The following is a 61,586-nucleotide window of genomic DNA, read 5'->3' on the forward strand; positions in this document are numbered from 1 at the left end:
ATGGTAAGGGGGTAAAAAAACTATTATTACAGCTATATTCATCGGGCAAAAGTTAATAGAAAATGTTAAGGTAATAATAATCATAACTGTTAAATGATGATACATTAGATGATAAGGTTCTCTAAAGCAAGAGGGATGTAAATTGTATGATGTACGTGATATCTATAGATAACTTGATGCATAATTCATTGTAGTTGGTTAGTTGTTAAGCAAGTTGTAATTGTCATAACAGAATCAAAAATATTTTGTTAGGAACAATACTCTAATTGCATGAACATGTTAGTAATGGTGTGGCACCATACATACTATATATTGGATTGCACTCTCATTGTAATAATCAACTGATTCTATATAGTTTACTTCTTCTTCTTCATTTATTTTCAAGCTTTAACCAAAGTGCTTCCATGAAGTTTTCATCTTGTGATCATGGTATCATGAGCCTCTCGATTCTGAGAGTGCATTGTTTCCGCATTTCATGGTTCCTCCTCGCAATCAACCTACAGATCCCCAACTAAATCAATCTAGTCCTTTATTTGTTGCATATGATTTACATCCCTAACATTTGGTTCTTTCATATTGAACTATTATGGTTGGAAACACTAATTTGAAGATGGTTCAAGCAATCTTGACATGTTTTAGATATGATGGATTGTCGAGATACTGACTAGTGACTACGTCTAAAATAAAGCTATTATTCTTGAATGTCTAGCTCGCTTGAAATCAGTTTCACCACCTTACAGTCGTCGTCGAGACTGTCCTCCGGAACCCAGCTTCACACTTCACCTCCACCTCATCCGCCATTTCAAGTAAGGAATGTTAAACTCGGTTTTCCTTGTTTCAATGGTATTGATATCTTACAATGGATCTTTAAGGCTATGTTTGGGAGTTTGGAGGGGAGGGGAAGGCTTCCAAAAACGAATATTTAAAAAAAATATAGGAAAATATTTGACATTTTTTGAAAAAATGATTTTGTTTAGAGTGATAAAAGAGTCATTATCATTACTAAATTTTTAATTTTCAGAATACTATAACAACCTAAAAGATATTTGGAAAATTTATGTAAACCCTTTAAAACCCTCCAAAACCCTCGTTCAATACAATTTTTGAGTTCCCCCATTTTATGGGGTTTTTGGTGTTATGAATAAACTCAAACCCTCCAAAACCCTCCAACCCAAAATCCTTTTATCATTTTCACCCAATTCTTCCTATTTTCCAAAGTCATCCCCTCCCTTCCTCTGCAAACTCCCAAAAATAGCCTAAGGATGAAAAAAATTCAACAATTATGCCGCACAAAATGATCAGCGCTTGACCATCGCCTTCATTCACCTTGATAAAGGCGTTATTCCTTGGTACCAGATGTTGGTCTGTAACGCTCTATTTTAGTCATAGGTAGCCTATACGCTTGCTTGCGTTAGAACTGGAATTTGGGGTTTCATCATATGAGTGCCCAAAATGCTAGCTCAAGGGATTATACAACATAACACAACCCCCTTTTGTCTCTGGTGAGGGTGTGATCATTTGGCAACCCCTTTGATCCTAAAATGAACATTTTTGTTCTTTCAACATTACAACCCTTGGCCAATTATAAAAAGAAAAACAATGTTCTCCACCTTGTCTTAAGGATACAAGAGCGTTTAAAAATGAAAGGGTATTTCAAAGATAAAGTTGGGGAGAAAAGGAAATGTGTGAAAAAGGAAATGTGTGAAAAAGAAAATCAAGTAGTAATAAATTTTTATCCTAACGTTTTTTTAATTTTTTGATTTTATCATAACATTTTTTTATTTCTATTGATATTAATGAAAAAAATCGAACCTTCCAAAATTTAGAGTTATGTGCTGAAGAGTTGTTGCTCTTGCAGAGCTAGTCTTATTTATCTAACATATATGATCCATTTAAAATACTCTCTTCTTGTGTTCAACTAGGTGGTTGAAAAGTTGTATGATATATTTTCTAAGTGATAGTTCACATGGTTGTGTTGGAGAATTCTCTTTGGGTCGTAGTTCACATTATTGTGTTCTTGTGAAAATCACTATTTAGTTAGATTTCTTTTTCAAAACCAAACTAAATGCAAGGGTCATAGTTCAAATTGTCGCATTCTTATGGAAATCACTCTATTTCGTTAGATTTCTTTTTCAAAATCAAATTAAACGCAAGGGTCGTAGTTCAAACTGTTGCGTTCTTTGGAAATCACTCTATTTCGTTAGATTTCTTTTTCAAAACCGAACTAAACCCATACATGAATTTTATTACTTATTTATATTTTTTTAATCAAAATGATATATTATTTTAATCTATTATTTATTGATTTTAATTTTTTAATATTATTTATAGAATTAAAAGGTAGTGCATAAATAATATAAACCAATATTACACGTATAATCAATCAAAATCCTCTTATTTACTATGTCATATTGTATTTTAAAATTAAAGTATGTTATAGTTGAATATTTGTCGCTATAGTGCTTTTTTTTTCTCTTATTTACAAATTAAATAATTAATTTACTAAATAATTAATCTAAATAAACGGTAATTAGGTAGATCATATTGATTTTTTCTAATAAATCATCAAACAAAATTGAACTATACCTATTGTTTTATTTTCTTATTCAAAACAAATCAAAACCCAACAGCAAACAACCTTCCAAAACTACCCCTAAGACTAATATATTTAACCCCTTTCTCAAAATATATTTAGTCTAACAATTTCCACTTCTAATCTCATTTAACAATCAACCACCTATTTGAGTATTCTTAATTGAAGCTATGGAAAGAACATCTCTGATTGTACCCTCTGTCCAAGAAATAGTAAAACAACCATTAACAACAGTTCCAGATCGTTATGTTCGTCCACATCACGACCGTCCAATAATATCCACAATTACTCCTTTACCCCAACTTCCTGTTATTGACCTTAGTAAATTATTGTCCCAAGATCTCAATCTAAAGCAACATGAACTTCATAATCTACACTCAGCATGCAAAGAATGGGGTTTCTTTCAGGTTTGTTATTTATATTCAGCTTAGAAATAAGTTGTTTAGTGGTCGAATTTGCGCCTATGTATCTGATGTATCTGCAGAACTATTAACTGAGCTGACTTACCGAAATTTATATTTAATTATTACTGATAGTTATGGTTTTGATTTGTAGCTGATTAATCATGGAGTGAGTAGTTCTTTGATGGAAAATGTGAAGATGGGTGCTAAGGAATTCTACAATCTTCCATTTGAAGAGAAAAGGAAATTTGGTCAAAGAGAAGGAGAAGTGGAGGGATATGGTCAAGCTTTTGTTATGTCTGAGGAACAGAAGTTGGATTGGGCTGACATGTTTTTTATGGTTACTTTGCCACCACATTTGAGGAAGCCTCATTTATTTCCCAAACTACCCTTACCATTCAGGTTCTTTTTCTCTTTTTTTACTGCTTTTTCTTTTAATTATTTTATTTTGCATTTTATTGTCCATTACAATTTTGATTCATCTGCAATCAAAGATGGAAGGAATGTTTCAATTTGAAATATAAAATTTTGTTCTCTCCATGCAAGAGGTCGTAGGGTGAGAAAACAAGATTAAAGAGTTGATTGAGAACATATTCCTTAGAGTTTCCATAAGAGTTGTCTCTATTTTAAAAAACTAAGTATAAATTTCTTGTTTAGAGTGAATTGACAACTTGTTAATTATTTTTAATTAGATGTAATAATTTGCGAATTATATCATTATACCAAAATTTTGTATTAGATTGCCGGCATACTGTCGATGACTTTTATATATATTCACCATAAAAAACGGACATGGACAAAATGACAATAAAGAACAAACAACAAACGAAAATGACATCAAAACAACGTTTTTTTTTTATACCCACCTGGCCACCTTATATGAAGTAACGTTTTTTTGACACCTGATAATTAAGTGTCAGCATTATAAGAATCACAACTTTAGGGATTGTTTAAAAATAATATATAATTGGATGAGATGGAACTCTTTCAACTTAATTAAAAGTTTGAATTCACCTCTAGGGATAAATAAGTATTAGACTATTGGTTTATTGGTTGAATCATAGAATTATTGGTCGAGCTGAATAAGTATTAGACTAAATCGGATTAAAACGGATTACTCAATTGAATAAGTCAGTTTATATGACAAAACTATATGGTTATTAAACTGGTCGAATCGAATGACTCAGTTTATAAAAAAATCACGATACAAAATTTTATTATTTAATTCAAATTTTAACCATAACTATATGAAACACAACAAAATAACTTTGAATAAAGTATAATCGAAAAAACATATTTGTGAAAAACAAACTACTTATTCACTCAAAACCTTAAGGTGATAGGTAATTGAATTCTCTCACTTATAAATATTCATTTACTCACACTTTCATTATTATTCTACATGTTAATTCAAATACTACAATTGTATTTTATGATGAAACAAACCATAATATTTTTTTAATTAAAAAAATCAAATTAGTTTTTCTTGTGGATGAATAATACAGAGATCATTTAGAGACCTATTCAACAGTGCTGAAAAACCTTGCAATCCAAATCATTGACTTTATGGCAAATGCCCTAAAAGTTGACACAAAGGAAATCAGAGAATTATTTGGTGCAGCAGGTCAATCAACAAGAATCAATTACTATCCACCATGTCCCCAACCAGAGCTTGTTACAGGACTCAACTCTCATTCTGATGGTGGTGGCCTCACAATCCTTCTCCAAGGCAATGATGTGGAAGGTCTTCAAATTAAAAAAGATGGATTTTGGATTCCTGTTAAACCTCTCCCTAATGCTTTCATCATCAACCTTGGAGACATGTTGGAGGTAATTCAAATTCAATTATTAATTATTGCTTTTGTACTTATTATATTTTTTTGGTGATGGCATTTCTCCGGCCAATATCAGTTTCTGCCAGTTGAATTAGGATTTGTGTGCGTCATTATTATTACATTGTCGACTTAATTATTTCTTTTTTTTATGGTGGTTATTATTTGGTAGATGATAACAAATGGAATTTATAGAAGCATTGACCATCGAGCAACGGTGAACTTGAAAATGGAAAGATTTTCTATAGCTACATTTTACAGCCCTGGTATGGAAGGGATGGTATGTCCAGCACCAACTCTTGTAACTCCAAACACACCAGCAGTATTCAAAAGGATTAGCGTAAAAGATTTCTATATGGGATACCTTGGAAGAGAGCTACGTGGAAAATCATTCCTTGATAGTTTGAGGATCAAAAATGAAGATGAGAAAAGCACTTAGGTGTTAAATGATGTATATCAACGATGAAAGAATTATATATATATATATATATATATATATATATATATATGGGAATGTATCAAGTAGGAGGAATTTTTAAATAAGAGATAAGAGAATTCAATCTTAACCATTGAATTAATCAAGAGAGATAAATTAAATTATTTATTAAAATATTAATATAATTATTATTTCTCTCTCTTGATTAATCAAATGGTTAGCATTGAATGCTCTTATCTCTTATTTAAAAACCATCCTACTTGATACATTCCCATATATATATATATATATATATATATATATATATATATATATATATATATATATATATATATATATATATATATATATATATAAAGTTTGAAATCATAAATATAAGCATATGTGTACAAAAACTTAAGTGTCTGCTTGTTAGAAAATAAATATATATTTTCTTCCATAACTTGTTCATTGGTGCAATAAGTCTTTGCATCATATACAAGCATGTTTCAACTTATGGATCAATTAATAAGTGATTTTATGATGGTTTCGGAATCTTATCATACGCCATTATCAAAAGTTGAGAGAGTTTTGACTTAATTCTATAATTGTTTATAGTTTTGGTGTTTTATTTGGAAGTCTTTTTTAATCGTGGTAGTTCTGATGATTTGAGAACTACTATATTTCTTTTAAGAGATGCGATTTTTTAGTTGTTTTGGATTTATCTTTAGTGTTTTTTTGTGCCGGTTTTTCAATTTTTTGTTGTTGTATGTAGTGTCTCTTATTCAATCGTTTTTTTTTCCGTTCAATTTGACACATCTTATATTATTTGAATATTTTTCTTTTATACTTTGTGAGGTTATTTATCCCTTTTATAATTAATATATTATTTTGCTAATAAAAATAATAATAATGATTATTATTATTATTTTGTTGCGGAATTAAAAATGGTGATGGTTGTGAAAACTACGGTGAAGCGAAGCTTCCGACGTACTACGACGTGGCAACTATAGGGATGTCAACTTGCCTCCATTAGTGGGGGTCCCCGTGGGGATTCCCCGTTTGGGGCCCCAAAGACGGGGAATTTTCTCCCCACGGGGATGGGGAACAAAGTCTCCTCGAAGGCACTTCGGGGACGGGGGTGGCTTAAATATCCCCCGTCCCGTGGAGTCCCCGCCCCACCTAAAATAGCATAATGTCCTTAATTTATGTATAATTTTAAATTATCATGTAAGTTTATTTTTCATTTCATATAATTAATCTTATACACAAATTTAAAATATATATGTATTGTTAGTAAAAGAGTGGGATCTAAATTATTATTTCAATATTTTTTTAGTTTGAAATTTTTGGGGTCATGACATTCAATATTATAGATTAAATATTGTTAAAGCAATATATTTATCATAAAGGAATAATTTTTAAATTTTTTGTGGTTAGTTTTTAAAGCTTTTACTATTAATTTGATTTAAAATAATAAATAAAAAATCATGTTTATGGATCTCCCCATGAACCTTGGGGACCCGTGGGGATCCGCGGGGACGGGGATGGGGGAGAAAATTCCCCCGTAGCGGGGACCCGAAGCGGGGATGGGGAATAAATTCGAGGGTAGGGATTGTGATGGGAATGTATCCCCCGTCCCCGCCCCATTGACATCCCTAGACAACACTGTAGATCGAAGGTTGTGATCACGATACTTCTTGAACCAGAGATATCAACCTTGATGCAATGCCTTTAATCAGAGTTTGTTATCTTCGATACAGAGGACTTAGGGTTACCTGCATGGTTAATACTCCAACGTCCAAGTTAGTATAGGGTTTAAGATATTGGTGGTGAAAGTAGAGATGTGAGACCGTGTACTAGAAAACCCTTTACGAATGTATTTATAACTTGGACCTAATGGGACAGGTTGGATAATGGGTCTTGTGTTATTGGGCATTTGATTGACATGGAGCAGTGAGTCTTGTAAAATCCTTATTTTAGTTATCAAATTTTAATTGAATTAATATTTGTTAATTTAATTTAATATTAGAAATATTAAGAAAATTAGAGATAATTTATAATTGAAATAAAATAGAATTTTATTTAAAATTAGAGAGAAAGAGGTGTTTTGAGTAGGGATGTCAACGGGGTAGGGAATGTTCGGAGGATGCTTTCCCGCTCTCCGTCCCACCCCCAAATTTATTTCTCATCCTCATCCCTAATCTCTGCCACGGGGGATATTTTCCTCTGTCCACATCCCCACAGATTCCCACAGAGATCCAAAGAGATCGAATCTTAAGAAAAAGTTTATACTTTCTGATTTAAACTATGAATATTTCATTTTTTTCTTTTTTAAAAAAATCACATATATTTTGCACTTTTCTTTTTTTAAAAATAAAAATACATATATGAAAAACACATTTATTTTGTGTGTGTGGCAAATCCATAACTACTCATTTATTAATTGAATTATAAACATGTTACTGATGGAAGTAAAGTGAATTTGAAGAGTAATTACCATAAGCACAATGATAAAGGAGAGTGATTGTTGTGATGATGAGAATAGAGGAGATGATGAATGGAGGAGACAAAGATAATTGAGAAAAGAAAAAGAGAAGACATTGTGTACAATCTATGTATTGACTGCACTTTTCTAATATATTAATATTTTTTATGTAAAATTATATAATTATATATTGTATAATATATAAAATATATAATTTAAATAATATGGTCGGAGTCGGAGAATTTACGGGGAGGGGGTGTTTTTCAATCCCCGCTCCAAAGTGTCGTCGGAGGAATTTTTCCCTCCATCCCCACGGGGGAAAATCTCCAACATCGGTGCTTCAAACAGATAACCCCCACAGAGATCTCCATTAACAGATCAAATTGACATCCCTAGTTTTGAGTACAGAGCTAATGGTGTGGTGAGATTTAATGAGAATAATAGCATTATTATTTTAATTGAGATAATTGAGTTATTAGGATAATTAGATAATTATTATTTTAATTAATTTAGAGTATTATTTGAATTAAAATAAAATAATAAAAATAAAAGTTTAGTGAGCGTGTGAGAGAAGTTAAGGGGTGAGAGGAGTAATGATGATATTAAGTTAGAATAAATAGATAAAGTGAGATGACTTTTGTCTATGCGTGCAGAAGTTGGAAAAGAGGCAGAGTGAGGCAGATCTAGGAGGAACTTGGAGAGCGAGAAAAAATACCAAAAGGCTAAAGGATTTCATCGATCGACAATTTTGAGGTAAGTGGGAAACTCCTTACATTGGGTGTTTATGCAGTTGACATGCTGCAAGTGTACGGCTAATGTGAAGTAGTAAAAAGTTATTGAACCTCAAGGACCAATGGTTGAGTAACGAGTAATATTTTGTCGGTGTAAATTTAGAGTGGCCGAGTAATTGAATATTAGCAACTTAAGTGAAAAAACACTTAAGTGAAAACAAATTAAATAGAAAGCATTTTTCAGAAAAATAGCTTAAATAATAATTACTTAAAATTAATGAAACAAACAGGATATGGAAGTTGTGAAAAATAATATGGAGTTTCCCCTTGAAGGTAGGGACATATTTAGAGTTTGGAAGAAGTTGCAAAGGCTCCAACCTATTGTGAAAGCTATGAGTTCTCCTTTCAAATGCATTAAAGAGCAAATTGAAAAGGCCAGAGATAATCTCTTTCAGACCCAAAATGACTTGCTTAATGATAGAATGAATACATAGTTGATTGAAAAGGTGAAAATATATACTGAGGAAGTCATGAATCTGAACAACATGGAGTTGCAATTATTACTTCAGAGAACCAAGCTGGATTGGATAAGGATAGGAGATGGAAACAATGCCTTCTTTCATGCTACCCTCAAGGCCGGGGCTAAATAAAATCAAATGCAATCCTTGATGAGAGAGGATGGCATAATCACCCACTTTCAGCAGGAAATTAAAGATTAGGTTCTAAAGTTTTATGAGAAGTTTGTAGGTTCTTCTACTTGTAATCTTAAAGGGGTAGATTTGGAAGCCATGGGAAAGGGTGCACAGGAGGAGTTTTCTAATCACTCATATTACAGAGGATGAAGTCTACAAAATTCTTAAGAGTGTGTTTGGATGAAGCATTTTAATGAGGGAAAGTAATGTTTTGAGGGAATTTAAAATGATTTGACCAAAATCCATTGTTTGGATACAAAAATGAAGAATTGTTAAAATGATGGAAATTTATGAAGTATTTCATCTAAGTTAAATTTAATCATTTTGAAATGACACCAAAAAGCAAAGAATTTGAAATTCCTCTCATGTTTCCATAGAATGTATTTATTATTATTATTTCTTCAAAATTTACAAATTGGTCCTCATATTTTTCAAAATTATAAAATTGACCCCAAAAATTTTTAAAAAATTGCAAATTGGTCCTTAATAATTTTTAAATTTTACAATTTGGTCCTTCAAATTTTTAAAAATTACAAATTAGTCCCTACTTTTTATTTTTTAATTTGGTCCAAAAAATTTAAATTTTATACAAAATGACACCAAAATCTAACATTGAATTATCTTAATACTCCATCCAAACAAAACAATTTAAAAATGAATGGATTTGAATTGAATCATTTGAATTGCTTTGAATTTTAAATTACTTTAAAATTTCTAATTACCTCATCCAAACACACTCTAAGAGTATCAAGGATACTACAGCCCCAGGTTGTGATGGCTACAGTGCCAAGTTCTATAAATCCACATGGGAGGTTATTAAACATGATGTGATAAAAGGTGTTAGAGAATTTTTTTGATAATGAAAGAATATACAAGGCTATGAATAAATCTATTCTCACCCTCATCGCCAAGAGTTCTAATGCTAGTATGGTGAAGAACTATAGACCCATCTCCTGTAGCACTATCATCTACAAAATTATTTCCAAAATCATGTCAAATAGGCTTGGCAAAATTATTGGTCATGTGGTACATAAAAGTCAAATTGCTTTCATCCCAAGGAATCATATGCAAGATCACATATTCCTAGCTTATGAATTAATCAAAGATTATAGCAGAAAAAATGGGCCTCCTAGATCTAAGATTCAAATAGACCAAAACTATTTAAATCTAAAATAGGGAGACTAGAACTGTTTAAATATAAAATAGAGAGACCAATTTCGTGAATCAGAAAAAATAGAAGACCAAAAATTATAATTAAGCCAATAATTTATTAAGTTGTCCTTGAGATGAGAAAAATGTTATCAAACATTAATATAGAGCGGCAACCTAACAACATTGAAATCGACATGTAATGATAATGAAAAAAGGTGAAGTGGAAACAATATAAAGTAAAAGATTTTTAAAAAATTAAAAAAAAAAACATTTATAAAAAAATGGGTAATGCTTAAAAAACTCGTTAATAAAAAATTTGTATTAAAAAAAACAATAAAACTATTGGTTATAATCTAGTTTAAATTCAACAAATAATTTCTAAAAATTTGTACTATATTTATCTCTTAACTTGTGTCTTTGGAGCATAAGTTTGCACTATCCTAAAAAATATGCAAAATTTAATTCTTTTTATTCATGATTTAAAACATATTTTATTTTATTTTAAATTATAAAAAATAAAATGAATTTTTCTTAAGTTAAAAACTATAAGTTAAAAAGCAATTTAGTTTTAGAAGGTGTTGCATCATTTGTTTTGGAGCAATTTTGTTCAATTTTTATCTTTAACTTTAAAGTAATTATTTAAACTCATATAGATAAATGACACCACTACTCGCAAAATATAGATAAACAAAGCCATAAGAAATTGAAAAAAGATGGCAAAACATAAATCTGATTCATTCATAACTCAGTCAGTCAAAACTAAGAAACGCAGATCTGCAAGATACAGATTTAAGTTTAACAGAACAATCTGAAGTTTTTTTTTTTTTTTTGAACAAAGAACAATCTGAAGTTTTATTTCCATAAAACTTCAGCTAAATTGATCATGCAACAATAGGAATAGTCTAGTCATCATCTTCTTCAAAATCTGATAATTCAGCATCCTCATCAGAATCATCTTCATTCTCAGAGTCACTCACTACATATACCTTTTGAGCACGGTTGGCCCTCTGAGGTCTTGCCCTTGCTGGCTGTGGTGCAATCTCAACCACTTCATCCTCTACACTATTAGGAGAAGAGTTTGAAGCAGAACCTGCCGACAAATCTGCAATTGGACTTATGTCCTTGCCAGCTGCCCTACCCAGTATAGAGCCACTCTTCTTGTTAAATGGTGACTCTCTCATCTTCCTCACCTTCTTCTCTGGTGATGTAGCTGTACTTTCAACTGGCTGCAACATATCAGTTAATAATTTTTGACCCGACGATTGTTTGGTGCCTACATTTCTTTTCTTGGGAGCTGCCGGTGCCTTTGCAGGTGCCTTCTTGGCATTTGGAGCAGCAGGCTTTCTTCCTCCCTTCTTAACTGGGGCAGCCTTTGGCTGAACTTCAAAATCGCCATCATCATCAACATCATGAACTTCATTATCACTATCTGAATCCAACACTATGGTACTTGACTTCTTTTTAGCACCACCCCTTTTGTTAACCTGTTTCTTCCCAGCAGGGACAGGTTCTTCACTTTCCATGGCATTGGCTGTAGACCATACCAAAAAAAAAACAACTTCAGCACTAGCATGTGTAACTGACCCATATATTCTAGCGTACTAGCATGGCTAATTAATTGAAGATTCAGAACATTTAACTTATTCAGCCATAAAAATATTTACCTCCTGACTTTTCACCAGATGACTCAAGGTTATATGCAGCTAGACGTTCTTGAAGAGATAGAATGTCTTCATCAGCTTCCTGGTATAGTTACAAATGAAACTGTAAGCACTAAACAACATGGTTGAGGGGAAAATATGCAATACAGGAACTAGACAATTGGCATACCTTCTGAATATTCTTAGAACCTGCCCGTCCTTTAGGTTTTGCATCTTCAACTGGTTTTGCAACTTCAACATCATTCTCTAAAGAAAATTTATATCCAGATGGATATCAAAACTCAAAAGATAACACATAATATAATAAATTATGAAAACAACTAAGGCTTACCAATTTCCATTGAAGAATTATCATTCTCTTGCTCAACATTTTTGGCTTTCTTAGTATTCTTTCGTGGTTGTGGCGGCTTCTTTGCGGGTTTTGTAGCAAAACCGTTGGCCTTTTTACTTGCTTGGCTTGATCTCTTTCGATCCTCTTCTGCCTCTTTGCTATCTAGCTCCTGAAACAGGTGTGAAAGATAATAATATGTAAGAGATAACAATACAGACCTTAATCATTACGAATACAACTAAACAAATTCAGTAACTGCCTCTTACATCAAGTTTCTTTTCCAACTCATCTAGATCTTTCAACCACAGTGATGTTGTTGGTGTTCCCGTTAAAATCTCAAATTCTTTTTCCTTGTCAGTCTTTTCATCTAGCAGCTTCTGCACACTTTCAAGGGTCAAAGTACCAATAGGTAAGGATAAAAGATACTCATAGTCACCCCATGTTGCTCCTTCAACACTGACAGACCGAGACACAGTTTCTTGCTCAGCATCTTCATTCTCTTCTGAATTGTCATCATTTGCCCCAGCAACTTGTGGTTCTGCAGATTTACCTTTCTTAGGCATGGGAGTAAAACCTTTTTGCTTCAGCTCAATCAACAAATCAGCTTTCTTCCTGTTGCTCACAATAATTTCTCCATTCACAACCCCTAATATAAACCTGACTTTGTTGTCCAAAATCAACAAGAGTCGTTGAAGGTTGGCCAGTATATATTTCTGCATGCATGCACAGCTTGCATTTCAGTTTATACTAATAATAAATAGGTACAAATTATATGTCTGGCTCATTGCCACAGAAACTCACCTTTCTCTTCTCATAATACTCTAGCCGAAGTGGATAGAACTCTTCAAGAACTGCATAAGGAATGGCACAAAAAAGTTAGTACAAAAAACATTGTAAGATATGGTGATTGAAAATGATTATTCATTGCAAAGGTTATACTTTGTTCTGGAGTATCAAATTTCTTAATTTTCCCCTCTGCATCAAAAAGGTGCATGTTGCTTGTGCTAATAGTGCTGGTCAGTTTGAATTTCTTGAATAATCCTTCTTGCATGATTGTAGCTATTTTTTCTGCCTTCATCTTGATTTCAATGTCTATTATTGCATCGTCTCCATTTTGCCTGAAATCCTGCAACCAGAAAATTTTCAAATTAAAAATGAGAAAAATTAAGCTTGTGTATATGGTGAGTAATGTTTAAGTCAGGTTACCTCAATGAGTGGATCCTTGACATTAGGTGTTCCATCAGTTATGGATTCAAGGAACTGCTTATAATCTTGAGTCCACTTCCGTATAGGAAGCTCTGTGATTTTGAAAGTCTGTTCATCTATTTCAACAACTTCACCATTGACTATATAGCCTCCTTCCTTGGCACTTTTCTCAATGGTCCCTCTGAATCCTTTGTACCATGGATCCATTGGCACCATTTCTTCACCATTCAACAAATGTCTAACATTGGAAATAATCTCCCGTGGATTATAGTTGGGAATATAAGAACTCCAACCTGTCCCAATTCCCTCACTACCATTGACAAGAACCAAAGGTATAATTGGTATGTACCTGTGATGTCAAGCAGGATTTGAATCAGTTCTGCATATCGTGTTCCTTAGTTGTTATTAATTAATAATTTCAAACAAACTAGCCTTTAGAAAGAAAGGAGAAAACAAAATACCAGTTTGGTTCAATGGACCTCCCATCCTCATTCAAGTACTCAAGAAGTTTATCATCATTCTCATGGAAAAGGCAACGAGTAACAGTATTTAGCTCAGTGTAAATATATCTGGAACTTGCATGGTCTTTACCACCCTAGAAAAAGCAAATTATTGAATAAGTACAAATGTAAAAAAGAAATGTGGTGAATGTTGCAACAAAGGCTTGTCCGTGTTTATCTCACCAAGTTTCGAGTACCAAATTGACCATTTGGTTTGAGAAGATTGAGGTTGTTGCTACCCACAAAATCCTGTGCCATTCCAATAATTGTGCTTGCAAGACTTTGTTCACCATGGTGGTAAGCAGAGTGCTCAGACACATAACCAATAAATTGACCAACTTTTATTTCTTTGAACAATTTTTTCTTAAATGAGCAGAAAAGAATTTTCCTTTGGCCAGGTTTAAGACCATCAACCATTGAGGGAATGGACCTTTGGAGATCTGCCCTTGAGAACAATATAAGCTCTTTGTTAACGAAGTCCTTGTAGTTTATAAGTTTCTCTTTATGATCGCGACAGGTGCCAGGCTGCAACAACGAAGATTGTAAAATATACGATAATTATACATCCTAGAAGAGTAAGCTTTTGTAAGCAAATTATTTGGCAATCACACCTCAAAATTACGCATCCAGATCTTCCTATCTTCAGCTTTTTTCTTACTGAACGCCATCTCAATCGCATTTCCATCAAAATCATCTTCCCAAACGAAGTCTTTTTTGTGCTTATCAAGATCTCGAAAGTACTCTCTCCCTTCCTTGGGAGTACTTGTACCCAACCCCTGCATAAATACCAAAAACAGAATAAGAAAACAGTGAAAAAAAGAATTATAAACGAAATGTGGAGTTTCCTGTGCTTACAAGTTAAAACAACAAACCTTATAGTACTTTATCTTCCAACTAGCTGCACTATTCCCCAACCTTTCTCTCCATGCTTCATATTCCGGTATAGAATAAAATGATAATATTGTACCATTTGAATGAGAAGCCTGCAGTGAAAGATAAATGTGGATATAATACCCAAAAGAGATTTTTACTTAAAATATCTACAACTCAAAGGATTTCAGGACCAAATAAAATAGACAACATGGAACATAAATCTACTAACCCTTATAACAGGAGTAGTGAACTCAACCATGAAAGATGGAACCTTAAGCAGTGATGGCCAAAAGGAATGAATGAAGTTAATCAGAAGCCCTTTGATGTGGGAGCCATCATGATCCTGGATCACACATAAACATGAGATTCTATAGCTCCAGTGATTAAGAAAACCATTTATAATATGTCGTGTCTCATCCTATTCTATTGAAACTGAGCATAGAACCAAGCTATTATTAAACTATGATCTTTAATCAAGTAACCGCACCTGATCAGCCATAATCATCAAATGACCATATCTCAAAGACTTCACATTTGTGTACTCCTTGTTTTGCTGCAGCCCAAGTATCTTCTTTATATTTTGAATTTCTTCATTATCCATTATCTGTTTGCTACTAGCTTCCCGCACATTGAGCAATTTTCCTCTCAATGGAAACACGCCATAGTGGTCTCGGCCCACTACAGAAAGCCCGGCCATCTTCATACAACAAAAGAAGAAAAAACCAAAGTAAGTTAAACATTCTTCGTTCTTTGTATATATTGGGGAGTTGTGATGACATATTCTAAATTAAATGAATTTTATGGTTCAACCTTTTCTTTTAAACCCTCAAAATTGAAATGCATTTCTTTCTATTGGTATATACAATAAACAATAGACAACAACTAACCGCAAGAGCCTTGGCGGAATCTCCCTCCGTCAATATCAAGGTGCATTTCTCAGAGTTCCTTCCACCAGCATCATTGGCATCCTCAAGCTTTACAATCCCACGAATCCTCTGGGTCTTAGTTCCATCAGTTTTTTTCAGATCTTTACTTTGTTTAAAATCTGCCCATGATAGGAGGGTGTCTACTATTCCAGATTTTTCAACTGCATAGATTTAAAACATGTGGGTAAAAAAAACATTTCCTCTAATTGATCCAATTACAAACAACAAATGATGCATTACTAACCATCCTTAAGCATTGATTCTGGGACATCACATTTAGAACCGAAACTAGCTTGTCTAGTTGTTAGTGTCTCCTTAGTTTGAGAATCAAAAGCAGGGTTGTCAATCAGAGCATTGACAAAAACCCACAAATGATTCTTTACAGTGTGAGCTTTCACATTGGCATCCTTCTTTTTCTTATTTACTTTATTCATTACATAGGTAGTAATCTGATTTGTAATGTAATCAACATGAGTCCCACCCTTGATTGTAGCAATGGAATTAACAAAACTGACCTGGAAAACAACAAATTAGGGTGTGTAAGAAAAAAAATTAACATGAATAAACCTCCAAATTACTATACTTGAGAATTTTGCTAGTTACCTGTTGAAACTGTCCATCACTTAGACTCACACAAATCTCCCACCTATCACCTACTTTGGCATGAATCCTAATAAGAACAACCAAATCAAGTTATATAACAACGACAAAAATAAACAGGCACGCGCACAGATTGAGTTCTTAAACTATGTGTCTAGACAATGGAAAACAAACCGACAATCACACAGATTGAGTTCTGAAACTAAGTGTCTAATAATCAACAGAAAACAAACCAAAACGCACACAGATTAAGTTCTCAAACCATGTGACTAAAGAAACAAACCTTGGCAGGGGTGTGGGTTTAGACTTCTCAGCACATTTCAGGAAAAGATCAGCGTAATCACGGAACGACTTAAAACGAATCAAGTTTCCATTAAGTTCAACCTTAACAGTCTTTCCAAGGCACCCTGCCATGTCCAACACACGCTTCTTCATCAAAGCAACAACATCCTCTTCAAGATAAGTCATTTTGAACTTCTCCAAGTCAGGCTTAAAGGTCACCTTGGTCCAGTTCTCACTAGCTTTGCATTTGGTTATCACTGGCTCAGACTTCGTCCCCATATTGTTTGAGAAAACCTTCATAACAAAACCAATCAACTCAAAAATCATAAGGAAGATGATATTCAATATTCAAGTAACAGAAAATCAGGCTTCATTATAATTTTCAAACAAACAAATATTCCAACAAATTCAACTTCAATTCATAAAATCAAACATCAAAAACCCTAGCAGAACCCTAAAATTGAACATCAAATCCAACCCTAAAATCAAGAAACAAATCACTACCTGCTTATACTTCTTCAAACGACGTCCATCAGCAGTCTCAATGATAAACTCAGTTGAAAAAATGTTGGTGAGCTTAGCACCATAGCCATTCCGACCACCGGTAGTTTTCTTCACATTATCATCATAGTTACTGCTAGTAAGAAGATGACCAAAAATCAACTCCGGAACATAAACCTTCTCTTCCTGATGAATCTCAACCGGAACACCGTCTCCGTTATTGTAAACCGAAACCGTATTCCCTTCAGGATCGATGATAACTTTGAGAGAATCCATAGACGGATCTCTCTGTTTGTTATCCGCGGCATTAACGAGAATCTCGTCAAAGATTTTGTAGAGACCTGGTACGTAGGAAATGGAACGGTGAACCATTTCGTCGTTTTCGTAAACCCAGAGATTTTGAGTGTGTTTTTCGATTGAACCGACGTAGGTATCGGGACGGAGGAGAATGTGTTCGAGCTGTGATTTCTTTTGGTACATTTCTTCGATGGTTTTGGAAGGCATGTTTGCGGCGTTGCTGGTTTGGAGAGGTCGCTTTTCCATGGTGGATAGTGCGGTGGTTGACACGGAGGTGGTGTCGTCGGGGGTTTGAGAGAAGTGAGAGAAATGTGAATCAGTGTGAGAGGTGAAGGGAATGTAATGGAAAAGTTTGATTTAAGAATTTGAAAAAAGGATGGAAATGGAAGAATCTAACGGTTGTTTTTGTGTTTGGAGCGGGAGTTTGAATTTGAATGAGGGTTATTTGGGGTTTTGTTTGAATTTGGGTTTGGGCTTCTAGCAAGTTCGGAGCTTTCATACTCTCTATTTGTACCTATATACCCCCAAATCATATGAACTTATTAAAATACTTCTGAATTTTAAAAACTAAATCATAATATATTTTCTCAAATAACACTACTCTAGAAATAACAAAGGTTTTTGAAAAATTCAAATAATTTTTCTATTTTTAAATAAAGTTTATTATACAATACTTTCATTTTGTATATGCATGCGGGAAACTTTGATGTTCAATATTGTTTCTAAATTTCAAGAATACGTCTCTAGGATTTTACTCTTGCCTATTTAAGATTATCACTAAGATTTACAGACTTTTCTCTTTGTCTTCACCTGTAAAATTCAAAAGGTTGTGATAATAAGAATGCATGAGATACATATTTATAAATGTTGAAACTAATGAATTCATAACAAGTCAAAAATTCAAACTACTTTAATAAGACCACTAGTATGATTTTCCATCTGCTTTCACATTCTTTCAACCAACTTTTTCTACCTTAGTAGTCTAATAAGACCACGAGTATGGTTTTCCAACCATCTTTGACTCAACCAACTTTCAAATGCCTCCATGAAGATCCTTGTTTTAAAGTTTTGCAACCCTTCAACCACCTTTAAAGCATAACACCAAAGGCTAGCATAACCATCATGTTGAGTGGTACGATCTCATTCCTTACCTTATCATGAGTCAAATGATAATCAAAGGTTTGTGTAATTGTTTTCTCATTACTACTAGCATCCATATTAGGAACATCCACCTCAACCTAAGTCTTCTTCGCCATAGTTTCTAAAATTTTAATGCTCGTGCCTTTACTTTTGTTCCCTTGATGTGTGATTGATGAACTTCGATCCTATTGGTTCCATTCCCAACAACTCATAACCCTTTCTTCCTTACGGTTAGCCATTGAAAACTTAATACATGGCTTACTTTATCATCAAGTTAAATTAGCTTAATTTGTACAAAAGTCAAAGCTTTGACGAATTTCAAAACATAGTAGGTTACATCTTCCCACTCCAAACCTCCACAAGAGTTTGGAAGTTTGTTTCCTTATAATCTTCATCAAATGATTTCTTATAGACTCAAATCATAGTGGGACAACACTCATACTTCCTCTAGCAGCTAGATCATGCTTCAGTACACTAATTTCAGCTTCACCAGACAACCTATTATGTTTTTGGTTAATCATGCCTTCAGAATTACAACCATCATTCTTCTTCAGATTCTACTTCCGAACCAGAGTAGGTTATTCAAAGTTGGGAGGACCTCCAGTCTGACCATCAGCCTTCCCTTCAATGACATGTTATTTTTTACGTCTAAAACCAATCTCAAGAGATGATTCATACCCCTGAGGAAGATGTTGAACCATTTGTTCTGACATCTTGTTTGGCCTTTCCTCTTCATACATATTATCTTTATCAATCTTGAGATATTGCAAACCCCAAATGTCTTCCTTAGATATGAGAAGTTCCTTACCCTTGTTGGTGTCACCGCCTTTGATTTTGTAGAAGTTCATCCTTAACTCCTTCCTTAGTATAACTTCCTCTTGACCAGGATTAGTCAAATTCCTTAAGCCCTTGATTCTTCCCTTTCCTCTATTTCCATCGGTTGTCTTATCTCTAGCCATTTGTCTGGTGCCTCCAATGTTACAATACCAACATTTACTTGAAGAGCATCCATGTTATGTATTAGCTAAGGAGCTAGTTAATGCAACATTGGGCTTCCACTTATCCTTAGCATGGACTTCCTTGCGTCTTCTGATCATCAGCTTTAGTAGTTCGTAACAATTAGGGCTTGTATGTCCATATTTACCATAATGGTAGCATATCAACAATCGTTTCTTGTTACAATTGTGATGAGTAGACACATGTTGAGCATGATGATGTGACATATGTCCTGACATCATAACCTTAGTCTTCTTTCCAAGTATACCAACTTTCTCTAAGGGAATCTTCATCTCTTTCATACCTGTCCCAATATTTATTCTCTTCATATCATTGGACATCTCTCCAAACTCCATTGTTACATCAAGAGAATTTGAGCTAGTTTTTAAATTACTTTCTAACCGAGTCAAATTATCAATTTTGGAGTACACGTAGATCAATCTCAAGCATCCCCCCAGTTTTACTCACAGATCTGATCCAAGTCAACGGAGTATCTCATGTAAATAACATCCACATAAGTGGTACTCTTGTCCAATAAAACGAGTGTGCCGACCAAATATGATAGGTATGCTTTCATCGCATATGATCTATGAGGTATGACCTGCTCATCATCACTAGTGGCCTGCTCTTCCGCATGAAGCTAATATGCATACAACCTCTTTAGGAATCAAAATCTAGCATTACACCCTCTAGTGACTTCTAACTTCTGAATGGCATCCTCTGGGTCAACTCCTAGATAGATCTCCATCATCACAACTAAGGTTATCTCTAACGCAAAGTCACGAGAACATCCGTGTTCTCGCGTCGGCGATCTCTCGCGCGCCGCTCAAACACGAAAGCATTACGTACAGATACCCACAGTGAATGCTAGCTCTAAATCTATCTCTAGAGTTCAGTACCAACAGATTATCATCCTAGATAAGGATTCAAGAAGCTTATCTCTAAAGCACCCCAAATCCCCAGCATAGAGCAAAAATCCAGGATAATATCAACACAGATTTGTAAAGCAAGTTAAACATAACATTATAATCGGTAAATATACATAAGTTTCAAGTAAATATACAAACAAAACCCAACCAAATAGAAATACACAAAGAAGAAGAGAAATGGACCGAAAATCTCCCGGTTTGTCAGCTCCGTTCGACGCTCAATCCACCCCCGATCATCCGTATGCAACCTCCGAAGTTGTTTTCTAAGCTAATTTTGATCTAAGAATGAAAATGATGGAGTTGGGACTAAAACTTTCCCAAAACCATAACCCTAAAATGTCTCAAATGAAGAAATATAAAGAAAATTCTGCGCAGGTCCGCTCAACGGACCCCCTCCGCTCAGCGGACTCAAAATTGCATCCAGCCTCTGATTTGCTCCGCTGGAGCTCCGCTCAGCGGACCCCCTCCGCTTAGCGGATGACAGCAAAACTGAAATCTTGTTTTCGCCATAAGTTGAGAACCGTAACTCCGAATTGCGCCCGGTTCGAAGCGTTGGAAAGCTTATTCAATGCTCTATCCAATAATGAATGAATGGAAACCAAAATGATAATTTTTATCATCCTTATTTTGAGCATTATTCTTTGATGAATTGGTAGAATTTGCATTCTTGAAGCTTAGCCTTTGGTCTTTATTACTCAATGCTCCAAAGATGCATGAATACCTATAAAATGAATGGAAAACTATTAATTGGTATAAAAATGAATAAAAAAACACAAGTATGCACATATGTACACAAAAGTTAGGATTTTATTACAAAAATCATAAGAATAGAATCGATAAGTGCCACAAATATATACTCAAAATATCGATATTTTGACACTTATCACCAACCTGAAAATTAGAGGGTTAGCCCAAACCAGCCCATTGATGTAATAGGTGGTTAATTTACGTCACCCAAACCGAATTGTCCAATATGGGTTAGTATTGGATTTGCCAAACCCAATCTAAATCGGCCCATGTACACCCCTATCCATAATTTTCCGCCTATGGTTGATGCATTTAAAAACATCACGGTCTTGCAAAAAAAACATCGTCAAAAACTTTGAATATTATATCAAATGTGTTTCAAAGAATGAACACAATTGAATTTTACCTCGACGTCCCACACATGTCTGACAGCATGATCCGGATATAAAGGCATTAGCAATAATTTGGTCTAGCCTCCTCCAAACCCCTATGGTGTCGCCTCGGGTGCCCAAACATGTATCGACGGGGATTCCGAGGCATTATGAGGTAACACCTACCTCCTACAAGAAAACGAATGAGGAGATGCATGAGCCCTCAGAAGTTGACGCCTCTACATCAACCAAACTAGAATTAACTTGTGCCTGCGATGATCGAGCTTTTTTTCTCTAAATCGATACATGTTTTGCAACTTTGTCATGCCTTAATCTATCTTAGTTATCAGCCATAATGCCAACAATTAAACCACACAAGCATTATACAGATGAAACATAATGAAATGAAGCCAAACAACGCAGATAGAAATAATTTGAAAATGCATCTATGGTTTCTGGGAAAACGTTGAAAAAATCCAGAGATGCATCTCCGTGAAATATTCTGCAACTCGGAGATGACAAAAATGGCAGCAATTATGTCCAATCCAACATTAAAAAATGTATTGATCATTTAAACTACCTATCAAACACATTACTTATTTAAATAGCATTACCAACCACATCATAACCTAATGCTAAATTTATACAAATGTATATTGATATAAAAAGTATAGAGAAATACAAAATTGTGACAACTACTAAAGAGACTGAGGGATCTCCGAAAAAAATGAAATACCACTACAATGTATGTTTGAAGGAGAAGTTTTTATTGTTAGGGAATTTACTCCGTCGGACCATTTCCACCCTGATACACCAACAATTACATTTTGGTTGCAATAGACTACATATCAAAATGGGATGAAGCAATTGTGTCACCCGAAGTTGATGGCGAAACAATGATGAAATTTTTTCAAAAGGAAGATTTTTGCCCGTTTTGAAACACCTATAGTGCTCATAAGTGATTGGGGATCTCATTTCTGTAATAGCTAGTTGGTCAGGGCTCTCGAGCATTATGGGGTAAGACATAAAGTAGCATCACCATATCACACTTAAACCAATGGTAAAGCGGAGGTATCAAATAGAGTGTTTGAATGGATTTTAGAGAAAACATCATCTTCGTTATGACGAGAATTGATCATCAAGATTGGAAGAAACTCTGTGGGTCTATTGAACAACATTTAAATCACTTATAGGCTTCACACTGTTTCAGATGGTAAATGGAAAATAATGTCATCTCCTAGTCGAGTTGGAACATAAAGTTTATTGGACGATCAAATTTCTAAATTTTGACCTATCTCAACAAGACAAAAAAGGAAATTGCAGTTGTCTAAGTTGGACGAAATGAGAAACCATGCATATGAATCAACCAAACTATACAAAGAAAATATTAAAAAATATCATGATCAACGCGTAAAATGAAAAGAATTTAAACCATGAAAATTGGTCATAATGTTTAATTCCAGGCTTAAATTATTTCTAGAAAAATAAGGTTAAAATGGCCTGGACCATTTAAGATTAAAGAAGTTAAACCTTATGGTGTTTGGACGTGGAAGACCCAATGACCGAAGAAAAGTGGGTTGTTAACGGTCAATGATTAAAAACGTACCTCAGTGATAATGTTTTATAACGTCACTGTTATTCCCTAGATGATCCATAGAAAAGAAAACACGAGTCGAGCTAATGACGTCATGCACATGCTTATTAGGATGGAACTTAATGTTTCGACATTAGTTTACTCTTTTTTAGGGTAATCCTTAAGAGCTAAATGTGGAAATTTTTTATAGAAATTATGCATCGTTTTCATTAAAAGTTGATAATAATGTGTTTATTACGTTTTCCAATACAAATTTTCAATATTTAGGTTTCTTAACATGTGTCCTTCGGGTTATTTGTGTATTGAACAATTGTTGTTTGTTATTGTGTTTTTATGTATTATGTTACTAACAATTGCCATGCACAATGTACTTGAGTGTCTTGAGCATTTTGTACCAAGTACATGAGCACACCCAAATTTACATTTGAGCATTCTAATGTTAAACACTTTTCCCCCCTTAAATTATGATATGTTTAGGATGAGAAAACTAAAAAAGCAAAACAAATACATGAGTTATAATAGAATGGTTGTTGAGCGAGTTCCTGAGTGTGTCTAATGCACTTTGCTGCAAATTTGGGCTATGGCTTGGCGAGAAATTTCTACAAAAATCACCCCTTGCGTGCAGTGTTTTAAAAACCGGAGCGGACCAGTCTAGTTCAATAGCTGGATCAGGAATGACATTGAACCGGTGTGAACCGGTCAAAACCGGTGTAAACTGCTAAAATCGGGGGGTTTTGTGAACTAGTGGTTTAAATGCATTTTAATTTTTTTAATTTAAAAAATTAAAACAACGTTGTTTTGACTATTTTAATAAAAAATTAAATAAAAAATTGTTGTAGATGCGGTTGATTTTGTTATCGATGATTTTGATATTGAAGAAGGAGATCCCAACATTGAAACAATTTTTCTTTTTTTGAAATTAAATTTAGTAACAATTAAATTATTTTGTTATAAATTATTTAATTAGTGATCTGACCTGATCAGAGTGGATCGTCACGGCAATTGGATCTGGCTTGATGAACAAGGTGGGGGGGGTACCTGCAAGGTTCTCCGATGCTAAAGTCAGCAGCTATCAGAGAGAATGCGAGTTTAAGAAGTGAAGAATAGATACCTGACCCTCTAGTGAAAGAGGGTATTTATAGCCCCAAACGTTGAGCCAAGGTTTCCTAATTGGGGCAAATCCAGTTGGAGGCCCACGTGCTAGGAAACTGCCAGAACACCCTCTTCTAGGGCTGAGTCAGCAGGTGACTCACGTTCTGGGAAGAGCGTGGCGTAAGATTCGGAGGAGGTTGACCGAATCTTTCGCAGATGCGTTACGTGGTCTTCTTGACAAGTCCGTAACGATCACTAAGGAAATGGGCCCAGACGTGTTGGGCCTGCTCGGCTGGGTAGAAGAGCTGGGCCTGCTCGGCCCAGTCCAGAACAATTAGATTATGTTTCGATTAAATTTTTGTTTGCAATTATATTTTATAATTATGTACTATTTTATTGTGTGTGATATCTATGTGTAAAATTTGAATTTAAATTATGAACTTGTGAATTTATTTTATTTATAATATGATATTTACAAAAAATTTAAGTGCTAGTTATATTTTGAATAAACTGAATCATCTGATTCGACAGATTTTATACCTATATAATTTTGTTATAAGGACCGATCTATTCAACCGAGTTATCCTGTTTAATCCTGCGATAAAAACCAATTTTTGACTTATATATTTTTCTTTCTAAAAATACGATGGTGATGTTGGAAATAGTGATTACGGGTGAATCTCAAGCATCCAATTTAACTACACAATTCCGATTTAAATCAAAGGGTTCAAAATGCCTTGATTGCGACTGCACCATATCCCGAATCCTCGATGTTGTGTAGTGCAGCTATATCCTAGCAGAGTACTGGAAATCTCAATAAAATAAAATAAATCAAAAGAAGCAAGAAAAGTAGATTTAATTTAATTCTGTAATAAAATGTAACACTAATTAAAAATGGATGTAATACTCTTCGGAATTATAATCGCCGTTATCATATTGTTCTTAATAATCGTCTGCTACATCACAATTGAAGGCACTTGCCATTCACGCTCTTGATTTAATCTTCTTTTTTCACCCTTTCAATTTCGATTTTCAATTTCAGTTCCATGGCAATGGCACTGAGTAGTAGCAGTAGAAGAAGAAAGAGAGTTGAATCGGCGTTACTCCTTTTCTTCTGTCTGTTTCTCTGCTCCTTTTTGGATCTGGTAACTGCACATCAAGGCCACTCCCATTCTGAATCGAATAGTGATATCCATCATCATCACTGTGATGGTGGTCATGACCATCACCATGGTCATCACCATGATCATGATCATCATGGTCATGGCGATGTTCATCAGTCGAAGCTTCCGGAGGAGTTAGCGGAAGAGGAGGATATGAAACTCTACGGGTTTGGTTTACCACATCACAACCTTCACTTTGCTGCCTCCGCTGATCTATCGGGTTTAGGTATTTTTCTCTTTCTTCACCATTGCAAAATTAGATTTTTTATGTTTATTTTAAGGAATTGGCTGTTGAAATGCAACTACTCTGAAATGGGTCAAAGTAATGACTTTTGATTAGCATGTTTTGAGTTTATTAAACCTAGGAATGGATTATTGACCGAAGCAGTATGCTTTCCCAATTGATTAAGTAAGCAAGCTTTCCCATGCTTATTTGCTTGCTCAGCTGGTAATCATTGTGGAGTTGAAATTATCAAGTCGTGAGTATGTTTGGATTGGTGGAATGTCATGGAATAGAATGAAATGGAGTGGTATATAATCAAATTCCATTGTTTGAATTTCCAAATAATAGACGGAGCTGAATGGAACATGATGGAGTCCATTCCGTCCTATTCCATTCATTTCTTCAATTTTTATTCCCCCAATTTGAGGTGTATTCAATGAAATGAACTAATTTGTTTTGTTCCGTACCCTCAAATTATAAAAAAATACACAAATAATGGAATGCAATCTCCGTTCCATTCCGCTCTGTTCCGCTTCATTTCATCATGTCCCATTCCGCCCGCTCTGTTCTAGTCCATCAGTCAAAGAACATGCATTTTTTAGTGTAATTTCCACTTAAGTGGATAGTTGGGTTTTCACAAATGTACTGGCTAAAAAGATGCGTAAAAGTCACAGTTAACTTCTTTTAGCTTAGCTATGTCTCTATTAACCTTTGGATGTTTCTATTAATTTATGTTTCATATAGCCGACACCACTTAGTGAGATAAGGCTTGGTTGTTGTATAGTGAGTTGAGTTATTAATCAAATGGAAAATTAAGGGGTCAATTATTGTGCTAACTCTGCTGAGGATTAAAGGACAGGGAATATTTACTGGGTGTAGAAGTTTCTGCTTTGTGCTTTGTGTAACTGAGTCTTGAATTTGTGACATATACCACTTCAAGTCCTTGCTAAGCTAGTGCAGATATCTGCCTATTAAAATCAGCTGTTTTTAAGTAGACCTATCAGGAACACAACTTTAGTATCTGAAAGTTCCGTTTTGGGCTACACCAGAGGATCTAAAGAACGTTTCATATGCAAGTTAAGATCTGGTTCCAAATGTTGTTTCTAAGAGGAATCTCTAATAGAATGCTATACATTTTTGCATGAATAATAGAAGTATCATAAGATGTGTGCTGATAAATGCTATTCTTGCTTGCTGGAAGGTTGAGACCAAGGTTTGATTGTTTCGTATTTGATATTTTAGGCCTTTGGTTGAATGCATTGGGCTGTTCATTTCTGGTGAGCATGGCTTCCCTGATTTGCCTCATTCTCCTGCCTGTAATTTTTGGTAAGCAGTTTGTATGTCCTTTCATTTCATACTGTACAAATTGTTAATTTCTCAATGTAAAATTCCTAGATACAGTTCACAAATTTGAATAATATGGGCTATTTATCTGTTTCAGTTCAAGGAAAACCATCAAAGGCTGTTGTTGATTCATTGGCTTTATTTGGGGTCAGGTTTCTTCAAGCTCCTTTCTTTGGTTTCACTATCTTACTCTCTTTTGATTTCTCTTTTTCATTAATAGACATCATTGTACAATTTGAATACTTTCTTTCACATTAGTGATCTATTAGACTACGTCTTTCACCTTAAACCATCCATCTACTATGAAAAAGCTAAAGATATATATTGCGGCACTAAAATTGAGTGTTTGAAGCTTGTTGTATGGGTGTTATAGAGTACCGGATAATGACTTGTTTGAAAATCCACATGTGTTGGACATTCCTTCAACCTAAAGCGTCGGTGCTACATAGAAAGAGACTAATAAGCTTTGCTTGACTTTCTTGTATTTCCTTTTTTTTAATAATTATGACCTCATTTAGTGCATCCAAACTAGTTTTGTTCTATTCAAGTTTTGATCATCCTGAAGTATTTTCTATGTCACTTTAATTTCATTTTTCACTTTATACATATTCCTAATCCTATGTGTACTTGCCTTCAATGTTAAAGGATCTCTCAGCGTGTTTTATATGCTTCGTTTCATGTCTTATATGCTTCGTTTCATGTCTTACATTGTTCAGTATTGAATCTATTGATAATGTCATTTCTTCTAAGATACCATAGTTTTTATTGCGTTAAATTTGGATATTTTGTGAACTTGTGATATAGGTCAATGTATATTTGAAAAACATATTTGCTAGGGTGTCTCTTCTGATTTGATTTTTGAGGAAAAGAGTTATTGATTGTATTAAATAAAATTACACATATGTCCCGTCCTTCTTTCTGACCATCTTTGGTACTTCTCCTCATTTTTGCATTTTTGTACTTTATATTTGTTAGCTTATGATTACCGGCATGCTGGTAACTTAGAGAACTTACTAAATTACTCTCTGTCAGTAACTTGGTTAAATTTCTACCTTTTCAACTTTTGTATCTCGTTCACTTTTTCGCGTCATCCTCATTTACCATTTCTTTTCAGGCAGGAGCTATGTTGGGGGATGCTTTTCTTCACCAACTACCACACGCTTTTGGTATGCTATGCATCAGAACCTGTCTTCAAATAATTTTTTTCTTCTTTAAAAATTGTCATCTCTTTGTCTACATTCTTACAGATTGTTTTTACTCGTAGGTGGTGGACATTCCCATTCTCATAGCGACCATGCAGACCATGACCATGACCATGATGCTAGTTCTGGACATGGACATTCACATTCCTTAGCTGATCTTTCTACAGGATTGTCAATCCTAGGTTAGTAGTGATGTGCTTGATGTATCTTACCAACCATGTCAATTATGCACCTCGTATACATATATTTTGAATAATTGGCTTCCTTTTCTTCCACTGACTAATTGCATGGAATAAGTTTATATTTATCTTGTCTTCATTTAGGTAATTAATAACTTTAGCATCCAAGAAAGGAAGTACTTATACATTTTCTGTGGTTGTGATTAATCTCTTTCATTTCTAAATCAGTGTTATCAATTGCAAATAGCAGAAAGCCAAAAATCTGCCGTTTTAAGCCGGTGTATCCACCATAAAACGTCATGAAACCACCGTCCTTCGCAAATTGGCCATGGCGATTCGGTTGTAATGCCACCACAATCCACTATGGTGTCGTCATGACCAATATTTTTCAACATTTTTCTCGTCAGTTTTTTATATTTAGAAATTGGTATTACTTAGATGGAAGAGCCACTCATTCTTATTATGTTTTCTGGTTCTTGCAGCTGGAATTGTACTCTTTCTTCTTGTGGAAAAGCTAGTGAGGTATGTTGAAGAAAACTCTGGAGGAGCTAATTCGTGGGGGCATGGACACCACCACCATAACCACAACAGCAAGAAAAAATTGAAAGATGATAATAATTCTGATGTCAAGAATCAGTCACAGTCTATCAAAACAAAAAAAGAGAGATTGTTAGATGAGGGGAAAAAAGACAATCAGGTATCACAAGAATCATTGAAGGGAGATAAGCTAGCTCAAACTGAATCTCTTAGAAAGGTAAGATGAGCGTTTCACTATACTTGACCGAGGTTGGAACATTATTGGTTAGGCTTGAAGCATTATTGATGTCATAGCTATGCTAGGACTTTTACTATTTAACATTGGTGTAAATAGTAATATCTGATATTTGGCTAGTTGTGCTGATAGTTATTAAAGATAAATAGGATAATAGGATATGATAAGCAAAACTTCGACAATCATAGTAGGTTCGTTATTAGACATATATAATTGCATCATATGATTTGTAGTACTGTATAGATGCGAAATCTGCACATCTTATTTTCTTAGTGTGATTTAGCCTCATTTAGGTTGAAAGGTACATTGAAAGTGATGACCGATGAGAAAAATTTAACTGACATATAATGAATGAATTCTTGCATTACAGAGAATTGGAGGCAATACAACTAAAGATAATAGTCTCAATGATAATGCTGAAGATAGCTCCAGTGATAATATCAAATCTTCAATTGTTAAAGAACCAGTTAAACCAGCTAGTAGTCTTGTGTTTGGCTATCTCAATCTTTTCTCTGATGGAGTTGTAAGTTGTATTGACCTTTGGTTTGTTTAGTTGAAGGAAAGTTTTTCATTATTCATGCAAACTCTGTTAATATTGCAGCATAATTTCACTGATGGAATTGCATTAGGAAGTGCATTCATGCTTTATGGATCAGTTGGTGGCTGGTCTAGAACTTTGTTTTTGTTGGCACATGAAATTCCTCAAGAGGTTCAAATTATTCCTTATCCTATAACATGCTCAGTTTGATGTCAATATTCGTAACATTTTACCTCAGCATCTCATTTAGTTAGGCATAACATAGATTGTAACAGCCAATTTGCAAAAGGTATTAAAGTTTGTCTGCTTAATTTGACAATCTGCAGCAAATATGTATGTTTGTTGTGTCCTAATATTTTATATGGTTATACTTCTTTCATTTTTCTTGTTGCTTAAGAAACTGTTGATTTGCGTATGTTTCAAGTAAACTTGCAAATATCATAACTATACTATTCCATTAGTTATTTGGCGGCCAATACATGTATCAGCTATGTGAAATACTTCCGTATTTTTAGATACTAGGGTAGGATTCTCGTTGGAATATAAAGAAGTGTTATATAAATTGCATTTAGGAATATGAAGATAAAGTCATATTTACTTTGTAATCCTTATAATGGTTGAATCTGTTCAATGCTTTGAAAGATAACTTGCTTCCTGCATAAAAGATCAATGGTTATACGGATTCAGAAGTGATAAGGTGATTTGGGGAAAAATAACTTAAGGGTTGGAGAAATAAGGGATTGTGGGCTCACCTCCCACATTAACATTTCTAACAGCTAATTAGTAGTTACCAACATTTTGTCATGAAAAAGAGAGCTTCATGCTTACGTTTGCAACTATGATCAATCTAGCATGAGATGCCAGATATGAAGTATCTTGCTTTAATGACCAAGGTTTTAATTTTGGTTTTAGTCACTGTTGTCTAGATTCAGCGTACTTTTGCAATTATGACCAATTTAGCTTGAGATGCCAGATATTAAGTATCTTGCTTTCACAACCAAGGTCTTAAATCTCTGTTGCTGTCACTGTTGTGTCTCGATTCAGCTAATGTGACTGCTATTGCGGTTATGATACTGCCTCTTTTCACGGAAATATATATTCATTATTAGGTTATATGATGTTTTAATTGGGGAAACAAAACTGCTGCAAGTGATTACTTTGTTGCCGTTTTGTACTTTATTATTATGTCAATTTATAATGCTTTGAGCATAGTAAACTGTTCCTTTTTTTTCTCCTACTTTTCTACATTGAATTAATTTTTTGTCATCATCCGTATTGCATTGATATCAACTGTTTCCAATCTTATTTGTTTCCCAACAGGAGTCTTATGCATTTTGTTTCTTCTGCATACAGGTTGGTGATTTTGGTATTTTGATTAGATCTGGTTTCAGCATACCAAAAGCTTTGTTCTTCAACTTTTTATCAGCACTTGTGGCACTTGCAGGCACTGCATTGGTGAGTGTTGCCTTCATTCAATAGAGGGATGTTTAATGGATTCCCAAACATCATATATGCATGAAACATTTAACCAAAATAGAAATGTACATAATGGTTCAAGTCTGGAATTCCTTAGTTGGCAGGTTAAATTTAAATTCCACTGTAAACCCTCAATGAGGTTGGTGACTCTTTCTGACCTTGCATAAGATATGCCTCCACTAATCTAATTTTTGTTGGCATAAAAAAATAATTTGCATATTGACAGTAGTGTGTTCATGTATTTTATAGTTAGGGCTTAAGTCACCTTATGAATCATACTGTATGCAAAATTAGTGACCGGAAGAACTGATTTACGTAAATGAGCATTGGAGAAATAAAAGGATAATCCAGTTACCTGTTTCAAGAAGTGAAAAATTCAAAATATGTTGCAACTAAATTAAAATCAGTTTCTTAAATTCCCGTACCTTATCCAATCTATGATTTCTAAACTTTTATGGAACTTATAAAACTTAAAACGCTGTTTTACTTGAGGGAATTTGCTGATTGAGTCACTGGACAATTGTAAGGTTGCATCTACAATTATTAGTATTTTCAAACAGAATGATGTAATCAATTTCTTCTTTTTGGTATAGGCTTTGCTCTGGGGGAAAGATCCTGGGCAGTCATCCCTGATTGAGGTGAGGAATGTTTCATGATGTACCTGTTGGTTGAGTTGTAAGCATAGTTTGGCACTGACTCTCTCCAATTTAACAGGGATTTACAGCAGGTGGATTTATATACATAGCCATTGCAGGAGTTCTTGCAGAAATGAATAACAATGGGAAGACGACGTTTAGAAGTACAGCCGTCCATATAATCTCACTGACAATGGGCATGGCTGTTGCCCTTGGCATCTCCCTTATAGAATGAATAAAATGTTCTCTCTTAGGACTTGCATATCTTGATTCTTGATGTACCAATTATTTTGATGTAAGCAAATTATCTTGAAAAAAACTTTAGGGAAGGTGAACTGGGGGAAAATGATAGATCAAGGCAAATATTCAGGCTTAAACTTGCATTGATTCCTTAACCGTTTACACACAGTAAACATTGTATAGTAGAAGTCTCCACATGCCGTTTACATTTGTCAGATTATGTAGCAACATTTTTGCACATGTTGAGATGTATAGCAGTCAAGATGCTTTCTTCTTTCGTATGCTCCTGAGATTAAAAAAAAACTGACTGTTTGATTGATATTGTACATGTTTTCCTTCTCGGTGTTTGTTCTTTTCATTTGTCTTTTGAACAAAGGAAAGTTGATCTACATGAATCTCACTCCACACATTTGTATGAGATGCAGGCTTTGATTTTAAATTTCCATAACAAGTAATTAGAACTGTCAACATAGGTAGCTCAATCGATGAGCTAAGGGATGATGCTAAAGGAGTTCCAACCTTAAAACTAACATAATTATCTATAATATAAGAAAATTAATGGTTGTGGAAAAGTCCAAAATACCCTTATTTGATTTTTTGCCACCACATTAAAATTGTGGTTTTTTGGTCTTTGTACCATAAAGTTTTTAATTTTATTATTAAAATAATACAACTCTTATATTTTATCAAACTTATCAAATCTCTCTCTATTCACTATTTTTTTTTCTTTCATCACTTTCTCACTTCTTTCTTCCGAAAAAAAATCAATCAATCTATAATATAAGAAAATTAATGGTTGTGGAAAAGTCTAAAATACCCTTATTTGAGTTTTTGCCACCACATTAAAATTGTGGTCTTTGGTCTTTGTACCATAAAGTTCTTAATTTTATTATTAAAATAATACAACTCTTATATTTTATTAAATTTATCAAATCTCTCTCTCTATTCTCTATTTTTTTTCTCTTTCATCACTTTCTCACTTCTATATACCAAAAAAAATATCAATCAATCTATAATATAAGAAAATTAATGGTTGTGGAAAAGTATAAAATACCCTTATTTGATTTTTTGCCACCACATTAAAATTGTGGTTTTTTGGTCTTTGTACCATAAAGTTCTTAATTTTATTAAAATAATACAACTCTTATATTTTATCAAACTTATCAAATCTCTCTCTATTCTCTATTTTTTTCTTTCATCACTTTCTCACTTCTTTCTACCGAAAAAAAAAATCAATCAATCTATAATATAAGAAAATTAATGGTTGTGGAAAAGTCTAAAATACCCTTATTTGATTTTTTGCCACCACATTAAAATTGTGGTTTTTTTGGTCTTTGTACCAAAACGTTCTTAATTTTATTATTAAAATAATACAACTCTTAAATTTTATCAAACTTATCAAATCTCTCTCTATTCTCAATTTTTTTTCTCTTTCATCACTTTCTCACTTCTTTCTTCCAAAAAAAAAAATCAATCTATAATATAAGAAAATTAATGGTTGTGGAAAAGTCTAAAATACCTTTATTTGAGTTTTTGCCACCACATTAAAATTGTGGTTTTTTGTTGTTTGTACCATAAAGTTCTTAATTTTATTATTACGAAAAATGTTATTTTTTATCCAAATATTTTTTATTCAAAAATGGAATAGGCCAAAAAATCTATTATTGATCTAAGTATTTTTATATACAAAAATTTGATATTGATCCAAATATTTTTGTAAATGACACATAAACAAAAATAATACTTGTATATGGAAAAAAATCTATTATTTACGAAAAATGGTCTTTATGATCCAAATATTTTTATTCCAATTAAGATGGTATACGGGAAAATAATCTACTATTGAACTAAATTTTTTTATACGAAATTTACGGTTGATTCAAATATTTTTGCAAATGATACCTAAACAAAAATGAGGTCTGTATACGGGGAAAAAAATCTATTATTAATCTAAATATTTTTATATACGAGAAATGGTATTTATGTTCAAATATTTTTGATCCAAAAATTGTATATGGGAAAAAATCTATTATTGATCTAAATATTTTTTTATACAAAAATTTAATATTGATCCAAATATTTTTTGAAAATTATACCTAAATAGAAATAATATTTGTATAATTATTTACGAAAAATGTTATTTATGATCCAAATATTTTTTATTCAAAAATGGTATACGGGAAAAAATCTACTATTGATGTAAATATTTTTATATACGAAATTTACTATTGATCCAAATATTTTTGTAATGATACCTAAACAAAAATGAAGTCTGTATACGGGAAAAAATCTATTATTAACCTAAATATTTTTGTATGGAAAATGGTATTTATGATCAAATATTTTTTATCCAAAAATGGTATACGGGAAAAAATATATTATTAATCTAAATATTTTAATATACGAAAATTTAATATTGATCCAAATATTTTTGTAAATGATACCTAAACCAAAATAATATTTGTATACGGGAAAAAATTTATTATTTACAAAAAATAGTATTTATGACCCAAATATTTTTTATTTAAAAATGGTATACGGGAAAAAATTTATTATTCATCTAAATATTTTTATATACGAAATTTACTATTGATCCAAATATTTTTGTAAATGATACCTAAACAAAAATGAAGTCTGTATACGGGAAAAAAATTTATTATTTATTTAAATATTTTTATATACGAAAAATGATATTTATGATTAAATAGTTTTAATCCAAAAATGGTATACGGGAAAAAATTTATTATTGATCTAAATATTTTTATATATGAAGTAATTAATTATTTATCTAAGTTTTTTTTTTCTTTTTTAACATTTTTATTTAAAATAAAAATGATGTATCCAAATTCGCGTAACCGAACAGAACCCGTGCGTATGCACGGGTTTGTTACTAGTTAACTTAATAACATTTGTATAAATAAATTAAAAAAACAAGTGATTAGAATTGTATAATCTGCTCATTTGAAAACACTTTTAAGTATAATAATATCTTGACGAATAGAAAACATGAATAATACATTCTTTTTGACAACAACATATGATGAAAACATGGGGAGCTCTTCATCCTTCAATGCTTTGGCCCTGCTCTATTTTGAAGTTCTTTTACCTAGCTTATGATCAAAATGCATCACTCTTTGCAAGTAATTTAGTTCTTTGTTAAGACTCAAACTTGTCCAATTGCTGAAGCACTTGAAATATAGTGATATTCTGGGATTGTAGGGGAGGGAGACTTGGCATTCTCATCAATGGAGTCATCACAATGTCCCCTCCAGATCCATGAGTGAGAGTGTGATGCCTCTTTCGTACCCCTCGAGCCGGGGCTTCTGTGTCTGCGGCAACTGTTCTTCGTCCTGACCTAGATATCTCCCCTCTCTTTCTTATGCTTTCTTTGTTCCTCTTTTCATGCATCCTTTCATCCTGCAAAAGTTTTGTTTTTCAGATATTCATTATTTCCTCTACTTCAAAATCAACTGCGAAAGACATTGAATAATGAATATAAATTCTTACCATTGTACCATTCTAATCCTTTTAGTACTATTATTACTATCTATTATTATATTGCAGATAAAGTACACCACATGAAATTTCTAATTTGGTCCCTTAACCTAGTAACACATGATTATTTGAACAAAACTAGAAGGCAAATGCAGAAACATACCATGTGCAGAAAAGCATAAAGTAAACAACATAAAGAACAATGCTGCATTGTTTATTATTCTTTACCATGCAAAAACATGCTTTGCCATCTTAAGACAAGCAAACAACAAAAGAAAGACATCACATGCTTACACTAATGACTGAAGATTCAGGCATTGGACATTTCACAGGACGATCTTCATCTGGTGGCTCCAAAGGGTGCTCCACTGGGAAGAAATCTGCGTTGTTGTTATCAACCCTCAGATGTGGATGATGATGATGATACACTTCCATGATGATACTGCTCTGTGTTGTTGCAATAGTCTCATCTATTAAGGAAAACTCCATCTCTTTTTCTTCCTAAAATGTACAAAATTAATACAATATATCTTTCATGAATAGTAATACATTATAGAATGAATCTACTATTGTGTTTGATGAAGAGAAGAAGAAAACTTACAAAGTGATCCCCACATGAAAATCCCATGAATATATATACTATAAGCAGAAGCCAGAATGAAGCTGAGAAAATGTTGGTTTGTCTGTCTATGTAAGATTTATGTCTCTCTATGATAATGTGAGAGAGAGAGAGAGAGAGAGAGAAAGAGGAGAAGATATGAAAAGAGAAAGAGAGAGCATAAAAAGAAGGAGAGAGAAGCAAGGTGGGATCAGCTTGCACGGTTGAAGAGGAAGAAAGATTCCCATTGGGATTTTGGTATATTGCTTTTGAAATTTTAACCTTTTGCTTTTTCTTCTGTTTGTTGTTTTGTTTTTTATATGGGTCCTTGTCTCTTTTTTTTAACAAGGGTAGCAGTGTAGTGCAGTATGGTTGAAAATCTTACCATCCTCTTTCTCTCTCTCTCACACACACTCTCTCTCTCTCCCCCCACATACACTTTCTACTTTTCTTGGATTTTGTAGGAGAAGGAAATAGGCAAAGGTTTTTGTGTTTGATGCTAAGTTACATTACATTACACAATAGTATATATTAAAGAGGAAATTAAAATGAAAGAAAGCATAGAAAAATGAGGTGAAGAGAAAGAGAAAGCGAAGCCGAAAGCAAACATGTTTGTTATCTTCTTGTCATTGGCCATGACTTTGTCTTTCAATTCACACTTTTCAATGCATTCCTAAAGTAAAGGCAATGCTGCTACGTATAACTACTATACTATTTCTCGTAAAAAATAAAGTATACAATATTATAGATTTGTCGTAGTAGTAGTTTGTAACATATCAATTATCAAAGGTTGCTATATTATCTTACATGTATAGAGATTCATATCAAACAAAGTATACAATGCTGGATTATGTTGAGCTTCATTCCAAGAGGGACCACTGAAGAAATGACAAAGGGACCATAAAACAAATACACATCACTTAATTCCTAGTCCAAACAAAAGGATACAAAATCTGTTTATTGTGTTTCCTACTTGTCTTTTGAATAGAGGGAAAAGTCTGATCGAGGAGATTGTTTATGTGTTTTTAGCTCTGATTTAGTGTTTTAAGATTTGATTAGTTTGCTTTCTCTGTTTGCATCAGTAACTTGTCATGATTTGTATTGATACTTGAATCATGAGATAATCCATATTCTGGTTGTTAGGCTTTTATTGTTTTGGGCCTAGTTTGATGTAGTGTCACATAGCTTGGTTTTGCTCTTCTCAATCATATGTCATTTAACCTAAGAAGAGAAAACCACCCCTATATATTTTAATAGAAGTGTTTTTAATTTTTATTATGAATTATATATTAGAGAATTAATTTAATGTACCATAAATGTAAAACTTTATATATGTGTTTCAAATTATTGAGCTCGTCTTAAAGTTATTATCTTCTCGTTGCACGTGCTTAATAAGGTGTCAATTTGCTAGAATTTTTTCATTAAAAATGTTTTTGTAGACCTTAGTAGTATTATATGTGTCTTATTTTTCTTGTTCGTCGGTTGAGGCAGTTAGGCATCTCTTTGTTATCCACGAGTCGGTCTTGCCGACTTTGTATAGTGTGTTTTGGTGGCTACGGTGGTAGGTACCATTGCCTTTAGAATGTGTTTGGGTGAGATATTTGAAATTTTTTAAAGAATTCAAAATTCTAAGTAATTCAATTGAAATTCGTTTATTTTTAAATTCATTTGTATGGATGAAATATTAAAATGATTCATTGATAAATTTTTAGGATCATTTTCATAAATTTTAAAATTTTTGGGCCATATTTAGAAACTGAAAATAGGGACCAATTTGTAATTTTTGAAAATTTGAAGAACTAATTTGTAAAATTTAAAAATTATAAAGGACTTATTTGCAATTTTGACAAATTAATAATAAACAATTTAACATTTGCATTATATAAATGATTTTCGTGTTATTTGAAATTCCTTAAATTTAACTTGAATAAAATACATCATAAATTTACATCATTTTAACAGTTCTCCATATTTTTCATCCAAACAATAGATTTTGATTAAGTCATTTTTAATTTCCTCAAAAAATTATTTTTCCTCATTAAAATGTTTCATCCAAACACGTTCTTAGAGTTTAGTGGTGCTTTTAACTTGTGGGACAGGAGTTAGGAGTTAGATTATAGTTACATTGATTTAACATACTATATATTGTGTGGTTTATATCAAAGTTTCGTAAATATTTCATCATTTTTTTTATAAGAAGACTTCATCTTTTTTGATAAGACAATATTTAACTTGTTACTAGTGGATAAAGTCAAAATTGTCATGTGGAAATGGTTTTTTTAGGTAAACACTCTAGTCATTTATGTTCTTTTTATGAGTGCAAAGTGGAATCTATTATGTGATGAAGCCAATAGACATTTGTTAGGGTATTCATTTGAGGGCTTGTGGTTTTGGGTAGCAATTTGACTATTTCTCTAGTCGCGTTACAAGGTTATTCATTTTTCGTTTCTACTTCCATTTTAGCTTGATTTTTTAGTGGATGTCTTTGGCGGTATATTAGTTAGATTCTGCACGACAACCAGAATTGATCGGCGAACGATCGATTGCAATAGTGGACTTGACCTTCCTATGTGGTGGAAGAAAGGGTGACCTGCAAGATTATCACTTTAACACCTAAGTCAGTATGAGATTAAGATAGGTGAATGAGATTTGAATTCGAATTACATGAGAAATGACTCTCTCTCTCTCTCTCTCTATCTTTCTCCTTCTCCCTCTCTTATATAGTGGGGGTTATAACATTTTGATGATCTATTAGCGTGAAATATGGATATCTGTCTAATGGATGTTGGATTGAAATATGGATATTCTGTACGTGACATGCTGGATCGTTGTGCCCTCTAGACTGTAATTATTGGGCCTTATGGCCGGCCAAAAATAATTTTCCTTCAAGCCTTTGCCTCTGCTCTGTAAGGTGAGGGCTTTGTTGCATTTGCCCCCTTCTGCTGGTTGTTGCCCAGCTTGAGCAAAAAGTCACGATGCGACGTTATTGTTTCCTTGATCTACTCCAAGACAAGTAATTTGAACCATCCAATTTTTGAGTTACATTGACAAAGTTCGAACCTTCACTCGGATGAACATAAAAGGTTGATTCATTGTCGATTTGATAAACTTGAGGAGTAGCGCACCAATGCATATTAGCTATGATAGATGAAGAGATAAATGTTGAAGAAAATTGAACTAGAATCGAAGTTAGGAACAAATATGTGGAATATTAGATAAACTCTAGTCTCAACAAGAGGAAGCTTCTGGTCCGACAGGGATTAAGTATGAGGCGAAGCTTGTTCACATGTTGGTGTCGGAATTGTGCGTATTGTAGTCGAAGTTGTTCTAACATGCATTAGAGGATACATGCTAGGTAAGTTAGCATGTCGAATTGAGCTTATTTATGAAGTCATATTGTTTAAGTTATCTTATAATTTAAGTTAGCTTAGTAGTCTATAAATAGACTAGTTCTCTCAGGTTGTTGAGAGAGGTTGATTGTTGTTATTCACTTGTAATTTGTAAACCCTAATAGAAAAAGTGAGTAGAAAAACAATTACACCCGATCCTTATTTTCTTCTTGTTCTTGTTCTTGTTCTTGTTCTTGTTCTTGTTCTTGTTCTTCCCTCTTCTCTTTTTTTGTGAGAACCTAATAGGGTTTCTTGTATTTGTTCAAGAAACTCATAGTTCCGGTTTGTTCTTGATGGCACTCTGATACAACAAACTGGTGCGATGAACATGGAGAAGATGTTGTCCACAAAGTTTGAGATTGAGAAATTCACTGGAGTGAATGATTTCAGTTTATGGCACTTGAAGATACAAGCCCTTTTTGTTTAATAGGGTTTTCTAGAAGCGTTGAAAGGAGTCGAATCCATGGATGTTGCTCTAACGGAGAAGGAGAAAAACGACGATGGTAGAGAAAGCCCACAATGCCATCGTATTTAGCCTTGGTGATAAAGTTCTCCGACAAGTGTCAAAGGAGAAGATGGTGGCGAGTGTATGGTCGAAACTTGAAAGTTTGTACATGACCAAATCGTTGGTAAATTTCATCTACCTGAAGCATGCTCATTATTTCAAGATGAGTGAAGACAAAGTCTTGGCTGAGCAGTTAGATATGTTCAACAAGCAGATTCTTGATCTGGATAATATCGAGGTTAGTATCAATGGTAAATATCAAGCATTATTATTGTTGTGTACTTTACCATGTTCTCATGCTCACTTCAAAGAAAATCTCTTGTATGGAAGATATTCGTTAACCTTTGAAGAAGTTCAATCTGCCTTACACTCTAACAATTTAAACAAACGAAAGGAGCATAAACCATCTTTGTTGGTAAAGGATTGTCCGTTAAGGAGAAATTCTTGAAGAAAGATGGCAAGTTCGACAAGAAGAAGGGTAAAAGTCAGCAGAAGTATTATGGTGGTGATGTTTGCGGTATTTGATGTTATCATTGTAAGAAGAAGGGTCATATAAGTAAGGTATGCTCTAAACGGTTAAAAGATCATAGAGGAAAGGATAACGACAACACAATCATTGTTCAAGATAATTTTGACTCATCTGATCTTCTTGTGGTTTCAAGCAGTGACTCGAGTTAGGAGTGGACTATGGATTCAGGTTGCAATTGGCACATGACTCCAAACAATGATTTTTTTGAGGAATTATGTGATCAAGATAGTGGATCAATGCTGTTGGAAAACAATAAAGCTTGAAATATTGAAGGTATTGGATCTATAATATTCAAACTCCATGGCGAGCCAATAAATTTATTGACTAGTATCATGTATGTACTTGATCTGAAGAGAAGTTTTATTTCTCTTGGTGAACTCGACAATAAAGGATATGCTTTTAAAGGAGAGAAAAGTATTCTAAGAGTCATGAAGGGGTCGAAGGAAGTCTTGAGAGGCGTGAAGAAGCAAGGCTTGTATACCCTTGAGGCTGAGGTTGTAAGTGGTTCAACAGATTTTGCATCCACGAAACTTGTGTCAAAGACAAAAATATGGTACATGAAATTAGGCCATGTCAGTGAAAAGGGTATGTATGAGTTAGGGAAACAAAATCTGCTATGTGGAGACAATGTCAAAATGCTGAAGTTTTGTGAACCCTGTGTACTTGGAAAATCTTGTAGAATGAAGTTCAATAAAGGAAAACAAAGAACACATGGATCCCTTGATTACATCCATGTTTCTCTTTAGGGGCATGCAGGGTACCCTTCACGTTCAGGAGAAAGGTATTTTCTATCCATAGTTAATAATTACTCCAGAAAGTTGTGGGTATTCATCCAAAAGACTAAGGATGAAACTTTTGAAAATTTTAAAAGTTGGAAGACCCTAGTCGAAAATAAGACTAGAAGAAAGGTCAAGAGGTTGAGAACCGACAACTGCCTTGATTTTTCAATGAGGCATTCGACAATTTTTGTGTTGCCTCTATTATTGCAAGGCACAAAACTAGTGCAGGTACTATAGAGCAAAATGGTTTGGCTGAAAGGTTTGGTCGAACCATTCTTGAAAGAGTAAGGTGTATGTTGGTAAGTGCAGGCTTGTCGAAGGTGTTTTGGACTGAAGTAGTTATGACTGCATCTTACCTGATAAACATATGTCCTTCGACTGTGTTTGGTCGGGTTATCTACTAGATCTCGACAAATTTTGAGTATTTGGTTGCGTAGCCTATGCTCATATTAGGAAATGCAAAGTCAAACCTAGAGCTCTGAGATGCATGTTCATGGGGTATCCTGAAGGAGTCAAAGCTTATAGGCTATGATTCCTATAGTCAAATCACATAAGGTGTATCACAAGTCGAGATGTAGTTTTCAATGAAGCTAAAATGGCTTTCAAGAAAACTGATAACGTAGATTGAAGCGTAGGAGTATCTGAAGAGCTGGAACAGGGAGAGATTCATGTTAAGGTGGAACATGTCGATGCTGAATTGTGTATCCTAGATGAAGTCGAAGAAGAAGCACAAGATGCTGAAGATACTGAGGAAGTACAGGAAACTGTCGATGACTACATGCTGGAAAAAGATAGGCTAAGAAGAGTTATCATGCCACCTTAGAGACTTGGGTATGAAAATCTCATAACTTATTCCTTAATATCTGCAAGTGAGGTTCTATATGAAGAACCTAGAGACTATAATGAAAATATGAGGAGTCGAAATAAGACTGAATGGCTCAAATCCATGAATGATGAGATGAAATATCTTCATGATAATAACACTTGGGAGCTAATTAAGAAACTTAAAGGGGCCAAGTTATTCAGTTGTAAGTGGATTTTCAAGGTCAAAGAATTAATCGAAGGAGTGATGTCAAAAAGATATAAGGTAATATTGATCGCAAGGGGGTTCACTTAGAAAGAAGTTGTCGACTTCAATGATGTGTTCTCACCTATTGTAAATTATAGAACTTGAACAGATGGATGTGAAGAATGTTTTTTTTGGATGCTGATCTAGATGAAACAATCCTGATGAGGCAACCTAAAGGGTATGCATAAAAAGGAAAGGAAGATTATGTGTGTAAATTGAGTAGGTCTTTGTATGGCTTAAAAAAATCTCCTCGACAATGGAACAGGAGATTCGACAAGTTTATGACACACATAGGTTTCACAAGGAGTCTGTTCGACCACTGTGTTTATTTCAGATTTTGACCTAGAAACTTATTTATTATTTTGTTGCTTTATGTGGATGATATTCTCATAGCAAGCAATATTATCAAGGATGTAATGAAGGTGAAGGCTAAACTCAATAAGGAGTTCGACATGAAGGATCATGGAAAGGCTCATTGGCAAGCATTGAAGTGGATTCTAAGGTACATAAATGAGTCTCTGAGTATAGTCCTGATTTATGGTGAAGCTTGTGACGATGATAGCAAAGCAGAAATCGAAGGATATGTCGACTTTGATTATGCAGGTTGTATGAATTCTAGAAAATATATTTTTAGATATGTTTTCACTATGTTTGGCACAACAATTAGTTGGAAAGTTACACTTCAGAAGGTTGTCGCCTTATCAACCAGTGAAGCAAAATATATTGGCCTCACTGAAGTTGTGAAAGAAGCATTGTGGCTTGAAGGTTTTTCTAAGGAGCTGAGACTTCAAGGTCGAGTTATCACTTTTAATGTGATAGTCAAAGTGCCATACACTTGTCGAAGAATTCAGCCTATCATAAGCGAAATAAGCACATCGATGTAAAGACTGCATTTTGTCGGAGAATAATCAAGCGTGGAGATGTCCAAGTGCTGAAGGTTTTGAAAAAAGATAATGCTACTGATATGATCACCAAGACATTGCCCAATTGCAATTTTTTTCCATTGTATGCAGTTGATAAAGCTGCATGAATAAAATTAGTTTGTTTCTTTGATGTTGTAGAGTTTGTTCCAAGGTGGAGATTTATGGAATATTATATCGAACTCTAGTCTCGAAAAGAGGAAGTTTATAGTCTGACATGAATTAAGCAAGAGGTCGAAACTTGTTTACATGCTGCTGTCAGAATAGTGCGTGTTGTAGTTGAGGTTGTTATAACATGCATTAGAGGATACAGGCTAGGTTTGTTACCATGTCGAATTGGGCTTATTTGTTAAGTCCAATTATTTAAGTTATCTTGTAACTTAAGTTACATTATTAGTCTATAAATAGACTAGTTCTCTCAAGTTGTTGAGCGAGGCTGATTGTTGTTATTCACTTGTAATCTATAAACCTTAATCGAGAAAGTGAATAGAAAAACAATTACAACCAATCCTAATTTTTTTTCTTCTTCTTCCCTCTTCTCTCTTTCTTTGTCTGAAAGCCTAATATGATTTCTTGTGTTTGTTCATGAAACCCATAGTTTTGGTTTGTTCTTGACAATATTTCGATACAACAAAAGAAATTTTACAATAAAAGTTCTAACCTAATTGCAGTTTCAATGACAAAGATGAATAAATTGTACCAGAGACTTGTAACAAACTTTGAATGAAAATGGAGACACTCAATAGTAAAATTTGATACCATATTACGAACTAAGAATCAAGTATTATTTTTTGCATTTCTCATTAGTAGGAAGTGATTACATGGTTTTTTTTATATAGGAATTGCATAACTTGCACAATGAGTATTAAGATAATTCATTGTTAGATTTATGAGGTCATTTTTTATAAAATTTAAATTTTTTGGACCAAATTAAAAATTGAAAATTAGAGATCAATTTACAATTTTTAAAAATTTGAAAGACTAGATTGTAAAATTGTAAAATTATTAAGGACCGATTTGCGATTTTTTGGGGTCAATTTTGTAATTTTGGAAAAATGAGGACTAATTTGCAAAAATTTAAAGAAATAATAGTAACAAATACGTTCTATGGAATATGAGAGGAATTTCAAATTCTTTGATTTTGGTGTCATTTCAAAATGATTAAATTTAACTTAGATGAAATACTCTATAAATTTCCATCATTTTAACAATTCTTCATTTTTGTATCCAAACAATAAATTTTGTACAAATCATTTTAAATTTTCTCAAAACATTACATTATCTCATTAAAATACTTCATTCAAACACACTCTAACGGATTTAAGGGTATTAAAAAAAAAAAAAAAAAACCAAATGTCAAGATAATTACATACAACAGCGCATATATTATCCATGTAATAAACAAAGTGTATCTCATTCATTAAGCCAAATGCCATCACATGCAAGATAGTAGTGTATTCAATGGATGAATCTTAATAGTTAGATTCTCCTATTAAAATGGTGTACGATAGATAGAATTTGTGTAACTTTTAAATTAATCACATTTTGATTCATTCATTCATGAAAGTTTATTATTTTTTAAATAGAGAGTGATGTAATACATAAAAACAAAAAGAGAAAATAAAATATTCAAAAATAAAATATCATTGTTGTTAATACATCAACAAATACATGCATAGTGGTCTCCACGATAACTATATAGGACAAACATAAGAATGGAAAATTTCTTGTGTGACACAAAATAGTTCCATTCTATACCTCTGTCACACACTTAAACAAAGATAGTATAACTTATTTATTCACCTACACATGACAACTCATCTACTCATATTAAAAAAAAAAAGGAAAATAAAGCCTATTTTTGGAAAACATATGGTTAAAATATAGTTAAAATATTAGTAACAACCTTAACAATAACATGAAAAAAAAGTAACAACAACGTGCAATACAACACATCATTGTATAAATCGAACAAGAATTTAAGACATTGTCTTACGTTGTTATATTTCACTCTCCCTCACATCCACACGTCGTTCCTAACCACAAACAATTCAAACAACACGCAAAAACTGAAAAACCAAATCAAATCCTAAACAACAAAGGAAAAGGAGGAGAAGAATTTACAAATCAGTGGTGAAAAAAGGGTAGGGGAAATTCACCATCCTCTCCCTTTTACCATAGAGAGAAAGAAAAATTGAAATGAGGGTTTGGAGACAAGCAACAGGAATTATAAAAGACAGAAACAGCATTTGGAATGCAAAGTTTTCAAGAAAGGGTCCATGGCGCAATCCTGATCTTGAAACCATTATAATCAAAGCAACAAGTCATGATGAAAACCGTATTGATTGTAAGAATGTGCAAAGAGTTTTCAAATGGTTAAGAACCTCTCCTTTGTATTTGAAGCCTCTTGTTTGGGCTCTATCCATTAGAATGCAGAAAACCAAGAGTTGGGTTGTGGCCCTTAAAGGTTTGATGCTCATTCATGGCGTTTTCTGCATTGGTATCCCTATTGTACAAAAAATGGGTAGGTTACCATTTGATTTATCAAACTTCAATGATTCTTATTTGAACCCTTCACAAGCTTGGGGTGTGAATGCTTTTGTACGTTCTTATTTCGCTTATTTGGATCAAAGATCGGCTTTTGTTTCCTCCGAGGTTAAGAATTTAAGGAAGAACAACAATAATAACAAAGGTGAGGAAGTTGAAGAGACATTGATGGAGGAGCTTGAGAAGTTGCAAAAGTTGCAAGCATTGATTGACATGCTTTTGCAAATCAAACCAATGCATATGAATATGAGTGTTGGTCTTGTTCTCGAAGCGATGGATTGTGTCATAGTTGAGGTTTTTGATGTTTATAGTAAGTTTTGTAAAAATATTGCAGGAGTTTTGATGAGGATATATGATGTTGGTGGAAAAATGGAAGCTTGTGTTGGTTTAAAGGTTTTGCAAAAAGCAATTGTTCAAGGGGATGAATTGGCTTGTTATATTGAGTATTGTAGGGATATTGGTGTTCTTAATGCTTCTCAATGTCCTAAGATTGAAAGAATTTCTGAAGAAGATATTCAAGATCTAGAGAGGATAATTAGTGGTGCTTATTATGCTAATAAGAAAAGCATGGAGGGTGTTAATGATGGTGTTGAAAATGAGAAGAATCAAGATAAGGCCATTGTGGTAAGAGATAGCTTGCACCACAAGGAATTATCAGATAATGGTTTGACAACAGTGATTACACATCAATGGGAGATGTTTTTGGATGAGACATTGGTTGATGATGATGTTAAAGAAAGTAGTGTCATCAATGGTGAAAAGGGTAATAATGTCATAACAACCAATCCTTTTGAAGAATCATATAGCCTTGTACCTTATTGTCATGTTCATGTTAATCAAGTTCTTCCTGACCTAATTAGTTTGTAGAAGAAGTAATTTGTTATTCCACAACCCTACTTCTGTGTTAGGAAAATCTGTTACATGTGAAAATCATGTTACTATTACTATTGTTATATGATAATTAGATACTAAAATTAATGAGAACTTATTGTCATTATACTCCCCCTCCCCCTCCATTTGATGATGTTATCTTGTTTTGAAGTTGAATATCTCAAAGATTGAATATTATATTTGTAGATCATGGTCTTCACTTAATATAATTTAAATATTCAGCATTATTTATTATACCATTACTCTTCCACTCTGACAAAATTTTCAAAATATTTTTAAATTTCTAGAAATTGGAAATCACCCTAATCACTCAAAGTACAAATAATAAATATGTCTGGATATTAAAATTTGGATTCACCATTTGCTATCACATAGATAGAATACATAACACAAAAACAATTTATTTTTAGGGGTGTATCCAAATATTGAAATATGAAATCTCCTCTAATCTCACAAACACAAGACAAACAAACAATCCGAATTTACCCCATTTTTATCATATACAAAGAATGCACATGGGATTTTTCAGGATATTGAAATATGAATTCTCTCATGTTAACATCATATATACATAGAATATAGGGTTTTTTCTAAGATTGAAATCTAGATTTACTCCCGACTAATTGACAATACTTGTTTTATGACATACAATCACATCAAAACGTTTATTCCAATATTTATACAAGTGATGTTAGTTAGATATACATCAAAATACAAAAAATGTATTCAATTATATCCATGAAATAACTAACATCACATCAAAAAAAAGGTGTCACCACCTAAATACATTATAAGATAAAAACTAAAATGCATAAAAAATGTTATGATTTGAAATCTATCCAAAACACATAATACGTATGACTGGATTTCGAGGCGGTCCACTTCAAAGTAGGAAAATGTTTTTGAGAAACTATATCTTGTTAGATTAATACAAACTCGGTTATTTGCACTTGTTATAAGATGACTCATTTAAGAGAAACACATTCATTTTGACTCCGGTGTTACAATGTTAAGACAAGCAATAAGAGCATCATGAATTTCATCATTTTGTTCTTTTTTCCATATAGCCTCGTGTATGATTCCTTGTGGGCATTGAAATCTTTGATAAGATGTTATTAGACAAGTGTATAATTATCCTCTCCCTTAACTAGGAAAACTTAAACAACGTGAAAACCGCAGTAACCATCACCTTTAACATCTACACCCCGGATGTGTATGTGCATAAAAACATATATCTCTTCAATGTGTGTCCTTTTTGGTAAAGGTGGTGAAGGCAATGGTTTGTTGATGTTAGAACCTTTAATAAAACTTTTTTGGATTGTGAAATTAGAGAATCCTGATAAAGTGAGTCAACATGTTCGAAATAGGATGAAGACCATTTGGTTGAATTATTACTCAGTGTTAGTTTGACCTTCTTAGGAGGACCCTTAGTTTTTACCGGCTTCGTGGGTGGTTTCATATATGTGGTTTCTAGATAGGCTATCTTCTGCAACTGCTCTTTGATGTGCGGTTTCATGTTATAATCGAGTTTCAAAAATCTCTCTTGAATAATCTCTCATTCTCTCATAATAAATATATTTGATTTACCCTCCTCGAACACATCATCAACATCATCAAACCAGAGTCTTTTTCAGTGCGTGTGCACCTTATCCATACATATGGGTCTATCAAATTTCATGTATTTCAAAGTTAAACAAGCACATAGAAGACCATGTATTCTTCTAAGTGTACAACCACACTTGGAGCTATCTGGACCTATTTACTCTGCTCGCACAACTTCGTGAAAAATAAATTTCAATCCCGCTCGAGATATATTGCCAATTAACTATGAATATAGATTAATGTCTTTGAATTTATGTTGTAATAATGTGATGGTGCAACCAAATGATGTTTGTATCTCGCTATTATGATTTTGAATAATTTGATTCACTTATTCTCAACCCTTAACCCTTGCACAAATACCCTTTACTATTTCTCAGCCAATTCTTAAATATAGTATGAGATGATTCAACTCTATTAGTTGTAGTATTTTCAAAGTGTTACCCTTATAAGTATATGCACACAAAAAAAATTCTTTCACTTCGTATAATATAATGCTTTCAACATATTTCAAGAAATTTTAATATTTAGTGCAAACCCTTTTGAATATTGTATGGAAGATTTTACACATAATTCATTTGTAAAAAAAGTTTATTATAACATTCCAAATATCTATTATGCTTTTAAAATTTGACTAGGTTTGACCATTTTTTCGTCTTCACGCTTGATATGCTTGATCGCTACCACAAGTTTAATGGTATGTTTGGTTTAGCGGCAGGAAATGGAAAATCACGGCAGAAAATCACGTTGCCACAAAAGCTTGGTTTTGGAGCTTATGGTTTTCACGGTGAAATGGCCTCCAAACGTGCGGTGCGGTGGAAAAACGCTAAACCAAACATACCATAAGTCTATCTCTCACAAATTTGACTAGGTTTGACAATTTTTCCGTCTTTACGCTTGATATGCGTGGTCCCTACCACAAGTTTAAGTCTATCTCTCACATTTTTTGTTATATGATACAAACATATGATGTAGAAAATCCTTTTGTAACCAAATTCATCCGTGCGCTATCGCAATTAGTGATAATCACCTATGACATATTTTCTTAGTCTTTTAACAATTTCGAACACACTTCCAAAACTCACTTAAAATTATCCTCTTTTACTCCTTTTTTTTTAACATGAAACTAAAAAAAATAATTTCTATAAATAAAAATTTCTTTTCTTTAAACATAAAAGAAATTTAAGAGAAATTATTGAAAAAGTTTTCAAAATTAACTATTTGGATAGAAAAATGGTGAGTTTTGCAAAATGTAAACCATGGAGTAATGCTTTAATCTTTTTATTAAAACAAAACAGTTTATGTGAATGGTGAGTTTGAGCTGTTGACTGGAAGCTCTTTTCTTGCCATGTTGTCAGAGCTTTCATATGTTAGACACCTAAACTGATTTTTTTTTTCCTCTTGGTCCTCAATACACTTCCTTTTGTTGTGAAAAGCACCTTATTAAAAAGAACCTACCAAGGTCAAACGATGAAAACCCCTTGTGTCACAAGTTCTAACTGAAAACATTACAACAGATAAGCAAATGGCAATGTAGTGATAGGATCTAAACATGTTTCCATATCTTCAATTTGTGGTGCTAATCAAACCATGAACAATTAAGAGATAATCATCACCTTTCAATTGTTAAAGAGATTATTGCCACTATGTTCTAAACTGAAACATGGCCTAGAAATGGATATCACATTACACAGACAGTAATAAAATACTGAATCATGAACAAACACAAAACAAATAAGTGCTAGATAACTCCAGGAACCAGAGCACTGAATTGATTAACAATAGCTCAATGGTTGGCACTAAGGTCTCAACTCAATCCTATGAGTCCTTCTCTTATCCCTATTGTATAGCCTCACAAAGGAACTGTGAGGTTAAACCATGTTCTGCTAAAACTCCAACAAAAACATTGATAAAACATCTAATGAACTTCCACTTATAAATTGCGTCAACCATACACAATTATAGAAAAGGGTTAATCAGATCAACAAAGCTAGCACCTAACTGATAAACCATTAAGCCAAATGAATAATGTAATTGATTCATCATTAATAGAGAGCCAAACACATTAAAAACAACGATCACGTCAATTCAAAATTTCGATGATTTTAAATTAAATGTGAATGAGTATTATCCGATAATAGTCTATCTAGTGATAAATCATCTACATAAATGTTTAACTCCATAAAACATGGACTGTCATCATTGTAAAATAACCCGCAGATGGAAAAAGAACTAGAGCATCCAAAACTTAGATAGACGCACCACAACAGAAAATTCATGGATGACCATGACCAGAATTCAACATCTGTATGAAAAATCACACAGGTGTATACACAGGCAAAACAGACTGATCTCGAACCCAGCAGCATCAGCATCAGCATCAGCATCAGCATCATCTATCTGATTGTGACAAACTTGTTGGTGCCATGTCTAGCCCAATGAGTCTTCAGATCAATAGGGTTAGCAAAATTATAACCTTCAGCTGCAAGCTTTTCTAAAACCTTTTTGAAAGCTCCTTGGCTCATTTTCCGCCCAGCTATCCTTGCGCCACGCCTTTTGACGCTCATCGGCAAAGGATAAATTGACACATTTGTAGTACAGCAAGCTGATTGCCAACCTCCACAGCCCCATCGATAACTCTGCTGAGGACTCCCAGTGCATGAACAAACAGGAACAGGTAGACCAGAAATGTCCATTTCAATTCCATTTATTTCAAGCGCCACAGTCTTCTTCGGTGGTTTCACACCTTGAGCTGAACTATTGCCATTCTCCTTTGCCTTCTTGGGTTTCTTAGCTTTTGGAACGGTAAGAGCACCCTTTGATTTCCTTTTCTTCGCCTTGCCCCCTTCCTTCTTAACACCCAACTCTTCAATCCCATCCCCATTCTCATTTCTCGATACATCCGCCGGTGGTTGGACAAACGGCAAGGAGAGTGCCTGCGATGTTTCAGGAAAAACAGCAGCATAACTCGAATTCGCAAGCTGCATATTATAAAACCTATGTCTTGGGTTCATCCAATTATCCCTGACATAGTTCAGCTGAGCAGGAGGCTCAACAACAGCACCATCACGAGGATGAAAACCTCCATTCGCACCTACTAACATAGCCGGATCACGACCAGGAAAAAACGGTTTCGTTTCCCGATCATTAATATCAGGCATGAGGTTCAGACCAAGATTCCCACCCTTGAAGGGCTCATAGTAACCCCAATTGGGCATATTCAACACATCATCATCCATGGCAACTACAAACAACACAAAACAAAGAATCACATAAAAATTCAATAAAAAAAATCCTCTTTTCTTCTTCATTCAATGCTAATTGCTAAAATCTTAATCAAACAACACTATTCAGCCAACCCCATTAACGAAACAAGACTAAACAAATAAACAGAACATAAAAATAAATAACCAATATAACAATTAGATTGAAAATGAGAAAAATCATAAGAACATAGGCATAAATTAAATAAAAATTCAAAATTTAAATTATCGTGATTATCATTTATCAATTTATCAATGTAAAGTTCATAGATCGAGCTCGGAAGAGTCGAAAAGTACCATTTCCGAGTAAATAAAAAACGGAACTTTATTAATTTAATCGCCACAAAATTGAAAACCCTGGATCTGAATGTGGTTACAAACCCTACATTTTCCTAATAACGAAACAGAAGAATAGACATAAAAGGATAGAATCGCGTGTAGATCCGAAAATTTCATTTAGGGTTTTCAAAATCTGAGAATAGATCTAGGTTATAATGGTGAATAGATACAAATCTACAGAAAAAAGATATTTTTAAGGATGTTTCAAAAGAGAAAAAAGGACCCATCAATTCAAATTTTAAAGGAGGGAGAGAGAAATAGAGAGAGAGAAAAGGAGAGAGAGAAGGAGAGAGAGAGGGAAGAGGAGAGAGAAAACTTACTTGGTGGGTGCAAACGGTCTTTAGGTTTTGCCCCTTTCTGGAGAGAGAAGATTGAAATCTGAAAGAGAAAGATAAGAGAGAGGAGAGAGAATGGAAAAATGGAAGAGAGAGAGAAATGATTCTTAAGAAAAAATTGAAATTGAAATTGAATAAAATATTTGACTTATTATTTTAATTTGAAGAATAAAACAAAGTCGAAAGACCAAAGGGAGTGAATAATGACAGGTTTTTTTATTTATAAAAAAATACAGAAATAGATTAATTAATTAATTAATTAATAGGAAAAAATATAGAGCTATGGACGCGGACAAGATGTTTGTTGGTTTGAGAGAGACAAAATGGATTGAGAAAATTTCGTTGGATTTTCAAAAGAGTTGCCATGTTTGTGCTAGACTGTCTCACTTCATTAAACTATGTAACTTTCATGTCAAGGTCCTTGCTTTTTAACTTAATTCGATTTTAGTTTTTTTTGTAAAATTGTTATTTTATTTTAAAATTTAGAGTTTAATAGAGATATTCATATAAGTGATTTAAAAATTTTAATCTAATTTAAAAATTATTGTCATTAGTTAGCAGTATAAAATTAATATAAAATTAATTTTCACTTGCATAATTTCTTTTCTCTAAAATTTATTAGTTTTGTTTTTTTATTCTAGATGTTTGAATAAAAAAAATAATAATATGATATATTTTAGATAATATCACATCCAATAAATTTTTTTCTTCTACATGTTTGGATAAAAATAATAATATGATATATTTTAGGTAATATGACATAGAATGATTTTTTTTCTAGATGTTTGCATAAAAAAATAATATGCTATATTTCAGATAATATCACATACAATAGAATGACGTGGAATGATTATTATTTATTAAAATGCAAATTGCTTATTAAAAAAAAATTCTCATAATAATATTTTAGTTATTTTAAGTTATTAATTTATAAATATTAATAATTTTATATTAATAACTCAACTATAGATTAGCATGTGTTGGTTTATCTTTTGGAAGAGTCAAAAGCGATTCTAGAGATGTAAAATTAATTTTGGAGTAATTTTGAGGTGTTTGGTTCTTTCAAAGCAGAATTGATTTTGCCTTCAGAATTGATTCTACTAAGTCTATGTTTCGTTTCACATCTAAGGCATTCAGAATTGATTCTGGACGCCTATAATTGATTTTGACGTGTTTGGTTGATCTCAAACTGAATTGATTATGCTTTCAGAAATTAATTATAGCTTCTGAATTTAAAAATGATTTTTGTACAAAATTTTATTGTTCAACTCACTTTTACATAAATGTATTCCAACATAAATCAATTTTGTTAAACTCAATTCCTTTAAGATCAATGTTACCAAACTCAATTTTGTCAAAATAAATTATCTCTACCACCAATTCAAACACACACTTTTGGACGAGAAAAAAATAATTCAAGAAGTGTACAATTGATTATGGAATGATTTTGAGGTGTTTGGTACTTCTAAAATAGAATTGATTCTGCCGCCGAAATTGATTATACTTGAAGCAACTTTTAAGTTTAAACTTGATTTTTACACTGAAATTTATTGTTCAACTCACTTTTACATAAATATATATCCAAACATAAATCACTTAACATCCAACTCACTTTTAATCAAAATCAATTCACTCAAAATCAATTCTCTACACCGCAGAACCAAAAATCATTTCATTCAATTCAACTATCACGTATCAGTTGAGCTACAATATTTTGATACTTAATTCGTTAGAACAATTTTACATCATAGTGGCTAGATGACAAGGAGATTTTATTCGGCCACCCTACTTAAATTTTGTATTGACCAAAATGTACTTTTCATTATTTATCCATTCCAAAATTACAATTGGTCAAAATAACTCACTTTAATTGAAGTTGTAATTTTTGAATTTTCCGAAAGTGGTAGCAAAAAAGTTGGTATAAATTTTTTCTGCAATTGGTTAAAATTTTGCATTTTTACCGCATTGCAAATATTAAGCATCAACATAACACCCCACTATATTCCAGATTGTACAACTTCATTTTAAGACAATGTATACAACACATTGGAAAGGGTAAAATTTGTTGGTTCTAACAAAGATTCATGTGGTTGCTTCATTAGAATATCACATGGATTACCTTGTGCGAGTGACTTTGCAAGCCTTCAAATACAAGGTGACTGTGTTCTGTTAGAACTCATTCATATGTTTTGGAAGAAATTAAACATTGAATATTATAAAGTCACTTAATAAGATAATGGGACACAGTTGAATTTAGACGAAGAATGTGAAGAGTTAAAGAGGAATTTTTGTATATTAGATATAGTTGGGCAGAGAGAAATAAAGAATTTTTTTGGGAACTAACACATCCATCTATAACTTCCATGCGTCCACCACTAGTGAAGTACCAGCCAAAAAGGAGAAATAAGAAGAGTAAAAAAGGTCAAGAGATTGATGTGCATCATGATCCTTTTCACTGGGAGTATGTTGAGGCCTTGCAGGCAAGTCAAGCGACGAAGACATCATGTACAATACAAACTATCAATCAAATGTCTAGCAAGTCTTTAAGACATCTTTACTTGTATCAGTTTCTTGTTTTCTTACATGACTACATTAAAGACATTGTTGATGTGGAGTCTGATGGAAGTTTTGGTTTTCGTGTTATTGCATTTTTATTTGGATGGGGTGAAGAGTCATGGTCTTTGGTTTAGACGCAATTAGATGGTGAATTTTATCAAAACCATCAATTGTATTCTAAGGTGTTCCATGACACAATTTTTGAAGTTAGGAGTTCGTTGTGAGTAGGTAACTTGGGTGTTTAGCATCGTGACAAATGGATGACGATTCCTATTTTATGCTTGCTTATGAAATCAGTCATCCTATTTTATACTTGCTTACGAAATCAATCATCCTATTTTATTTTTAAATAGTTTTGGTCTTTCCTCTCCAATTTTAGTTCAAAAAATCCCGAGTTGTAAATTTTTTAAAATGTTGCACTTTTTAATATGTGGCAAGAGATTTATTAGTTTTTAAATTTTCAAGTCATTTTGTAAGTAAATTATTAATTAATTATTATTTTACATAATAAATAATAATCAATTATTTTAATTATTTTTTAAAAAATTTATATGAAACTTAATTAATTAATACAAATATTAGCCTTAAGGCCTATATCTCCAACCCAGAAGTTTACACCTAATAATGTTTGTGTGGCTATATATACACTCAAAGTAAATATATGCAAGTAAATATAAGTCATATGTCTTTCTGTTTTTTAAAAAAATTTTGGTATCCGGTCTTGCGACCGACTAATCAAGAGGGACAAATTCCACCGTTCACTAGCGGGGAAGTTCTGTGTGAACTGGCCCAACACAAAGATTAATAGCCCCTAACAGGATTCGAACTCATGATCTTGAGAGGAACACACAAAGTTTCAACTGTTTTTTTTGTTTGTTTGTATGGTGTATATGTAATGAATGTAATGAAATGATGATGATTCTCATACTGGGAATTGTTGTTGTTGGTCATTGTTTGATAAAAGACGAACTTTGTTCCTTTGTTTGTCTACTAAGACTTTGGGGGAAATTGTTCTTGTATTTGTGGTTGTTCAGAAGCCATGGCAGCACAATGTAGTATAACCAAGAACTCATAGAAATGAAATGCATCGCAATGTTGTTTAGATATGGCTGCTGCATCGTATATTGAGGTTGGTTGGTTGGAAATCTTTCATATTATGCTACCTTTTTCTTGCTAAATTTGAAAGTATAGTGACTTATCCATATTTTGGCTTCAATGTGATCGGCAATCGAAAGAATTCATACAATGGCTTTTTTAAATCTCTCAAGCTAAACTAAGTGCTCTCATCAAATGATTGATCCTTTGAGAGTGATTATCTGTGTACTTTAAATTTGTTTGTCTTTCTCATGTTTCTAGAAGTCACATTTGTTGCCCAATCTATTTATTGAGGGAATGCTTTTTTCTAGTTTTGAAAGATTGGTCAAAACTTAACCAGAATTTTTTTTTCTTACTTATAAATATAAATAAGATAAAATTATATTTATAAAAAAAATTTATTTTTTAAGTTTATTCTTATAAATAAAATCAGAGGAAGTAATATATAAAGGTATCAAACAAAGATAAAATCATCAAAGAAAAATAAAATAGTACGTAAAGTATTTTTGGGACATGAATCTTCTGCACTCCATGCACCAAGTCTTTCTCAAATTCTCTCCATCATCATCTCTATAAAAAAAATTCCTGCTACCTCTTTTTTACATTATCTTCTAAATTCTATTACTAGGGAGAACTTGTTTTGGTAATTTTTCAATTATGGGTCTAAATCGTGTTATCCTTTCTAGACTACAACAAAAGGAATTTAATTTATGAATTACTAGTACACATCGTAAAAATATAATAATATTTCTATATTTTAAAATTATATTTTCGAATTCACATTAAACATACACGAATCATTTATTTTTGAACAACGCTTCAATTTATGATTAAATTTACTTAGAAAATACATTTTTGAATTAGAGCATTCGAAGAAATATTTATGAAATCTAAAATGGATTTTCGAATTTTTATATGATGTTTTTTTACCCCATAGGTTTTATTAAGAAATTTCCCTATAATAATAAGTGATAGACCCAATACTTTAGGGGATTTAACTTACCACCCCATAGTTGATCCTGACACCCTCTAAATTGAAAAAAAAAGTCCATAATAATCCTACTCAAAATTTTCACCATTTTCTAAATTCACGCGCACCAACCGAAAATTTAAAAAATTCCGGGGTTTTTTAAGGTTGTGTTAGAGGAAATTTTAAAATTTCCGGTAGTTCAATTTTTTGGAAAAATTTTAGAAATTTCAAAATTTACGGTACCTTATTCTTTCACTAACTATTTTTCGTTTTCTATTTTTTCCAGAGAGGACTAGCGGGAAGGACGAGTCCATTGAAGGCAGGTTGACCAATAGGGAGGTAGCTCAGGCCAGGGATGCTGAGGCAATCCAACTACGGGCTGGACGAGTTGCTCCGACTAGTTCTCACTGAAAACAGATGGCTGAGCAGGCCCAGGGTCAGCTCCGCGCACCCCGACATCGAGCTGCTAGAGTTTTTAATGGTGTGGAGGTACCTGCTGCTCTGTTGAGGAGATGGCTCTCATACCTCCTTAATCAAAAATTAAGAAGAGACATACTTTGAGATGTCTTTCGCTAAAACATATGCCCCTATTTATACAAATTAAGATTGATTATAGACCATACAAAATTGTAAGTGAAATCATAATCCTACAGAATCATCAGCAAAATCCAGATTGTTAATAAAATTTTGAGTTAATATACTATCGAAAATTTCACCCTTCAACTAAATTTCTGATACAAAATGGTAGATTTTGAAATTTTCTGAAATAATCGTAACTTCTCAAAAATTTCAAATGACTATCGAAAATTTCATACATATAAGAAATTTTTAACATAGTATCAAAAATTAAGTTCGAAAACGTTATTCTTTTTCTTACAAGGGATATTTTTGGTATTTAAAAAATATGGGGGTGTCGGGTTTAATTTTGGAATGGTAAGTTAAATTCTCACTACTTTAACAAGAAAATGAGGAATCTACAAGTCACCCCTATTTTTATACATGGCAACCCCCCCCCCCCCCCATTTTTTTTATTCCAATTTTATTTTACCTCTGGGGAGATGCAAGTAATTTTCGGACGAAGTTTCCGGTAAAGCCTGCAAAAATTTTGGTACAAGATACCAGATTTTTCAATTATACTAAAATTTCCGGTGAAACATACCGGAAATTTCCATTATAATGAAATTCCCGGTATACTAGATATTTCAAATTTCTAGGGAGTATCGGAAATTTCATTATAACTGAAATTTCCGGTATATTTCAATATTAATTTTTTCAACGGTTGAGATTTTACCGGCACTTTTGGAGGATCCTGGTTGCACTGACACATATGTGTGGTCTAGAATGCACCACTATTTGTATAAATAGGGGTCTTAGGAGTATTAGATAACACACCTCAACAAAATGCCTCTTCCTCGGTATTTGATTAAAGTATCTGTGTATTTCAATGGCCACAATCCTACTGTTCAAACCAAGATTCCAGATGACGCCGAATCCTTTGCCACCTTGAAAGAAAAGTTGAACAATTTGCTTCCTGATTCCAATAACAGAAGGGTGACAAAGATCGAGTTTCGGGAGGACTGGATATATACAAATGGAAGGGTGAAATACAACTTAATCGAGTTGAAGAACGATGACGATGGAAGGCCATGTGGAAATCATTTCTCCGTAGGATAATTAAAGGTCTGATAGAATTGGATGCGCAAATCCAAAGATCCGTGGACGACATAATGAAGTGTCTGAAACGTCCAGAGTCATCCGTTAGTGCCTAGGTTTTTTCATGTTTCGGAGTACTGTTTATGTTTGTTGTTTGTCATCTGAAGTTTGTTAACTATGTTTGTTTGTTATTGATGTTTTTTTATCTACTCGAAACATGTAATAGCAAAAAATATTATGCAATACAAAATATGTCCGTACAAAATATACATATAATACAATCATAAAAAAATAAATCTACATAGGCCCTCCACGGGCAACAAAGCTAAAATACTATGGACCTCACCATTAGGGTTCACCAAACCCATGAGGCTATCTAAGTGAACGACGATGAACTGTAGGCGTCTGTCCTGGTCACCTGCGGGAGGTGGAGGTGGTGGTGGATTGGAAGAAGCCCTGGTACTTGAAGGCCTTGGAACATCAGATGTTGCACCAAGTGGTAAGACCCTAAGGTGTGACACATTGTGGAACCACTCCAGGTATCCATCCTGGAACTGCCTAGGTTGGTGAACCTCAACGTCTGTATCAGTGATCTCACAGGGGGAGCTAATGACGTGACTCTGAAACCATCGATCAATGGCACTTGCTGGAGCCTCTGGGACTGGACGTGGGAGGCCCTGTATATTTCCATACTGGCGTAGACACCTATCAAGCAAGTGTCTAGCCACATGGCTCTCCCATTAAACATACCCTGAATATAAGAAAGATACATCAAAAGCACGATGAGAACGATGACCTGCATACGGTGTCTAGATGAAATCATCTAGCGTCAGAGCGTCCAGCCTCTGTCTGTACTCAATCAACCCTCCTAGAATGGCCTGTTTGGCCTTCCACCTCTTTGCACATGGGTCAGTAGCCGTAACACGCTGGATCTTCCGCTTACTGATGTGAGGGAAGTGCTCGTAGATCCAACACTGCATAAATAAGAATCATCAAGCGAAGATAAATTATAATAAAACACAAAAATCTATGTAAAAAATTATAATATATTTGTAACAAGCTCAGATAACCAGCAAGCTGTCTGGTGTCAGGACGAGATGTAGCATCAAGCTCTGTGTACAACATCGTCAATGTCGCTACTCCACAAGCCCTACATGGGGTGTCAAGGGCGCTGAATAGAGAGATAACACACATTTATATAAACTCTAGACTTGTCCGCAAAGAGAGTACATGCCACTAGATGTAGCATGTACGCCCTAACGGCAGCCTGGTACCTCCCTGCATCCACAAGCTCCTGATAAATCCTCCTTAACCAAGACATCCTAAGGTGAAAGCCCCGAGTCTCACCAAACTCACGTAGGAACGCCGCCTCATAATCTCCAGAGCTTCCATCACCATGCGCACCACCGTCGCCTGGTCTTTATGAACTGGTGTGAAAAACATACCAGCAATCGAAAGGTGAAATAGGGCATCCACATCATCCAAAGTCACTGTCATCTCCCCAAATGGAAGATGGAAGGATGATGTCTCCGGGTGCCACCTCTCAACAAAAGTTGATAACAGCGAGGCGTCCGACATTGTCAAGGAGCATCCAGCAAAGTCCATCAGATGGAAGTCCTCAACTATCCTCCTAACCTACTCAGGCATCGGTCTCTCGGGTAAGTTCTTCAACTTCGACTCGTGAGAAGCGACCATCAACACTGGTCGCTCCTGACAAACAATTACAATTAAAACAAATTATTATAAATAAAATCGCGTAATAAAAATTAAGCACTTAAGCAATGTTACATACCTCGCCCTTTCATATCCTATAAGTGACACGGTCAGCGTATCCCATCAACACGGACCTGTCAGAAGGTCCTCTGGGGAAAGCTCCATCAGTGTATACTGATGGCTCCGTAGATGGACCGGTGGTGGTGTCTGTATCCTGCACCACCCGTTCTTGACCTATTTGATCATCAGCCACCTCAACCTTAACCTCTATCACCGGCTCCCTAACCACAACTACCGGCTCCTCTACCTCAGTCACTGGCTCCCGAACCACTGCCACCTGCTCCCCAACCTCAAGCACTGTATCCTCAACCTTAGTCACCGACTCCCGAACCACTGCCACCCGCTCCCCAACCTCAGGCCCCGCATCCCTAACCTCAGCAACCTCAACCTGAACCATCTTCTCCTCCACAGGAGTGGATGCTCTACCGGTCCAGCGGGGAGGTGCGCGTAACCCCCTCACCGCCTGCTGCTTCGCCATCCGTTTCCGGTTAGAACCGGTCGGAGGAAGGCGTCCGACACGTAACTCTGAGGCGGGCGCCTCATAAGCAGCTTTAGTAAGAGCACCGACTCTATCTGTGGCCCATCTCGCAATATAACCATCCCTGCCTTTAGTCCTCACTGAGAAATTTTAAAAATATCAATAAATTAGCAATTTAAGAAAATAGAAAAACTGGAAATTTTGAAATTTATGGTATGATTATGGGTACCGGAAAATTTAAAAATCCGGTATGAATATTAGTATATGAATATATCGGAAATTTCACCAAAAATACCGTAAAACTTGATTTCGCAAAATTTCTGGTATGCAAACGAAATTTCCAATATGCTCTAAAAATTTTGAAAAATCCGATCGACTACGTGAATTTGCAAAAATGTGGTAATGATATTTGATTGGGCATTTTGGTCTTTTCATAAATTTGGGGGTTGCCATGTTTAATTTGGGGATGCCATGTAGATTTCTCCAAGAAAATGGGTTATAACCTAATTGGGTTTATGCCATGAAGCGGCCCATAGTGAGTTTATTTCCTTGAAGGGATATGATGTGCGCTCTTTCAATGAATTCATAATGGAGAAAACAACAAATAAATGTACCAAATAAATTGCACAAGGAACAAAGAATTTTTTGAAAGATGACTTATAAGTAGAAACAGAGGAAATA

General features: G+C 33.7%; 6 protein-coding genes across 7 annotated transcripts; 3 read left to right on the top strand and 3 right to left on the bottom strand.

The window, feature by feature from the left end:
- The first annotated feature begins 2,642 nt into the window (after positions 1 to 2,642).
- On the top strand, positions 2,643 to 5,412 carry LOC131607666 (oxoglutarate-dependent flavonoid 7-O-demethylase 1-like). The gene is made up of 4 exons (XM_058879644.1): positions 2,643 to 3,000; positions 3,149 to 3,396; positions 4,500 to 4,824; positions 4,999 to 5,412. Exons 1-4 carry the CDS (start codon positions 2,764 to 2,766, stop codon positions 5,263 to 5,265), a joined length of 1,077 nt encoding a protein of 358 aa, XP_058735627.1. The 5' UTR covers positions 2,643 to 2,763; the 3' UTR covers positions 5,266 to 5,412.
- A 5,632-nt stretch (positions 5,413 to 11,044) lies between these two features.
- LOC131602969 (DNA topoisomerase 2-like) lies at positions 11,045 to 17,889 on the bottom strand. The gene is made up of 19 exons (XM_058875203.1): positions 17,188 to 17,889; positions 16,685 to 16,977; positions 16,405 to 16,471; positions 16,046 to 16,316; positions 15,763 to 15,962; positions 15,363 to 15,572; positions 15,105 to 15,218; positions 14,875 to 14,985; positions 14,614 to 14,778; positions 14,186 to 14,527; positions 13,964 to 14,097; positions 13,503 to 13,851; positions 13,236 to 13,422; positions 13,098 to 13,147; positions 12,563 to 13,009; positions 12,297 to 12,465; positions 12,135 to 12,211; positions 11,969 to 12,047; positions 11,045 to 11,835 (listed from the first exon to the last, which is right to left on the bottom strand). Exons 1-19 carry the CDS (start codon positions 17,725 to 17,727, stop codon positions 11,207 to 11,209), a joined length of 4,434 nt encoding a protein of 1,477 aa, XP_058731186.1. The 5' UTR covers positions 17,728 to 17,889; the 3' UTR covers positions 11,045 to 11,206.
- Positions 17,890 to 25,208: 7,319 nt separating this feature from the next.
- Positions 25,209 to 32,441, top strand: LOC131602970 (IAA-alanine resistance protein 1). The gene is made up of 11 exons (XM_058875204.1): positions 25,209 to 25,739; positions 26,979 to 27,062; positions 27,178 to 27,227; positions 28,195 to 28,246; positions 28,345 to 28,464; positions 28,944 to 29,215; positions 29,604 to 29,756; positions 29,835 to 29,942; positions 31,125 to 31,226; positions 31,841 to 31,885; positions 31,962 to 32,441. The coding sequence occupies exons 1-11, from the start codon at positions 25,397 to 25,399 to the stop codon at positions 32,115 to 32,117; spliced, it is 1,485 nt and encodes a 494-aa protein (XP_058731187.1). The 5' UTR covers positions 25,209 to 25,396; the 3' UTR covers positions 32,118 to 32,441.
- A 2,575-nt stretch (positions 32,442 to 35,016) lies between these two features.
- LOC131607667 (uncharacterized) lies at positions 35,017 to 36,552 on the bottom strand. The gene is made up of 3 exons (XM_058879645.1): positions 36,219 to 36,552; positions 35,912 to 36,118; positions 35,017 to 35,539 (listed from the first exon to the last, which is right to left on the bottom strand). Exons 1-3 carry the CDS (start codon positions 36,243 to 36,245, stop codon positions 35,279 to 35,281), a joined length of 495 nt encoding a protein of 164 aa, XP_058735628.1. The 5' UTR covers positions 36,246 to 36,552; the 3' UTR covers positions 35,017 to 35,278.
- An 8,842-nt stretch (positions 36,553 to 45,394) lies between these two features.
- On the top strand, positions 45,395 to 46,955 carry LOC131607668 (putative clathrin assembly protein At1g25240). Its single transcript, XM_058879646.1, has one exon. It carries the CDS (start codon positions 45,606 to 45,608, stop codon positions 46,818 to 46,820), a length of 1,215 nt encoding a protein of 404 aa, XP_058735629.1. The 5' UTR covers positions 45,395 to 45,605; the 3' UTR covers positions 46,821 to 46,955.
- A 3,553-nt stretch (positions 46,956 to 50,508) lies between these two features.
- On the bottom strand, positions 50,509 to 52,515 carry LOC131607669 (protein BASIC PENTACYSTEINE2-like). Of its 2 annotated transcripts, none has more exons than XM_058879647.1 (2): positions 52,366 to 52,515; positions 50,509 to 51,687 (listed from the first exon to the last, which is right to left on the bottom strand). In XM_058879647.1, exon 2 carries the CDS (start codon positions 51,680 to 51,682, stop codon positions 50,840 to 50,842), a length of 843 nt encoding a protein of 280 aa, XP_058735630.1. In that variant the 5' UTR covers positions 51,683 to 51,687; positions 52,366 to 52,515; the 3' UTR covers positions 50,509 to 50,839. The 2 variants fall into 2 exon arrangements, with proteins under 2 accessions (XP_058735630.1, XP_058735631.1); XM_058879648.1 differs by lacking the exon at positions 52,366 to 52,515 and adding an exon at positions 52,004 to 52,343.
- Positions 52,516 to 61,586: the final 9,071 nt, after the last annotated feature.

The sequence above is a fragment of the Vicia villosa genome, linkage group LG5, assembly GCF_029867415.1.
Source record: "Vicia villosa cultivar HV-30 ecotype Madison, WI linkage group LG5, Vvil1.0, whole genome shotgun sequence".
Lineage (NCBI taxonomy): Eukaryota > Viridiplantae > Streptophyta > Magnoliopsida > Fabales > Fabaceae > Vicia > Vicia villosa.

Coding starts and splice junctions, on each gene's coding strand:
- LOC131607669 (XM_058879647.1), bottom strand. CDS start 51,682: ATGGATGATGATGTGTTGAATATGCCCAATTGGGGTTACTATGAGCCC.
- LOC131607666 (XM_058879644.1), top strand. CDS start 2,764: ATGGAAAGAACATCTCTGATTGTACCCTCTGTCCAAGAAATAGTAAAA. Junction 3,001..3,148: donor AAGAATGGGGTTTCTTTCAG/GTTTGTTATTTA, acceptor TTTGATTTGTAG/CTGATTAATCATGGAGTGAG. Junction 4,825..4,998: donor ACCTTGGAGACATGTTGGAG/GTAATTCAAATT, acceptor ATTATTTGGTAG/ATGATAACAAATGGAATTTA.
- LOC131602970 (XM_058875204.1), top strand. CDS start 25,397: ATGGCAATGGCACTGAGTAGTAGCAGTAGAAGAAGAAAGAGAGTTGAA. Junction 28,247..28,344: donor CCAACTACCACACGCTTTTG/GTATGCTATGCA, acceptor TTTTACTCGTAG/GTGGTGGACATTCCCATTCT. Junction 29,943..31,124: donor CACATGAAATTCCTCAAGAG/GTTCAAATTATT, acceptor TTCTGCATACAG/GTTGGTGATTTTGGTATTTT.
- LOC131607667 (XM_058879645.1), bottom strand. CDS start 36,245: ATGGGATTTTCATGTGGGGATCACTTT. Junction 36,119..36,218: donor TTTCATGTGGGGATCACTTT/GTAAGTTTTCTT, acceptor TGTACATTTTAG/GAAGAAAAAGAGATGGAGTT. Junction 35,540..35,911: donor CTGAATCTTCAGTCATTAGT/GTAAGCATGTGA, acceptor AAACTTTTGCAG/GATGAAAGGATGCATGAAAA.
- LOC131602969 (XM_058875203.1), bottom strand. CDS start 17,727: ATGGAAAAGCGACCTCTCCAAACCAGCAACGCCGCAAACATGCCTTCC. Junction 15,219..15,362: donor TGATGATTATGGCTGATCAG/GTGCGGTTACTT, acceptor TGTGTGATCCAG/GATCATGATGGCTCCCACAT. Junction 12,212..12,296: donor TAATTCTTCAATGGAAATTG/GTAAGCCTTAGT, acceptor AATTTTCTTTAG/AGAATGATGTTGAAGTTGCA.
- LOC131607668 (XM_058879646.1), top strand. CDS start 45,606: ATGAGGGTTTGGAGACAAGCAACAGGAATTATAAAAGACAGAAACAGC.